The 72,089-nt window shown below is 43.7% G+C and overlaps 1 protein-coding gene across 3 annotated transcripts; it reads right to left on the bottom strand.

The window, feature by feature from the left end:
- Window positions 1-33,112: 33,112 nt before the first annotated feature.
- On the bottom strand, window positions 33,113-41,606 carry dnajc24 (DnaJ (Hsp40) homolog, subfamily C, member 24). Of its 3 annotated transcripts, none has more exons than XM_076076490.1 (5): window positions 41,502-41,606; window positions 40,074-40,180; window positions 39,639-39,774; window positions 38,174-38,242; window positions 33,113-34,290 (listed from the first exon to the last, which is right to left on the bottom strand). In XM_076076490.1, exons 2-5 carry the CDS (start codon window positions 40,173-40,175, stop codon window positions 34,070-34,072), a joined length of 528 nt encoding a protein of 175 aa, XP_075932605.1. In that variant the 5' UTR covers window positions 40,176-40,180; window positions 41,502-41,606; the 3' UTR covers window positions 33,113-34,069. The 3 variants fall into 3 exon arrangements, with proteins under 3 accessions (XP_075932605.1, XP_075932611.1, XP_075932618.1); XM_076076496.1 differs by having other exon boundaries at window positions 40,074-40,177; window positions 41,502-41,602; XM_076076503.1 differs by having other exon boundaries at window positions 40,074-40,177; window positions 41,522-41,596.
- Window positions 41,607-72,089: the final 30,483 nt, after the last annotated feature.

Below are 72,089 nucleotides of genomic sequence, written 5' to 3'. Positions count from 1 at the left end.
ACTAGAAAGCTACGGTTCTTGTAATTCGATTTATGCAAACCATTTCAAGATACAATAACAACAGCAGGTACAGTTAACGTCTCTGTCAAACAAGCACTCCAAAAATAGCTGATAAAATATCGCCGTGACTCACCGATTATGATTCATAACGTCCCCCTTGTGCTTGCTAGTCCAGCAAAAACGGTCTTGTTTGATCGCTAAGGGTCCACTTGGTCGAATCCAGTAAAAGATTTAGTCCAAAACACATTAGTACGTCCATAAAGACCCACGGGGGGCTGTTGCATCATTTCAAATTAGCCAGCAGACATGATAACTCGCGATCATATTTCGGGCATAATTTCACTTTTCATGTCAACAGAGCGGAGATTTTCATCGCAAAATGGAGGCTGCATTCCGCCGGTTAGATTGACACCTCATTTGACCCAATAGGAGCTTCTATAGCCCGGTCACATTCTGGAACAGCCAACGAGAGTCCGCTTTGAAAGACAATGCCCGCCTCTCTTCTTTGGGTAACGCTCGAGCCAATCGCAACAGATCCTGTTCAAACTCAGGCTCCATATAGCCAATGAAATTACAAAGACAAGGATATGCAGATTTATCAGATTGCCCTCTGGGAAAGTTTTCAAAACTGAAATTGTAAACCGTGAGTCAGGTACCTGAGACCGATTATCAAGAGCAAAGTCTGGTTCATGAGAATTTTCAAGAATCTGTGAAAGTTGACATTGGTTAAATATGATATAGTTAACCATACATGGACATAAATAAACTATAGTTTGAATTTTGGACTCATAATATATGCATTTTGACGTGGTGACGGCGAGCCTTCAAATGTGTTTTTACGCGGCTGCACTCTCAGTAAACCATGTGTAAAATATAAATTTTCTGTCGTATTGTTATCAAATTCTAACTTCTACCAGGTACTATGACACCATGCTACCGTACCAGTGTATTTTCCAGCTCATAAGTCCCAGCCATAGATAACTGCTGCCATCTGTTGGCCAAAACAAATCCAGGCGGAAATAAAAATCCTCTTTTTCAGTGTGTTGTAAACGCCATAGCTCAATGCTAGTAGCACTTACAGTGATTCTGACTGATTGTGAAGAAACTTCAGAGTGTTACCGTTCAATAGAGACTAAAACCATACATGTACTCCCAATGGTTCAATAAGAGCTGTCAGTTTACTTTGGGTACGCCTTGGATAGGCGTTTTAGGCAAATTTTACAGGAGTGATATGCTTGTTTATATATTATTATTTGTACAACTTGTTTTTATGAAGATGGATTTTTGTTTGGTTTAATATGTGATAGGAACTATTGTTATGTCCAGTGTTGCTCTGGGGACATATTTAGCCGGTGCCAGTGTTGCCAACTTGGCGACTTTCCAAACCCTCTTGGCGACTTTTTTAGTCAAAAGCTACTAGCGATAAATCTAGCGACTTTTTCTGGTGTTGTTGGAGACTTTTCTGGTGTTTTGACTCTGACGTTAAAGCACGTACGTTCTACAGTCACTGTGGTGAACGAGCAGCGGGTGCTGCCGTGAGCCGCCCCAAAGCACTCACAGGCGGTCAAGTCTCACAGCAGCCTCGCGCTGCAGTCAGAGAAGAGAGGAGACACACTCTCGGCGTATTCATGTATCTAGTGTAGTGTGTAGTGCAGGGGTCCCCAAACTTTTTCCTGTGAGGGCCACATAACTTTTCCCTTCTCTGATGGGGGCCGGGGTCAGTTTGTAACAGAAAAAGTGTGACGATCACAGGGGTGCCTAAATGTAAACATTTATTGTTTTCCAGAAAGCCACACATAACCAAATATTAATAACCCTTTCCGGGATCTTCACAGAAAAAAGTTCAGCTGAGCTTGGCGTACAAATGTATTCTGCTGAGCTAACAGTCCACTTTTTAGCTTTGAGAGTTTGTCTGCTCGCATTTGGCCTTGCAAGTTATCATACTTGTCTTTGTGACGGGATTCATAGTGTCGGCGCAGATTGTATTCTTTGAATACCGCCACCACCTCTTGACAGATGAGACAAACATTGCATTGAACAAAAAAATAATCGTTTGACCACTGCAGGTTAAATACCCTGCATTCTGAATCAATTTTTCTCTTACCTAACCTTTTCGCCATTATTCCGTTCTATTTGACAGGGGCTAGTCTAGGATTTGCGTGGCCAGACTGAAAAAAAAATCATAATGCGTCTCTGGTATTGTTCAGGGGGCCGGGCCAAATGTGGAGGCGGGCCTTAGTTTGGGGACCACTGGTGTAGTGTGTAGTTAGTGTATTTTTAGGTGTTGAGCTTCATTTTTACACGAAACAAATAATAACCGTAGCTGTGGCGTCATAATGAGGTGCTTCAGCTGCAGCACAGCAGTGAAGGCCCAGGTATAAAATGCACGGCCCGCCACTGCAAAGCACTGATAACTAATGGGGAGGACTAGCAAGTCCAGCTGCAGAAATCTTTTGCTCACCTATTAGAAAGCAAGAACACACACACACACACACACACACTGTCTCCCAGACAGAGTGTGTGTCATCATTTAGCTGGTGACTACAGTTGTTTTCCTGCGGGCCCCTGGGGACTAAATTGACACACAAAGAGAACCCAAGAGGCTCCGCCATGCAGCCTGCCAAATACAAACACACACATATACACACACAACTCTGTGTAGGGGTGTGTGTGTGTGTGTGCGTGCACGTGTGTGTGAGCATGTGTGTGTGTGTGTTTCCCTCAGAGAGAAGAAATGGTTCTTGTCAGACACCCCCACCCTGGGGTTTCTATAGCAACAGGCATGTCATAACAGTTCCCTTCAGTTCCCTTCACCAAGCTACACACACACACACACACACACACACACACGATCATCATCATTATCTTGTCAGTGGTAATGGTTTGACTTTATCTTATTGAAGAGGAGAACAAACCAAAGTGATGATTCACTCTTGAAATACTTGGTTCTCTTCAGCAGACGACTTTTGAAATGATGAGAATTTCACCTGCTTCTTGGATTCCACTTCATTGTACTTAAAATATGTATTAAAGCTTTATTAAAGAAATATAATGTGTGATTATAGATATTTAGACAAATATCATGCCATCCATTACACTGAGAATGAGCCTCACTGGTCAATGGTTCTTAGAAAAAGAGATGAAAGCATAAAGATGTGATTATTTAGCCTGTAGAATGAAGACAGATGCAGATTGCTTTATATGGTGTGAATCAAGATTTGATTCTGGAAAACAGGATTTAAAACTGTTTTCTGTTTCCTGGGATATGTAATAATGGGAAAATGGGAAAAACTATGGAAAGCAGTGCAGCTGAGCTCATTGGAATGCAGGTTGTGACGAACAAACATGGACTACAAAAATGAAACAAACTATAAGATGATTTGTATTTCATTTGACTTTACTGGCTGTGATGGTGCAACCCTGTCTCCTAATTCACCCTGGCGCCGTGCCAGCGGCAGCCTGTTGCAGCAGCTCCCTGTGTGTTTTAATTTTAGTCTTTTTTCACTCTTTCCTCTCTTCTTTTAGTTTTTTCTTTCTCCTTAACGTTTGGTTCTTACGGTCAGACAACGGACCGTAACCTTTTTTCTCAACTTTTCTCGTGGCTTTCTGTTGCTTTTCTGTATCTATGTAACGGAGAGCCACACACAATGAGCGGGGCCATTGTTTACTCCCGTGATCAGCTGTTCGCGCTGAGTGAGCCGCGGCTGCTGCCCGGCGCCAGGCCTGTAATCCCTGCGGAGCTACGGAGAAGATGCCGGGGCTGCAGATCTGGAGCCAAACGGAGGGCGAAGAGGAGGAGGTACAAACCTTCAGTACCGGCGATACTACTGGGGAACGTGAGGTCTTTGGCAAATAAGACAGACGAGCTCGGCGCGCTGGTAAAGACCGAGAGGGACTTCCGCGAGTGCAGCGTCATATGTTTCACTGAGACATGGCTGCACGAGGATTTCCCGGACCACAGTGCGTCGGTGCCCGGCTTCAGGACTGTTCGGGCGGACAGAGACGTTGTTCAGAGCGGCAAGAAGAGAGGTGGCGGGATTGCTGTGTATGTGAATGAGAGGTGGTGCAATCCCGACCATGTGGGTGTTAAGGAATGCTTCTGCAGCCCGGACATTGAACTGTTAGCCGTGGGGATGCGTCCTTATTATTTGCCGAGGGAGCTCTCGTCCACCATTGTTGTCGCTGTGTACATCCCCCCATCAGCTGACTCCGAGACAGCAGTGGACACCATCCACTCCACTGTGTCTGGACTGCAGATTCAACATCCTGGTGCATTTTTGGCAATCACTGGAGACTTTAATCACACCACCCTGGATAAAGCCCTGCCAACTTTTCACCAATATGTTGACTGCCCCACAAGAAATAATACAACCCTGGACCTTCTGTATGCTAATGCGATGGATGCATACAGTGCCACTGCCCTTCCCCCCCTTGGCAGGTCTGATCACAACTTGATCCTGTTAACACCCAGGTATGTTCCTCTGGTGCAGAGGCTGCCTGTGACCACCAGGACTGTGAGGAGGTGGTCTCAGGAGGCTAATGATGCCCTGCAGGACTGCTTTGAGTCAACGGATTGGGGTGTGCTGTGTGGACCACATGGGGAGGACCTCAACAGCATGATGGACTGTATCACAGAATACATCAAATTCTGTGAACAAACCGTCATACCATCCCGAACAGTACACTGCTTCCCCAACAACAAGCCATGGATCAACAGTGACCTGAAAGCTCTTCTTAACAAGAAGAAAGCAGCTTTCAGGTCGGGGGACAGGGACGAGCTCAGGAGAGTCCAGCGCGACCTGAAGATGAAGATCAGAGAGTGCAAGGACACCTACAGGAGGAAGCTGGAGGCCAAACTCCAGCAGAACAACGTGAAGGAGGTGTGGACTGGAATGAAGCAGATAACCGGCTTCAAGGTTGGAGGGAGACAACCAGGGGGCTCCCTGGAGAGGGCCAACGAGCTAAACTCTTTCTTCAATAGGTTTAGCTCAGAGCCCTCATCTGTCTCCTCCACACACCACACCTCCCCCTCTGTCCCCCCTGGTGTGCTGCATGGACTCAGAGCTCTCCACTTCAAAGGGCTCTGCCACCACCGACACTATGACCCCCCTCCCCCCCCTCTCTCTGTGACGACTGGCCAGGTGAGAAGACAGCTGGAGCGACTCCATCAAGGAAAGGCTGCTGGACCTGATGGCATCAGCCCCAGGGTCCTGAAGACCTGCGCCATCCAGCTGTCTAATGTCCTTCAACACCTCTTCAACCTGAGCCTGAAGCAGGAGGAAGTCCCGGTGCTGTGGAAGACATCGTGCCTGGTTCCCGTACCAAAGAAGACGACACCATCTGGCCTCAATGACTACCGACCAGTTGCCCTCACATCTCATGTGATGAAGGTGCTGGAGAGGCTGGTCTTGGCCCACCTTCGACTGCAGGTGAAATCCTCACTGGACCCTCTGCAATTTGCATATCAGCCTCATGTGGGGGTGGACGACGCCATCATCTACCTGCTGCAACGAGCTCAGTCGCACCTGGATGGAACCGGTGGCTCTGTGAGAATCACTTTCTTTGATTTCTCCAGTGCATTCAACACCATCCAACCAGTGTTGCTGAGTGAGAAGCTGCGGGTGGTGGGGGTTAACGCATCCACCATCTCCTGGATCACTGACTACCTCACAGGCAGACCACAGTTTGTCCGACTAGGCCGTGTGCTGTCTGATACGGTGGTCAGTGATACTGGAGCCCCACAGGGAACTGTCCTGTCTCCCTTCCTGTTCACCTTGTACACCACTGACTTCCAGTACAACTCAGGGTCATGCCATCTGCAGAAGTTCTCTGATGACTCTGCAGTGGTTGGGTGTATAAGGGACGGACGGGAGGAGGAGTACAGGACAGTAGTGGTTGACTTTGCAGAGTGGGCCGGTAGAAATCACCTGTGTCTGAACGTGGCCAAGACCAGAGAGATGGTGGTCGACTTCAGGAGGAAGACGACGGCTCCACAACCGGTGAAAGTTCTGGGAGAGGACGTGGACATGGTGGATGAGTACAAGTACCTGGGTGTCTCCATCGACAACAGACTGAACTGGAAGACCAACATCAACGCTGTGTACAAGAAGGGGATGAGTCGACTCTTTTTCTTGAGGAAACTTCGATCCTTCAACGTGTGCAGCAAGATGTTGAAGATGTTCTACCAGTCTGTTGTGGCCAGTGCACTGTACTTCGCCGTAGTCTGCTGGGGGAGCAGCATTGGAGCCGGAGACACCAACAGACTTAACAAACTAGTTAAGAAGGCCGGCTCCATCATTGGCTGCAAACAAGACTATCTGGAAGAGGTGGTGGAGAGGAGGACACTGAAGAAACTATTGTCCATATTGGATAACCCGGACCACCCTCTCCACCACCTACTGCAGGGACAGCGGAGCACTTTCTCCAACAGACTGATTCAGCTCCGCTGTCACAAGGACCGATACAGGAGAACATTCCTGCCCTCTGCTATTAGACTCTATAATAAATCACCTCTGGCCAAATCAAACACAAGACTATAACAATGCTACACTGCTGTTGCTGCTGCTGGTGATCTTGTGCACTACTGTTTTGTTTATTTGTTCCTATTTAGTTAATTTAATACAATTCTACTTAGTGTATACACTGTGCATTTTTATTACTTTATCTTCTTAAATCTAATAGGTCCTGCTCGGTTATTTTATTTTATTACATTGTATATATTGTGCATTTTACACACTTAATATTTTTATTCTATTGTGTAACCCTGTTTGCTGCTGCCACAGACAAATTTCCCCTTGGGGATGAATAAAGTTCTATTCTATTCTATTCTAACCCTGTCTCCTAAGAGAATATGCGTTCCCATACAACTCAATTAGGTTTCAAAGGAAATGTATTTTCTCTCAGATTAAAGTCACATATTTAAACACGTGGTGTACGTTGTAAATTTAAGTTTAGTAAAACTTCATGGTTTGGCCTTAAAATAATTACATTTGTTATGTTACAGACGTAAATTTAAATAAGTAAACGCTGACTTTTGGTTTTGCGGGTGTTTGACCCGCCCATCAAATGTGACCTCCTCCGTACCAGGCGGCAACCTCTGGTTCTGAAAAATGAAGCCACTGCTGAAGCACCGTAAACTGTCATTCTCTCTAGTGTCCACCAGGGGGCGACTCCTCTGGTTGTATAGAAGTCTATGAGAAAATGACTCTACTTCTCTCTTGATTTATTACCTCAGTAAACATTGTAAACATGAGTTTATGGTCTCAATCTCTAGTTTCAAGTCTTCTTCAATACAGCATGATGTTCATTTAGTACATTATGGTCCATTTAGAGTCAAACAGACCATAAAGCAGGGGATGCTTTAGGGCGGGGCTACTGTGATTGACAGGTTGCTGACGCTACCAGAGACGTATATGGCGTCTCTACCGCAGCGTCACTTCTTCGCAGTCCAAATATGGTCATTCCTGTTGCAAAAATCCAAGATGGTGATGGCCAAATTGACGAACCCAAGGCTTTAAAACATCAACATCAACCCCAAGCGTATTTCATAAGTGACGCTTTATGTTCAGCCAGGCAGAGGACTGAGGCTGCTGCTGCTCTGCTAACATGCTGCTTTCACTAGAGCGGACACGGAGCTAGAGCAGAGCTCTTCATAGATCTGGCCTCTTAATCGTGCTCTCAAAGTGCACCAGAGTCATGCATTTCATTTTGAAACCTACATTTTCTCTATGTGGTAATAAACCTTTATTTAAAAAAAGAATTAATCCGAAACATCTTAAATTGTAATGAACCCCAAGATGAGTAGTAATTGACTAAACAAATTCCTTTTCACTGTAGTGTTTTGTATTATATCGCGTATTTTGGGGTTCCAAACAGACAACACAACCAGGGATTTCAGATGTTTGTTTGGGGGCCCAGTGGATAAAGGGCCCTGAGGAGCCACGCATACCTCGGGCCTTCCCTGTTCGTTTCATCATGTGTAGAGTGGTTTACTCAGAAACAATGCGCACGTGAAAAGCACAGTTTGCAGTCAGTGAAGCAGCAGTTATCTCTGACTTCGGTTTACGTGTAGACACACACACACACACACACACACACACACACACACACACACTCTCTCTCTTCTCTCTCTCTCTCTCTCTCTCTCTCTCTCTCTCTCTCTCTCTCTCTCTATGGAAGGGAAGTGTTAAGTGATTTCCACAACAAGTGATTATGTTGAGCTCAGTGAGCAGAGTGATGAAATGAAGTGTAAACAGTGTCTTTGTGAGGACCACTCCTCTGATTCTGGTTCTGTTTGCAGAGCGTTTGATTCAAGAGACAGACGTGTGTCGGCACAGAGACAGGAGGAGCAGTGAGACACGTGTCTTCTGTTGAGGGAACATCAGGCTGACACCAGCTTGATGCAGAGCTCACAAGTGGTCACATTTCTATTCGTATGCTTGAGTTGGAAACAACAGCTTGCAGTGTGTGCATCATTTGGTGCCAGGAATCATATGCAAGAATTATGAATCTTAATCATTAAATATTTGTATTTGTTTGTTAATTTTTGCTTTCGATGTTTTTTAATAATTTTAACTATTAGCATCAAGAAAATACAAAGAAACCTTAACATTTCTTATTTAAGCATATTATTTGAGTATATAAAATGTATCTTATTACACATTTTACTTTTTACTGACAAAAAATTGTTAATGTAAAAAAAACGTTCATCAGTTTTTAAACTGTTCTAAAGAGACATTGTTGTGACCCAAACTCAAAACATTCTTTACAAAGAAATCTTAAACGATAAGACAAGAAATAACGAATGGAAGACTGTGTAGCATAAAGATAACAACAACAAAATGATTGAACATTATAGAAGACAGAGATAAAGACATCTTAGAGGTGGAGGTCCGTCCTCCTTGAGAGGTGGTGGAGGAGGTCCTGTCCTCCTGTAGAGGTGGAGGTCCTGTCCTCCTGTAGAGGTGGTGGTGGAGGTCCTGTCCTCCTGTAGAGGTGGAGGTCCTGTTCCCCTGTAGAGGTGGAGGTCCATCATCCTGTAGAGGTGGAGGTCCTGTCCTCCTGTAGAGATGGAGGTCCTGTCCTCCTGTAGAGGTGGTGGTGGAGGTCCTGTCCTCCTGTAGAGGTGGAGGTCCTGTTCCCCTGTAGAGGTGGAGGTCCATCATCCTGTAGAGGTGGTGGTGGAGGTCCTGTCCTCCTGTAGAGGTGGAGGTCCTGTCCTCCTTGAGAGGTGGTGGAGGTCCTGTCCTCCTGCAGAGGTGGAGGCCTTGTCCTGCGAAGGTGGAGGTCCTGTCCTGCAGAAAACCAAAATCTAAGGAACTTAGAAAGATTATCCTGGCAAAGCATTTTTTCCACCTGTTCTTAAGTCAGAGGCAGGAGAGCAAACTATTTAGATCTTAGATTTAGAATATGGACCATATTCCCTCACTTGCCTCTCAGGGCTTCCGTAGTTTTCAGATGTGCAATCTGTAACAGGGCTTCATCGTTTTTTAAACAAAGGGATTCTACTCAAATCTGACTGATCACTTGTGACCAAACCCAGCAGTGTGAACACACCTCAGAGACACTTCAGCATCACTGCTGCAAGACGACTGTTCAACATTTCTTTCAGGCATTTCTCTATATTTCTTTTGATCTGTCAACAAATCACATGAAAAGAATTGTGTTTGCCCATTTCTTAATATTCTCTGACTTCCTTCCTCTGTGGCTCTCAACTACAATACGGCAATTGTTTACTATATACAAATCTTTAAAAGCAGCTCACAAATATATTCTTTCATTTTAAAAACTGGAGGATGTTTTGCATTTGTCTATTTTCAGCTGTGGAATAATTAACATCTGGTGCTCCAGCTAGTGTTTGGCTGCAGGACGGTGTGTGAGCATTGAGTCAGAATAAACTACAGTGTGTGTGTTCATGGTGATGAAGGAGCAAGAGTGAGGCTCATTAATGTGTTTTTAATTCATCAGGTTTGATACACACAAAGTACTTGTAGTACTCAGCAATGTGTATCTTTTAAGTTGCTCTATCAGAATAGAGCTGCGATGCTTGCAGACCATTTAGCAACTGATGCACAGAGGGTATTTTCCTATCGAGACTTTAACCCTACACTGTAAAAAACGGCTGTGAAATCCACAGTAATTTACTGTGTATGTGAGCAGTAACTTACTGTATACTATTTCCCAGTAAAATACTGTGAATTCAACCAAATATTACTGTAGTCAAAGTTTTACTGTGAAAATCACAGTAATAACTCGTTTACTGTATAAAAACACAGTAACCAAAAAGGTACTGTAGAAAATCACAGTACCCGACAAAGTACTGTAAAAAATCACAGTAACGAACAATCTACTGTAAAAAATCACAGTAACGAACAATATACTGTAAAAAAACACAGTAACGAACAGAGTACTGTAGAACTCACAGTAACTAACAATCTACTGTAGAAAATCACAGTAATGAACATAGTACTGTAAAAAATCACAGTAATGAACAGAGTACTGTAGAACTCAGAGTAACTAACAATCGACTGTAGAAAATCACAGTAATGAACATAGTACTGTAAAAAATCACAGTAACGAACAATCTACTGTAAAAAAACACAGTAACGAACAGAGTACTGTACAACTCACAGTAACTAACAATCTACTGTAGAAAATCACAGTAATGAACATAGTACTGTAAAAAATCACAGTAATGAACAGAGTACTGTAGAACTCACAGTAACTAACAATCTACTGTAGAACTTCACAGTAACGAACAGAGTACTGTAAAAAATCACAGTAACAAACAGAGTACTGTAGAACTCACAGTAACTAACAATCTACTGTAGAAAATCACAGTAACGAACATAGTACTGTAAAAAACCACAGTAACGAACAGAGTACTGTAGAACTCACAGTAACTAACAATCTACTGTAAAAAAAACACAGTAACAAACATAGTAGTGTAAAAAATCACAATAACGAACATAGAACTGTAGAAAATCACAATAACAAACATAGTACTGTAGAAAATCACGGTAACGAACATAGTACTGTAGAAAATCACAATAACCAACAAGCTACTGTAGAAAATCACATTACCCATCATAGTACTGTAGAAAGTCACAGTAATCAACATGTTGTAGAAAATCCCAATAACTGAGAATATTCTGTAAAAAAATCACAGTAACTGATAGCTGCATTGCAATGGATTTAATTCAATATAAAAATTAAATTAAAAAAAATGCCTCTCAAATAAATAAATATGGCACTGAAAAAAATCTTGAAATAAATAATTGAGGCAATAAATATCTGTATATTTAAATAAATGGAATGATAAATATTTAAAATAGTCAGTATAGTTCAATAAATAAATACATGTTTTTCAAATTACTTATTTATTTCAGTGGAATTTTATTTCGTAATTCCACACTTATTTATTTCAGTTATTTCACAGCTGTTTCTCCGCTCCCCTTTTCCACAAATTGGCATTTTTGTCCAGTTTTGGCCACATTCTTGCGCTATACTTTTGAGATCCTGGCTGTTTTGATCCGTGTGTATTGAACTAGGAGCACGATGTCAGCCAACACGTACTATACCTCTTAGGTTTGGCATTCCCCAGACCGGATAGCCTGCTGGGCTACTACCGGCTTGTTTTTAGCTTTGGGCTTTGAAGCTAGCTAATGCTACAGGGACCACAGATACAGAGTGATCAGCAAACTGAAAACGGGGCCGTCTGTGAATCAGCTACGTTGCTAATACCTGGACAAGGCTGTGGGCTGCGGGTTGGAGCCCAATTGTCCACCACATCTACTATGGCTCCACTCACCTCTCCATCCAATTGTGTCAGCTGCGCGCGCCTGATCGATAAAATCACAGAGCTGGAAGGAAGAATTTCCACACTCTACAGGATCCAGGATGCTGAGAAGCTCATGGACACCATCATCTTCGGTCCAGCACAAACCGACACAGCCAGCGACCATGTGATTCCACCGCTTCCAGTCCTGCTGACGCGGCCCCTCCTCCGGTCAAAATCCCTGAGGCTTCCTGGCTACGGCTCGGAGCTAAGCCTAAAGCCCTGGTCAGCTCCACTCCATCCCATCACGAGCCCTGGTCCCTGGTCTGTGCTCGCAGCAGCCGGAAAGGGAGACATCCCTCTCCTACACCCCATTACTTCCTACACCCCATTAGCTGGACTTAATGTCCAGCTGGAGAATAAATATGACATTCTTGCCCTCCACGACTTCCCTCCTCTGACTACACCATCTGACCTGCCGCCTCGCGGGACCCACGGCCCCGGGTCCCCTGAGATCCCTATGCCAGTCATTCCTCAGCCCTCCTCTCGCACCAGGACTCGCCGCTCCATACCGCTCTTTACACCAGCACCGCGGCGAGCTTCTGTCTCCCATTTTCTCAGTCCTTCCCTGTCCACTCCGTCACCACTTGTTAAATCTTCGTCTCCTCCATATTACACGCGCTGTGTTGTCTCCTCGTCCCCTCTTCTCCCCGACAGCACTGATAGTCGTGGATTCCATAATCAGGAATATCCATTTCTTCAACGCAGCCACACACTGTTTCCCCGGAGCGACAGCTCCCGACATCCTGTTGAAATTGCCTCACCTGCTGCATGCACTCCCGTCTACCATTCGGCAAATGATCGTTCATGTGGGAATCACACAGTTGGTCAACTCAGACTCCACCAGTGTGAGTTGAATAAGATTGATTTTTTAAATCTTTTACACTTTTTAGACAGCCGTGGACGGTCTGCTTTCATCAGTGGTCCAACTCCGACACTCGGCCGTGGATCACAGCGGTTCAGCAGAGTCCTCAGCCTCCACACTTGACTCCAGTCAAGGACCCACAACGTAGGCTTCATTGACAATTTTAATCTGTTTTGGGACCGCTCTTCCTCTTTTAAGAACGATGGTATTCATCTTAACAAGCTGGGTAGCCTTCTAGCGGCCTGCTAGGATGCTTTCCCGCGGCTTTCAAGACTGCCAGAGTCACCCCTCTTCTGAAGAAACCATCACTTGACCCTTCTGATGTCAAGAACTTCAGACCGGTTTCTCTTTTACCCTTTGTATCCAAAACACTTGAATGTGCTGTCTTTAACCAACTATCTCCACCAGAACAGCCTCTTGGACCCCCACCAGTCCGGGTTCAAGGTGGGTCACTCGACAGAGACAGCCCTCCTTGCGGTGACAGTCGCTTCATGCCGCGAGGGTGAATTCTCTCTCCTCTGTCCTGATTCTCCTGGACCTGTCTGCGGCGTTTGACACGGTGAACCACCAGATCCTCCTCTCCAACCTCAGGCTCTGCACTCTCCCTGCTTGCATCCTACTTGACAGGTTGATCCTACCAGGTGACATGGAGGGGGGCCGTGTCGGAACCACGCATGCTGACTACGGGGGTTCCACAAGGTTCAGTTCTGGGCCCCCTTCTCTTGTCGCTCTACACAACATCTCTGGGTTCTGTTATTCGCTCTCATGACTTCTCTTAACATTGTTATGCCGATGAGACCCAGCTGGTCTTGTCATTTCCCCCCGGTGACACTCAAGTGGAGGCACGCATTGCTGCGTGCTTGGCTGATATCTCAAAGTGGATGGCGACACACCACCTGAAGCTCAACCTGGACAAAACCGAGCTACTGTTCCTCCCGGGGAGGGGTTGCCCTCACCGAGACCTGTCCATCACCATTGATGATACCGTGTTGACGCCAACTCGGACTGCGAGGAATCTGGGTGTGACCCTAGATTACCAACTGTCGTTCTCAGCAAACATTGCATCGGTTACACGCTCCTGAAGATTCCTGCTCTACAACATCAGGAGGATTCGATCCTTCCTCACTGATGAGACGGTGCAGGTGCTCATCCAAGCTCTTGTCATCTCCCACCTGGACTACTGCAACTCACTACTTGCCGGAGCCCCGGCGTCGGCCATCAGACCTCTGGAGCTTGTCCAGAAACCTGCAGCTCGTCTGGTGTTCAATCGCCCCAAGTTCTCCCACACAACTTCCCTTCTCCATTCTCTACACTGGCTCCCTGTAAGAGGTTGCATCCAGTTTAAGACTCTGGTGCTAGCCTACAGGGCAGTGAAAGGAACAGCTTCTTCCTATCTCCAGCCCATGGTCAAGCCCTACACCCCCGTCCGGCCACTTCGCTCTGCTGCCTCGCTCAGAAGTACCTGCGGCCAATCGACCCGGTCACGGCATTTTTCTGTCCTGGCCAAGGTGTCCCCCAAGGTTCGGTACTCGGTCCCCTACTCTTCATCCTCATACTCATTACCTGCTCCCCCTTGGCGACATCATACGCCACCATGGTCTCGACTTCCACTGCTATGCTGACACCCAGCTCTAAATCTCCACCAAATCCATCACCCCATCACCCACTCCACCATCACCAACTGCCTCACAGATATAAAAACCTGGATGCCAGCCAACTTTCTCAAATTCAACAGCAACAAATCTGAAATCCTCATCATCGGCCCCAAATCACTAAACAAATCCCACCACAACTTCTCTCTCTGCATCGATGTCCCTGCTTTTGATCAAACCCTCTCCTTCTAACGCCACGTCAATCACATCCCATAAAACGCCTTCTTTCATCTCAAAAACATCGCCCGTCTCTGCCCTCCCTCTCCTCAACAGCTGCTGAAACACTCATACACGCCTTCATCACCTCTCGATTGGACTACTGCAACAGCATCCTGTACGGCTCACCCAAATCATCAACAAACTACAATACATCCAGAACTCAGCTGAACGTCTGCTCTCCCACTCCCGCACCAGAGACCATATCACCCCAGTCCTTCAAAACCTCCACTGGCTCTCCATACAGAAAAGAATCCAGTTCAAGATTCTTCTCATCACATACAAAGCCCTTCATAACCCTGAACCCTTTCCTTTCAGACCTCCTGCATCGACACGCTCCCAACATGACGCCGCGCCAACCTCCTTACCCCCCCTAGTCTGTCCAAGCACCGGACCTCGGGGGAGAGGGCCTTCTACATTGCTGCCCTCTCCCTCTGGAACTCCCTCCCCCAGCACCTCAGACATTCTCCGTCAATCGCCACTTTCAAAACTGCACTTAAAACTCATCGATTTAAATCTGCTTTTAACCTGTGTAGTTAGTGATGTATGTTTTTGTGCTGTTCGATACGGTTATATTATCTATCTTGTTTATATTGTAATTGCTTCTATTGTTTCTGTTTTTAGCATGTAAAGTGTCTTTGAGTACCTTTTAAAGCACTATACAAATAAAAAGTATTATTATAATTGAAATGAGTAATAGTAACATGGGGGACTACATTTTATGAATTTACTGTTAATCAGACCACTAAATTAGCTAGCTAGCACACCCTTTTGTCCCTCAGCCTCACTCCCAACTGTTAGATGAAACTAGTATATCTGCTCTACAGGACTGTTTGGAATACAGACTGGAACATGTTCAGGGATGGTGCCATCCAGCAGAAAAACATGAATCTGAATTAATATACATCACACATCTGCTGTGTCAAGGGCACTTTAACACATTTTATGTCATTTCTGTATCCTTTTAACAGACACACGTGTAGTATGACAATGGATCAGCCCACACATGAGTGTGTTGTTGAGTGCAAAATGTGTTTTTTGACAATTCAGTTTCTACAATTTTAAATATTTAATGTATGAATAAGTCATCTGAAAATGGACTTGAAATCAAATTATTGCTTTCCAAATAAACGCAAATATAAAACGTGTATCCTCCTGAGACTCGGTAAAGCGGGAACAGTGGACTGCCTTGACCAATCATGGTTGAGCTATTTCAAATGTTTCAACTTGCAACCGTCAAGCTGCTCTTTTCACTGCTGGCTGCCAAAGAAGATGGACGTCTCATAGGAGGACATTCCAACACTAGCGGTGAGTTGTTGGCGTTGGTTATATTACCAAAACAGTGGCCCCATATTTTAATGTAAGTGTGTGTAACGTAGTGTGTGCAGTCCAGCGGCGCCCGGTGAAACTCTTCGCCCCGTGCTGCAGCACTCGGAGCTCCCCGCCCGCTTGCCGCCTGTGCGGCTGATGGGGGGAGAGAGCTCCGGGCGCTGCGGTACGGAGCGAACGTCTGCACACACTGTGATGACACAGAGCTGGTTGGATATCGGTAAAGATAAATTTAAGTGAGTAACGTTAACATTATATCTCTTAAAATAGTTTGTGTTGAGAATAATAACTGATAACTGATTAAGAAAACGACAACACATAGGCCCAAAACACTTACAAGCATTAAACGTTACACCTCACACTGTTAATGTGCTCATTGCTTAGAAATGTATGTGGAAAACACTGAAGAAGGTCAAATACTCCAGACAGAGCGTTCTAGCGTCTGTCTGTACAAAAGAAGAAGTACAGTGACACATTGAAGGTCAGCTTAAGGCCTATTCCGCAAACCACAGGATATTAGAGTAAAACAATGTCTGGTTAAGCCTCGAGATTAATATGAAAACGAACTAGGACGGTTGGGCAGGAACTAGGACGGTTGGGCGAGCGACCCAGTTGTGACCTCTTGATGGCCAACGACACTTAACTGAACCCGGCGTCCGTTGACACCATAACATACACACACACTGATTGAGTATACAGGAAGGGGATTCAGGAAGGAGATGGAATCCGTGAGCCTGGAGGGAGTGGACCTCCCTGTGCTCCAATGAGGCCCTCAGAAAGTCTAAACCAAGAGCCGCCTCCAACAAATAGACAACCAATCATGTTCTGATGCTTAATCAATAAATTCTGCTGCGCACTCTGTTTAAGCGCCTTTTAGTTGTTGATTTTACAGCGCTACTAGGCCCATGCATGTTTAATTGCTGGGTAAAATACTCCTGTTAGAAATCAAATAAATGTTATGATTGCTTAACTGAATTATAGAGTTTTGTCTCATTCTCGGTCCACCTCAACATTTGCCAACAGTATCTAGCCATCTGGCTAACATTAGCTATCAGCTAGTTAGCTGAATAACTGAGTTAAGCTAGTGGTTAACGTTGAATGAATGACTCTGCTAGCTGATATTGGATAGCTAACGTTAGCTAGCTTCTTTAACTGCCTGGGTAAATTATGTTCTGGCCATCATGATGAGCGTTATGTCATGTCAGTTCATGTTAGCATTTGTGAGCTAGCAAACACTCGGTTGGTCAAGCCTAGCTAGCTATCTTTGTTATATTTAATTCATTGTTCCGTCAGAAGTGGCGCGAAAGTGCGTAACTTTAACGTCAGTGTGTGGGTGTTGAGGTGTAGATAGAGTGACTTAGATGCGCTTAGAGCAGACAGGTGTTAGCGATGGGGCAGAGGAAAAGTAAGTATCGTTAAGTGGTTAAGCTGTAACGTTATTAAATGTAAAGTTTGGGTTAACTGTGTTTGATTTGTTAAAGAAACTAAGTGTGCCATTAACCTACATGGAACTAATATTAGCTAGCTGTTTACAATTGGCTTGAACAGGCCAATTGGCTTGAACAGCCATATAACGGCAGGGCTTTCCCTGCCGTTATATGGCTATAGGGCGAAGGACCTGTAGCACATGAATATAAAATCTATGTGGAGAGCTTCAGGGCCCATGTCTCCCTCTCCTCTTGCATGTGCTGGCAGGCAGGAGTAGATGCTCTTATTCTGAAACTGTATTATGTTGAAATGGTGCACTGTAGTATAAGCACAATAGCTCTCATGCCATTTGAATTTTCTTTGAATTTTTATATTTAATATAATTCAGCAACGGTGTGTTTTTTTCCAAATAAAAAAAGGTCCCTGTAGTGAGTTTTGATTATTTGACTAAAGATTAGGTGACCTCCCTTTCTGTGAATGTGTGATGCAGCATCTTTACCCTCTAAAAGTGGAAAACACTGGATAAATGAATATATTTAGTCAATACCACAATACATTTGATTGGTACTTAACGTGTGTTTTGTTTGTTGTTTACAGGAAGGGAGACAAGAGCAGCATGAATCTGTGAAAGTCCTCGCAACCACATTACAGAATGGTAAAGAATTGAAAATAAAAATTGTGTCCAAAGCGCAAACCAACTTCTGGAAAAGACGAGCGAATTGGGATTTGTCCTTGAAAGGATTTAAAAATTTAACTCAGATTTCCAAGAGTTTACTGATGTTGATAGTAGTGTACAGATAAGTTACCTTGACATATTCCAAGTGCCCATTTTCTACCTGTTGCAAGAGAAGTCTGTCTTACTCGGTACATTTTCATATATATTATTTGGGGTTATGTGTACATCTTGTCAAATTTAGTTTCGAAGAATCTCATGGAAATTAGTCTAAATTTCTGCTTTGTTCGGCTTTGCTCTTAGTTCTCTTTTCAGCCTACAAAGGAACCGTTTGTATAGGATGGATTGAGACCGCTCCTCGATAAGAAAGTTCCTGAAATATTTGAGGAACTCCAAACTCAGGCCATTGTTACAGAAAAAAACAGGCTGAAACTTGTCAAAGTTTGTGTCTCTGACTTGGTGGAGAGGAACGGATTGTAAGTTTTACAGTTTATAATAAGAGTGATTAAACAAATATGCTCACTTTCCACGATTGGACTTTTTAAATCATGTACAGCACATGTTTATTGTATGTATGTCTGCGAACAGGTGGATGCTGTCCATAGAAGGCCGTGTGGTAATCACATATTTACCTCCCATGCCAGATTTCACAACTGCCCTGGCCCTTGAGTATCAGGTGGAAGCAGCCACAACGTATACAAAGGTATTGTTATAAATTCTTATGTACATCACGTTTCTTTGCATTTGCATTACCTGCATTTCTCCATTAAAGTCTGCTTGTAGCATTGACCAGGTAAAAATCACCGTACTTGCATTTAGGTGGCATTTGCGGACAATACAAGAATAGGACTTCTTACAATCAGCATCTATTTGATTTTGCTGTAAAAACCGTTTGCCCAATTATTATCTAAAAAGAGTTTGATCGTTGTATGACCTTGTTGATATGCCCTGAAAAGACTGATGAGCTTGGTGGTTCTAAATATTAACTTTCATTTGTATTGGGTTCCTTGTCAGGGTAAATCCAGACTCCAGCAAATGCAGTGCCAAGGTCAAGAAAAGAATGGAAAGTGGAAGACCAGTAAAGCGCAAGACATCAGATATGAACCAACGCGTCAAATCCTTCATGAGGGACTTCACTGCATTTGACTGGCAGAATAACCAGATGGAGGTGAGGCTCTTATAATAACATGGCCTTTAAAGAGTTCCCTCTTGTGGTATTTATCCATGAAGGTTTGGTTTTTATTTGTCAAAGTTTTGAAATATTAGTCTCTTAGATAATGTTAAAGTTAAATCTGCTTTCAATGTGTCCTTGATACTTTAAATAATATATCCAGAACACACATTGGACAGTTTTCAATGGAACTAATTTCCACTGAAGAAATAGTCATTGTCATGCAATGTCAATTTCAAATGGGATATTTTGAACCGTGTGCAGGCATAGATGTCTGTTTTCTGCCCTTCTAGTCACAAAAAAGACCAATATGTGGCTATTAATGGTATAAACGCAATCTGGCATTCAACAAAAATAATATACAATGGACGTAAAACTTTTACTGCTAATATATCACTTCAGATAAAAAAGGAGACGACAGGAATTTCCATCAACTAAACAGACATGACATTCCACGGGATGCTGCAAATTGCTTTCACAATAAATCCCTCTTGTTTTTCACATGCAGTCTAGTGCACATGCAGTCTAGAATTTAACAACAATATGATTTAGTAGAACAAATTACATTTAACAGATCTATTCAGGTCTGATGTTGACCAGCTGGGGTAGGATTGAAATTGCCAGTTGGTTTTCTTCCGAGTGTGGTTCTGAAAATACACAAGTTTATTCCCAAATCAAAAGATTTCAAAATTATGGCCATTCATACAGTTTTTTTTTTACCATGTATATTGTATGTAGAGACATTATACCTAGCCCAAACAAAAACAAACTATAACAACTAAATGCAAAAACTAAAACTATTCATTTCTGACAAACTGAAACTAAGCTAAAACCAGCAAATACTCTGAATGCTAACTAAAACTATGAAATTGAAAAGTCAAAACTAATATAAAATATACTTAATTTAAAACCTATTACAACCTTGCTCCACACAGAACAGAAATAATTTGTGAATAAAAGATTAGACTTTTTGTTGCATATGAGCGTGGAAAAAGGAACTGTATCTGATCATTTAGACCGATTTTATAAAGTAATTTGAATAGATATTTAAAAATATATATATACATGTATATTGTCTAATGGCATAGAATTGAATGGAGTATTGTGTAAGATTAAAAGTTTTATATTGTATCTGCTAGATTTCCCAGCATGCAACAGCAAAAACAAACAATTGAATGTAAGTAAGTAATTGTAAACATTACCACCACTAAGTGCCCATTACATATGTTAAACTCTGTCCAACAACAGTAAAATTTAAGAAATCTGTAAAATAACACTCATAAACTCTGAATTGAGTTTTATTACTATTGCACGCTGGAAGTTAATCTGTCAGAATGTGGCTTTTTCTGATGCCATATACTATTGAACTCATCTGCGCTAACTGTCAACAGGTTTATATGCACTGTAAATCTGCATATATACATGTAGCATATCAGTAACCAGAGCAAGCGTGGCTTACTGATTTTAGCTCTACAGATAAAAGATGATGTGGCCTCGTTTTTTTCTTCCGTGTTATTTTATCCGTGTGTGTCTGTTTGAGCGAACTTCAACTTAAAATATTTAGATAACTTAGAACTGATGAACTGGTGGCAGTGAGAGAACAGGCACGCACACAGACAAAGCAGAGTTCCTCCTCACAACAGTATGTGAGTTTTACTAAACCTCCAATTTTCACACTGACTACACCAAGACGCGTCGCTAAAACGCGTCACCTGCAAAATCATTGCATTCCTTTCATACACCGTGCGCACCTTAGATAAAAATATTCTCAACTTTTCAGCACCAGGTGCGGAGTCGCACTGCTTGTCAATGTCACAATTGACAGAGGCAGCCAATCAAGTCAAGCAAGATGCAGGCTTTACTACTTTACCACTGACTTCCTGTTTTTATGCCAGTAGATGTGGTTGGAATGGACATTGCTCGCCTGGTAGCAAAACCTTGTTTATAATACAGTTCAGGCATCAGTTTGCTGGAAAGGGCCGACTGTATGTAACCCCCCCCCCACGCCACAACAAAAAAATATATACACCTGTCCCCACACTGGTGACTCCACCCCATGAATGCCAGATTGCCTTCACACCACTAAAGATATATGTGGGACATTGATCTCCCACAGGTCAAATAATATTCCTTAATCCCTGCTTCATCCACTCAAATGAAGTTAATTTCTTATTTGCTATTGTTTTTGTTGTTTTTTCAGGGATCTGCTATTCATTTTGCACTGTGGAGCTGATGGACTGAATAGTGATGGACTCACTAAGAGGCAAGGAGCCACAGACTACTTTGCTCAGTGAAGTCACCTCAGTTTGTCCGTGGAACAGGGTGAGCTCTCTTTGTATGTAAAGGGAAACAGTATTATTAAGATGTTACTATCATTGTTTTAAATGGAACTGTCACTGATGCATATGATTGGTTCAATTTCTATAAAATATACCAATTGTTAAGTATGAACTGCACTGTATACTAATGTGTATAGTACACTGTTTTTGCAGTTAGCATTAAGGTTTTCATGGAGATGTAATACTTTTTTGTGTGATATTTGTGTATTATATCTACCCAGAAGTAAATGCACAAAAGCTCTCAAAAAGAGATTTAATACTTAAAAGTTGAGAGACAGCTAGAGTTACTTTTTAAGCTGTCTACCTCAAATTCCTCCTGTAGAGTACATGTTAACTGTCACAGCACTTGGTTTATTGGCCCCTTCTTACTGTGGCAATTCCTCTACACTCTTAATGTTTAGTAAGATCGGTGGATTTCAGGGGAATGAATTAGTTTGGCACCATTTTTGCATTTGGTTTTGTGTATTCAAAGTTTTTTTTAATGTGTTTTATGCAAGAATAATGTGTGTAATATATTTACCAAATAGTGCCTTTTCAATAACAGAACATATCTAAAATTGGCAGAAGAAAAGGCCTCATATTTTTGTGTTTTTGTTATCGCCACGGTTTCAAATGTTGCAATATTCATGTTTTTGGATATTAATATCCATCGTTTTGTGATTGTAAATGTTTAGAGATTACAGCTCTTGTCAGTTATGCACATTTCAGAAGAAGATAATTGTCATTGGGTTATCAAAAGAAAACAAAATTCCTAGTGCATTGTTTGTTGAAGCCATGGTATACTCGCAAGCACAGGAATAATGTTATCCTTGCTACTGTTCAACAATTAAGAATAAATTGTTAAAAATGTATTGTTTGCTGTCTCCCCACAGTTATTGTTGAAGCTTAAAAATGGGTGTATTTTAAGATAGTGATATTTTATTTTAACAGCAGAATACTGGTAATATGTAAATTACGCCATTAAGATACTGTAACTTACAAATACAACATTCTATTTTATATTTTACAGCTTAAACAGTATTACCGTAAAAAAAACGGTACTTTGATATTACTGTGTTTTATTTTACAGTTTAAACACTATAACCGTCAAAACAATTACAATACTTGGAGATTACTGTTCTTTATATTACGGTTATAACACTACTACTGTAATTAAAAATACAGTAAATACTTTAGTTACTTTGTTTGATTTCACAATATAAAACTGCTACTGTATTAAAAAATACAATACATGGTAACAATTACTGTGATTATTTTCACAGTAAGTTATTGGTCAATTACTGCCAGTTAGTTACTGTGATTATTTTTTACAGTAAGTAACTTGTCAATTGCTGCCAGTTAATAACTGTGAATTTCACAGTACGTTTCTTACAGTGTAAGATACCCATATCTTACCCTGAGACCCAGTTTTGGTGTTCTAGGGGGGGGGGGGGGGGGGGCAGGGATTCTTTAGGGAGAGATAGCAGGCCAACAGTATATACCACATAGAAGTGGTGTACATCATCTGAAAGCTGGGAATCTGAAGATCAATGTGAGATGCCCAGCAGTGTGTCGTCAGAAATGAAATGAAAATGATTTATTGAGATAAAACAAATTGTGAAGGTATTAGAGGATTATCATGGAATTCAAGAATGTGATGGCCTTTACAATGTTCTGTCTCATAAGTTGTTGCAGTCATTTTATCATGAGGTGAGAGGTTAAGGGACCCATACAGAGAATCGCCATGCCAGTTTTCCGTTTGGAGTGCTATTCAGCTCCTTCCTCTAAGTTAGCATGACATGGTTGGTACTAATGGATAAATCAGTTTCACATAAAGTATCTTCGCTGTAGCTCTAACACTGAGGCAGTGTGTGTCTCAGAGGAGTGACCATTGTAAGCAGCAGGGTCATTCGCCCCTAATCCTCACTAGTGGATCCCTGATCTGGTTCTTTTATTGATAGAAGGGAGAATTCTGCTGCCTTTTTCATACAGCACCAAAGCAAAGAGACAATCAACAATCCATCTCATTCCATCTCCATCTTCAGAGATGTATCTGACAAAAAGAGAGTGAACTATTATTTCTTCTTAAATGAGAGTGAAAGTGTCCTCTGAGCCTGCTGGCCTTGTTTGTGCAGCTCTGTGGCTCTCGCTCATAATACAGAGACAATGGGGCAGGGAGAGCCAGCCAGGGCAGGGGGGCAGGTAGCGAAGCGCAGATTAAGCATAGAGGACAGGGCAGGGAGTGGGGGCCCCGGGGCCTATTGGGGGCCTGTGAGCCAACACAGATTACTCACGCTTAACCTGGACTGAAGCAGCTTAGCTCCGGCTAGGACACACTGCTCTCTATTCTATTCTGCTCTATTCAGTGGGCAGCCCTCCCTCTGGACACCCCCAATGTGGTGGTGGGGGGGGGGTTCTCTCTTTTTTTTCCTAAGACCCTAAAGATGTCAATTTTATACTTGCTCAGTCTTTCTATTTAATACTTTGGTCCATGGTGCTGTGTTCTATAACTTAAATATCCTGTTGTAGTTTAATCCTACCAACAGGATAAAAATACAACTTTAACTAAAGGACTTCGTCTTCTTGTGGAGAGATTTCTATGAAATGTACTGAGTGCATTAATGATCATTTTAATGATCCCATGACTTCTCCTCTAGTGCCCCAGTCAGGACAAACTTGAATCTAGACAGGCAGTATAGAAAGGCACCGTGTGTGGGGAAGCAGCACAACGGCATGCTGCTTCCATTCTCTGGCTTCAAACATCAGTTACATGATCGTTTGAAACTAAGGCAGGGATGGATAAAGCCATGAGGTACAAGTACAATACTGATGACACAGCAATATCATCAGGTATTGGATGAATACTTTATATCAAAGTGACATAACTGACATTTGAGGAGGGGTCGGCAAGATCTGCTTTCTTACACAACCGGCTGATAACTGTCCAGCGGCTTTGGAGGGAGGCCTGAAGGGAAGGGCTGTCGGAGCTAATGCTGCCTTCATGGGAAAAGAGTTAACAACACTGGGCTGAGTTTGAACCACAGTTTGTAAGACTGAGGGACTGTTTGTCGAGAACTGTAATGAGCAACATGGGGACCGTCCTCTCCCCTTCCTGTCTCCTCCATACACCTCTGACTTCAGCTACAGCTGTATGACGAGCCTCATTTCTTAAATATTACAGATTAGTTTCTGTCTGGCAAAACAGCTCAGTTCATTACAATCATTTCATTTAAAAACAATGGAACCGTTGGCTATAGTCCCTCAAGAAGGCACACGCATCTCCATCATGTTTTTCTTTTTCTTTTGGTAAAATAATAGAAAAATGATGCTCAGATAAGACACGCATCCTTTCTTGTGTTTTTCTCATATGTATGGCCTTCGTTAGTAGCTGCAGCAATATTAATGAAACCCACTAAAACTAATCATTGTACCCGTTCAAGTGTACCGCAACATTCAATCCAGTAAGCTACTTGTGTAAATGTGCTAAGTCAATTCATACCACTGTGAGAATCCACCTGCAAAATGAAGTTTCACTGAAAACATAAAACAACAGAATGATAAAACTTCTTGTACATGTGATCCTAAACTAATAAATCAAATGAATAAATAAAGAATCATGAGCAACTTCTCCTCCAAGGTTATTATTTATAAGAACTGCTTATTCCTTTTGACCTGTGGTGATCGCAGACATCTTTCTTAACTCTACTTGCAGCACTCAAGATCTCAAAAGCACAAGGCAACAGAGATGTTACGCATCAGCAGCAGAAGAGACTTATAGTGAAAGGGCCCATGGTGTCACTACACTCACTAGACTGAGCCTTAACTATGTGGTTTCACAGAGAGAGGATGAGAACACAACACAGCCTGAGGTAATGGACTGCTTCCTCAAAGACACTCAAATCCCTCTAGTGGCTGATCAATGTCAACACCACTACTCACCTGAAACATTGCTTATTTAAACCCTAATTTGATTTCATTATCCTTGCGACTACAGTGTAAAATTCCTCTTCATTCCCCTCTCACGTTATATCTGCATTGAATGCACTGAAGCTCACACTCCAACAGGAAAAAAGGACGCTTCATCCATAGTTTAGATGAGAAGAGAGGGGGGGGGGGGGGGGGGGGGAACCTGCGCTGTGAATCACTGACAGAGAAGTGATAACAAGGACAAAGAGCTCTGAAGAGAAAAAGATGGTCTTGGGAAAGTCTGACACATCTCTCTTTTGATTCTACTTTGTCCTGCTGAGACAGTCAGACATGTCATGTGATTAAACAGACAGCATCTGGCTGTTGGGGGGGGGGGGGGGGCTTTATGGGCTTTATGTCCCTTACATGCTGACACTTGATAAACCCTTCTGTACAGTTATTCAGAGTGATATTGTCATATTGAAACATAGATGCATCTTCCTACAGTGTTTCTTTCTTTTTCATTGCTTCATTGCCTGGTTGACATTCAGTGTCAACCAGGCGGCAACCTCTGGTTCTGCCGAGTAAAGCCAATGCAGAAGTATCTTGAAACTTGCATTATCTTTACTGATCAGCAGGGGGCGACTCCTCTGGTTGTATAGAAGTCTATGAGAAAATGACTCTACTTCTCTCTTGATTTATTACCTCAGTAAACATTGTAAACATGAGTTTATGGTCTCAATCTCTAGTTTCAAGTCTTCTTCAATACAGTAGTGTCATAATTTTGCAACGCTGCTATGCATAATCGCTTTGCATCGCCACCACTATGCATGGTTGTTTATCAATTCACTCTACTGTACATGACTAAAACAAAGCACAACAGAAACTACAACATAATTCATGTAGCCTACTGGCATCACAGTGCCCGTCTGTGGGCAACACCAAAATTCTCAACGATCAGTTTTATTAGGCTAAAGAAGCGTTTAGTCTTATTTTTGGGACATATGGGAAAGGATTCAGGATTTAGGACAACTGCTTGTACTTCGGGATGTCTGGTCACCCCATCAGACAAACACACCGCAGGACTCCCCACCAGCTGCTAACAGCTAACTAGCTCTCCTCCTGCAGACATGAGAAGACACGCTCCGTTGTAGTCAGCGCTTGCTTCAGTTTGTCATTTGCTAAACTATAGTTATACATACATACATATATAAAAACATACAATTGTCTTACCTTGGCGAGCAAACCAAGAGAGGAACATCTTGTAATCCGTAGCGGAAACAAGAGACCAAACTGAAGCAGTTGTTGATCACTTGCGACCCCTAATGGCTGGTTTAGAGTGCAGAGTCAGCAGTCAATGACAATATGAACAGTCAATAAAATATGTTTTTCAAAGAGTGTGAATCACTGCAACCATGAAAGGTCCTCTGGAGCACAGAGTTATAAATGAGCACAGACAGACAGATGTACACACACACACACACACACACACACACACAGAACACATCATCTCCACAGAATACGCCTGGTGGAGATAACATTAATAATACAAAAGAGGGCTATGGATGAGAATAAGAATGTAAGTATATAAACACAACAGATGACATATGACATTATTTGCCAAGTATCTCTCTCTCTCTCTCTCACACACACACACACACACACTAGCGTACACAGAATGCAGCGGGTTGAGTGGTCCACTGATCACTTTCTTGGTCATTCATCAAGCTGAGGAGCTAAACTATCTTTACGCTAATAACAAGCTAACAACATGCTAATGACTTGACTCGGTCTCTGTGTCTCTGAGGCCCTGTCTGCTACAGCCAATTAGTTAGCCCCCAATGGGACATCACTTATTATTAACAAGGTGGCTGCTGGAGGCCACATGCTGTCCACTCATTTGGTGCAATCAAATATGTAACAAAACAAGGATTCAAGGATTTGGACTTTACAGTCATACTTAAGTTGTGCTGGAAATATTTGTCTTTGATTGGTTTGCAATGCCTTGTTGTAGTGTTCATTCATTTGTCACGTTCCTATTTCTCTATGCTCTGATTTATAGAAACCCACAAAGAACAAATCAAAGGATGAGTGGTACCTGGTGCTCCTCCATCACGCTTAGAATTGAGGCAAAACAGTTCGATCTTGTTTTCATCAGAGATCACAGCTATAATTCCCTGAATGCACCACAGTTCAATCATACAAGTCTTATACATGATCATCATCAGAGGACATGTGGAACACATACAGCACGAACATCAGCAGCACGGCATAGCCTGGCACGGAGGCCACACACACACACACACACACACACACACACACACACACACAGCAGACAGACAAAGCATGATCAGCATTAAATCCAGTTCTACATCCAACAAAAACACTAAATCATGAATACCATTGAAATAGGCATACACATTCATAAAATTTGAATAGTGCAAAGTCTTTGTCGATTGGACTCCATCCTGAAGTAGGACAGTAGAGGGGTAGTGATGCTGAGGTCAGATAAGGCCTGATCCCCATAGAGTCCAGACACTGGTGGTGGTGGTGATGATGAAGATGAAGATGAGGAGCATGACTGGTGATGCTGACTGGAGATGACTGAAGTGGAGGAGGGTCGCATCTGATTTGAGCTGAAATGACAACTGACAGCAGCAGAGAGGAGAACATTTTAAAAGTTTGACAGCAACGATGTGATTGGCTTAAGGAAACGGTGCAGAACCTGGTTGGTTGATTTCAAGTGAACGCCCACAATCAGCTGATAGAGTAATCCTAGTTGATCCAAACTTCTTCCATTTAAGAACTATGGAGGACACTTTGCTTTTAGGAACCTTTAATGCAGCTTCCTCAGATCTGTGCCTCCACACAATCCTGTCTCTGAGCTCTGCAGACTGGTCCTTCACCTCATGGGCTGCTAGCTGCCAGACCACAGGTGTGCCTTTCCAAATCAATTGATTTTCACCACGGGTGGACTCCAATGAAGGTGAGAAGCATCAAGATGATCAAGAGAAATGGGAGGCATCCAAGCTAAATTTCAAGTGTCATAGCAAAGGGTCTAAACACTTATGTCAAGGAGGTATTCAGTTTTCTTTTCTTTTTATTAAATTGTAAAATGTGATATCCTGTTTTTCTTTGTCATTATGGGTATTTGGTGTGTATTGATTTAAGCATAAGGCTGCAACATAACACAATGAGAAAAAAGGAAGGGTTCTGAATGCACTGTATAATCCACATTCACTAGAGCCTTCCAGGGGCTCCAGTTATTAAAGGGCAACGCCACAGTTTCACAGTTATTATCCTGACAGTTATTCAGCACATCTATCAACACCTCCACCCCCTCTATCAACCTTACACCACTGTCAGCCACCGAAACAGAAACACAGACAGAGACAGAGAGACATAGACTGAGGTGGGCATTAGCAGACAGAGGGCATGGACTAAATAGGTCTATCTGCAGGCGGTCAAAGACCGAGAAAGGATAAAAGGAAGAGAAAAGGAGAGGCGAGGTGGTTAGAGACAGAAAGTGATCTAAGGGCTTTAATTGCAGGATAGAAACAGGGGTGGGGCTTTGATAGAGAGGGACAGGATACACTGTAAAAAACATTACAGTGTTGCGACCAGCAACCATGTTCAAGCAAATACAAGAAAAATGCCCTATCGCATGCACCTATGGTAGATAAAACATAATGAGGTCCCCTCCAGAATGACCATCCAGTGGAGAAAGTGTGTTGAAATGCCCTCTAGGTGACCCTTCCAGTGGAGGAAATGTGATGAAGTCCCCTCTAGGATGCCCTTAACAGGGATCAAGTTTCTGAAGAATTTGTATTTTTATCACTATTGTTTGTAGTCCAATTACATAATTTTCTGTTTTTCAGGTCAGTGCAAGAAATCTTTTGTGTGTTGAGCTTGACCGAGTGCACTGAAGTCAGGTTGAATGCCTGAGGTGAGATGTGAAGGACAGCTGACAACTTTTGTTCACATACAGTATGTTTAAAGCAAAGCCTCAGAGGTCCGTGCCGCTCTGCATCAGTCAAGTGTTTCGTCTCGTACTGGAGATTCAAATTGTAATCCTTAAACACTGCGATCTGTTCTCCACCAACTCAGCACAGCTTTACCTTTCACTTCAGTAAAGAAATACTTAGAAGTCAATTTTTTAAGTGGTTAACAGCTAACTCACATCTCCTGTAAGCTCCGCCCACCAACACATTGCAGTGACGCTGCTACTCGCACACATTCAAGAACATACGTAAATTGAGAAAAAAAAACAGCAACAGTCACCTTCAAAATAAAAGCAATGCAAATATATTCCGTGCATGATGTACACTTATTTATGTTTTATTCCTAATTTCCTATTGACGTCCTGCGGGCCGGTCGGCGACAGCCAAAGGGCCGGGAAAGGCCCGGAGGCGTACAATGTCCAGGTCTGCTCTAGAATAACCTTCCCTGCCCTCTAAGTTACAAACTGCAGTTATCCTTTGACTCATTACAATGAGTATGGAATGAGAAGAGGAGCTGATTTATTTAAATTGATTCTACAGTGTATGGAAAGGGTAGGGGTGGGATTCTGGGGGGTGGTTAGAAAGTGATCTAAAGCACTCTAATTGTAGGTGGTGTGTTGGTGAAAGTGATTTTGTGTCCCTGCACATCTCTGTGTCTGTCACATCAATATTCGACCAACCTCTCATTTAAAGCTGTCTACCCTCAACTCCAGACAGCCTCCACCCCTCCCCTCTCTGTGTGCCAGTAGAAACTCTCCTTCACTGTTGGCCACTTCGGCTGATTCTGACGAAGCTGTCGGGAGAAAATAATTAGTGGACAATTCAGACTATACACCCCCTCTTTCTTCTGTCAGGCCCTAACTTTCTCTGTTTTCTCTCTCCTCTCTGTGAGGAGGGCAGATATGGATGGATGGATGGATGGATGGATGGATTAGAGGGGATAATAGATGAGAGATGATCATCACTTGGTGCTTCTGTCAGCTGTGACCTTTGCAGGCTGAGTGACCAGAGAGAGAGCAGAGTCATTACCAGCCTTCATCCCTTTGTGTGTCTGTCGCAGCCCCGTTGAGAGGAGAACAGCTCTGTCATTTAGGGCACCAGTTCCCAACCTGGGGATCAGGACCCCTAGGTGATCACAGGATCATTTTTCAGGGTCATAGGATATATAGTTTTACCTTACTAATTATTTGCTCCCCTCGATTCTCCTCTATTTTAGCTTTTTTGTTCGTTGTTGCTTTTGTCACTCACACTATAAACAGCAGCATTACCTCCGGCTCCAGGCCGTCGCGTCCGACTCGATTTGGATGAAAGGAAAACAATGTTGATGCTTTTAAGAAGCCCCAGGTGATAGTCTTAACTTCGCTGGGTCTGTTTTTGGATCACAAAGGAGAAAACAGTTAACATCTATGCCCCGCTTGCTTCCCATTCAAGTCGACATTTATATATATACATATAGGCTGTGCTGTTGTGCTCATCTCAGACACACGTGGCGTGTAAACGCGGCCTCTATTGTGTACCTCTTTACTCCATTAAATACTCGTGGCCTCGCTGCCATTTTGTAAACTCGGGTGGCGTGATCACCCGAGTGCTTTACTATCACTATTGATCACGGCCGCCATTTTTCTTTTGCTCTCGCTTCTTCCCCCTCACACACACCCTCACACACATGATTGTTGGTTGATGTTAGATAGTAGGCTTGTAATTGTACAGTAGTTGTTGTTATTTTTAGATATTATTGGACTTGATCATTACTATTAGAATTTAATAAACTCTGTTATTCTTTAAAAGAGCAGCTTTCTGTGATAACAGCTGAATATCGTGGCCTGTGCTCGAATTCAAAACCTTCACTGTTCACTCTGAATGTAGAATAGTACTTTGACTGTGAGACTTCATTTATGTTTGGTTATTGGTCCCTGATCTCAGGTTGGGGCCCCCTTGTTATTAATCTTATTGATATTAATACTTTTACTATTATCAATCATTTAGTTTTTATACTTGCTGATAATCAAACACACTGCTGCCAGATCCCAACACATTCTTAAGTCCTTTGATTGAAGGACGACCCTGCTCTCCACTCAGCCAGTCGCCCGCTAAAGGCGGAGTGAGAGGACATAATCCTACACACTGTCCCTTTAACCACAACCAGAGTCTTTTGCTAAACCCAACCAAGTAGTGTTGTTGCCTAAGTAAACCTAAAAACTAAGTCAACTTAAGTTGGAAGTTTATTTTGAAAAGAGACTGTATGCATGTAACGAGCGGAAAGCGACACGTTGTCCCTGCCACGTCCGTACCTGATGCTGGAGGGTTCCTACAGTCCAGCGCTTGAAGCGAGTGTTTGGAGTGAGAACAGTTTGCACGATGTTGTGTCTGCTGTTTGGAGCGATGCTTTAATGATACAAACTGAAACAAATGGTGTGCATGTTCGGTGATACGAGGTGATGTTAGAGAAACACTGACATAATTCTTCATGTTATTAATGGTTCATTTTTAGGCAGCCGGAGAGGACTATTAACATATCAATCTTTTTTAATCATTATTTTCTGAAGGGGATGTATCACAGTTAAGAACAGCAAACAGTTACTTAAATGTGAGACATTAACGCAGGTTTGCTGAGTGGTCTATGTCATTCTGGATCGTGTTTAGGGGGCTGGTGTGTTATTAATCTAGCGTGGTTTCCTCCCACAATCACAACAGTCTGTAGGTAAAGGGGGAGTTGAGGAAAAATAAGTGGAAGATGTCTTGTAATTTGAAAAAAAAATCCAATATGCTTTCAAAAGGCCAGAATGTACATGATTCACCTGAATAATTCACCTCATGCTGCCTCAGCACAATGCATGATACCATGTTAAGATCTTTCACAATAAAAGATTTCATCTCATTTTCAGAGTGATTTGTAATCAAGACAAGTGCAGTGAAAGAGAAGCAGAGTAGATATGTATCCATATGTGCTCTGCCTGTTCTTTGGTGTCGGTAGCTGCTGGTTATCCGTGTGATGCGGTTGATGAGCATCAGGTATGCCGAGCGGCATGATGCCTATCAGGCAGGTCCAGACATGTAGCGAGGACCCCAGAGTGTACAGACGCCCCTCATCCTCACAGGTACGCCCTCCAGGGAACGGTCCATCACTCTGCTTCGGCATCACATTACCTCAGAACAAACCCCCACGCTGGTCCCCACTGGTCCTCCTGACAACCTCCATCCACACCGCTGGAAGTACTGCTGAGAGCCTGAGGACTGATGCTGACGGGTACAGGAGAAGTCTGTTGCACGAAACAAATTATATTTGGGCCGTACAGCTAAGCAGTTACATTTAACTTTAGTTTAACTTTAAGCAGACAACATGTCCCACGTGTACATGTCGCTGTGTTCATGTGACAATATGAGGGCTTCCCTTAGCTATTGATTGGCAGACCCTCAAACAAAACCTAAACCTGTTACAACAGCAATGACTGCAATGTAGTGAATGTGCCTGGACAGACACACATACAGATGGTGACACTCTTTACTTCATGTTATAGGTATGTGGAGAAAATGCACAGACTGCTTGAGCCCCGTTCTGAATGACTGAGTCAGCTGGATTGGATTGAGCATAATGTGGAGTCTGAAAGTCCTTGAGCCCAAACCTGCAGAAGCATATCTTACTCCCAGTAAGCTGGACCGTGACCAACACTGTTCAAAGGTTAACTCTACATACACAGTTTATGTCAGAGGCACCAATAGAAAAAATATATATTTTATTGATTTTGTATTTATCACAACCTAATTTTATGCTTTTAAATGCCTAAACATTACAAACTATACAATCAAATCATTTGATAAGATAAAACAATACACTTCAAAGAAAGAGCATTTCAAATTCACTTTGGTAAACTGAGAGCAAAAGAGGAAATCTAAATTGAACTGAAAGTATGGAATGAGCACTTAGCCAATGATTTGTAATGTTTTATATTGCAGTGAAAACATCTCCTATAAAATGGATTTATTCAAGTTTTTCTACAGAAGAGAACTGTTTACAAGATTACATCATGATAATGTTATGTTATAAACTTTCACATATACAACTTTTTACTGAACAGAGCTTGAACGCATCTTAATGCAACTCAATGCAACCTCCTCACGTTAGCTGTTAGCTCCGTTATTTAGCCCACTGGCTGCTAACAGCTAACAGCTAGCTCTCCTACTGCTGATTTGTTGATCACTATGTGGCATTATTAGGAACAGGATGCACTAGAGTGTTTAAGCACAGGTGTGTAATAATAGTTTGCACATGTGCAGTAGCGACCGGGCAGGATGTACAGATTGGTTAGCAAGTGATGCATGTTGTTTTTGTTCCTGTGTAGCAGAAATAAGCAGAAAATGACACGATACCGTGACATAAGATCGTGCACAGACTTATCAGACATATCCACGATACCCGACCCATCATGATAGGCTGTTTCTATTTCTTTTAGACTATAAGATATTTCTGATTCTGTATCAGTATCGGAACATCTCCTGCTCAAAGAATCACATGAGATGGATGACTGTTCTCAGTGAGTCAGCCAGTGAGCTGTTTGATTGCTGCCTTGCTTCAGAACTGATGGAGATGATGAGAGAAGCTAACAGTATGCTTTGAAGGCTCATGTTAGTATTTGGTATTCAGGCTCGGCAGTGTCATAGGTGATAAAGGTATTATCATTGGCATTCAAACCTTTGAGTGTTTCCATGTAATGACCATGTGACGCACACACTGAGGGAACATGTGTCGCAGCGGACAACCACTCCGCTGTGCTCTTCCTCCTCTGTTTCCTCCTCTTCATCGTCCTGCCGCCTCCTCTGTGTCTCCTCCCCCACCTCCTCCTCCGAGACGTTGAATCCTCCCCCACAGCGACAGCTGTACGTGTACACACGCTCATCTGAAACAACACACACTCCCATGTTAAAGACCTACCTGCCTCGGTCAGAGAGTGAGCGTCCCCGACTACGGATACTTTGACCATGACATTTAACGCTGGTTGAAAAGTGAAATACACAAATATATATGAGAAACTGTCTCAGTAAATAAAACAACTATGGAACACTTGGAACCAGCTTGGAAGGACGACCTAGGTAAGGAGATTGCAGAGGAGCAGTGGGAGACAGCCTCAGAGCAGATTCATAGCACTTCAGTGTGTGCAGGACATGGCCTTCTGCACTTTAAGATAATATGTCGTTTACAGAGGTCGGAACAGAAAAGCTCAGCAGGATATCTCAAGAAATAGATGCGTGCTTGTGCCGGCATCACTCTGTCATACTTTCTGGAGTTGCCCGTGGATATCAAACTATTGGAGCAACATTTTCAGACCCTATCAAGAATGTTGCATATACCTATTATATATATATATATATACAGGTGCTGGTCATATAATTAGAATATCATCAAAAAGTTGATTTATTTCACTAATTCCATTCAAAAAGTGAAACAATTTTGATGATTATAACTGACAACTAAGGAAAATCCCAAATTCAGTATCTCAGAAAATTAGAATATTGTGAAAAGGTTCAATATTGAAGAAACCTGTTCTCTGATGAAAGTACATTTTGCATTTCCTTTGGAAATCAGGGTCCCAGAGTCTGGAGGAAGAGAGGAGAGACACACAATCCACGTTGCTTGAGGTCCAGTGTAAAGTTTCCACAGTCAGTGATGGTTTGGGGTGCCATGTCATCTGCTGGTGTTGGTCCACTGTGTTTTCTGAGGTCCAAGGTCAACGCAGCCGTATACCAGGACGTTTTAGAGCACTTCATGCTTCCTGCTGCTGACCAACTTTATGGAGATGCAGATTTCATTTTCCAACAGGACTTGGCACCTGCACACAGTGCCAAAGCAACCAGTACCTGGTTTAAGGACCATGGTATCCCTGTTCTTAATTGGCCAGCAAACTCGCCTGACCTTAACGTATCACGTATCACCATCACGTATTGTGAAGAGGATGATGCGAAATGCCAGACCCAACAATGCAGAAGAGCTGAAGGCCACTATCAGAGCAACCTGGGCTCTCATAACACCTGAGCAGTGCCACAGACTGATCGACTCCATGCCACGCCGCATTGCTGCAGTAATTCAGGCAAAAGGAGCCCCAACTAAGTATTGAGTGCTGTACATGCTCATACTTTTCATGTTCATACTTTTCAGTTGGCCAAGATTTCTAAAAATCCTTTCTTTGTATTGGTCTTAGTAATATTCTAATTTTCTGAGATACTGAATTTGGGATTTTCCTTAGTTGTCAGTTATAATCATCAAAATTAAAAGAAATAAACATTTGAAATATATCAGTCTGTGTGTAATGAATGAATATAATAGACAAGTTTCACTTTTTGAATGGAATTAGTGAAATAAATCAACTTTTTGATGATATTCTAATTATATGACCAGCACCTGTATATACCTATTGACTTGATGGTGGCTCTAAAGAGTATAGACTCCAGCATAGTAAGAAACGGCGTGGAACATAATATGAGTTTAACTGTTAGCCTGCTGGCATGAAGATTGATATTACTCAATTGGAAACAGAGAACTGCACCAACAGATTCAAATCTATTGAGAGACGATGTGAGATGCTTGAATCTAGAGACAACTTTGAAAAAACAACAAGAGAAATTTAACAACATTTTTAAAGACCATTTTAATAGTATGAAATGTTGTGACCAGAGTTGAGAGGATTGCTTAGATCTAACAAGTACATAAAGAAATATGTATAAAAGTATGTATAGTAAGGAACATAGTTCTGAGGCATCCATTTCTCTTATTGATTTTATTTTTCCCCCTACGTTTCCTTCCTCCACTTCTATGGAGGGATATATACATATATATATACGTATATATACGTATATATACGTATATATACGTATGTCATAACCTGTATTGACTGATCTAAGACATTGAAGGTGAAATGGGACAGAATGGTGGCATTTTGAAATTAATGGACAGTTACAAGCAACTTAATTGAGGTCACGAAAAGTCACTGAAACTTGAAAATGGTGTCAAATTTGATTTTGATCAAGTTTATATCGCATGTATTTTGGACATGTACTTGTTAAAAATGAATCCCCCTTGATTTTCCTTATTAATGTATTTTTATGAATGTATCTTGTTGTTGATGTTTTACATTAGTATTGTTGTTATTCCTTCTTTTAGTACATAGGTGTGCTTTGTATGTTCTGTATGGTGGAACTAAAATGAGAATAAACACAAAAAGAAAAGTGAAACAGTAACTATAATGACGAGAATCATGTTCTATGTATACCATTAGAATAAAAACATTTGTATACATGAAAACAATAATATAAAAAAAGCTGTTTGAGCGAGATGAAATGATTCATCCTCTGAGGACCATGAATACATACAAACAGATAAACCATCATTGGGATCCAGCGTGGGTCTCCCATCACACAGTTTCTACCATCTACATCTATTCTTGGTTGTATTAGACCAGAGGTAGCCAACACGGTCCCCGCGGGCACCTGGTCGCCCGCGGGGACCGTGCGAGTCGCCGGCAAGGCATGTTCTAAAAATAGCACTAGTCCCCATGGAGCTCCGTCTAAAAATTGTAGTTTCTGTTCTTTTTAATTAAAAACGCTTGCAGTCATGTAGATTTTAAAAGGAAGAGGCCGCCGCACCGCACTAGGTTTTCAGGTTCCGAATGGCGGGCGCTTCCCGTTGGCAACGGCCGCGCCGCCCCCGCCGCGATCGCACACCGTCGTCAGGTCTGTCAGTCCTCGGAACAGGCCGCGGGGCAACAACTCGTAGGTGGCGGGGGTAGAGGCGAGGCAACGCAGTACGACCGAAAAGGCCCAGACTAGAGGTTTGAACGCAGGCGCTCAAAGACGCTCCCGTGCCTCGGAGGGTTGGACCCCCCCTCGGCTATAGACGAGACTTTTTACTAGTTTCTTCGTGGAGAAAAAGGTACCCAAAAAAAAGCTGGTGACTACAGACTACAGGCCGGCATGCAGGCTTCATTGCGCAATGCAAAGTTGACCCAGATTTCCCAAAATGTGGTGATTGGTACTAATGTAATAGGATTCATTTAAACATGTGAAAGAGTTGATTTTTTTTATCTTACATAACTGATAATTTGTATAAACATGGGACAGAGTTCATGATTTGTTCAAAAATGTTACAAAGGTAGTGGTTAGTACAAACGAGTCATGATGTGAAGATATGACAGTTAATTTCCTAATTTCTTTTAGAAATGATCATTTTTACAAAAATATAATAGGTGCGATTTTGAACAAAATACACAATCATTGTTAATAATTATTGTGAGGAATAATTAACATTGACATGTGATCAGTCTCTTCACATATATTATTATTTTTATTAAAAGGTGATCTGTGCAACTTTGTTATTCATAAAGTTTGTATCAAACAAGTAGCCCTTCATACTGCTCGGTACCCTTGAAGTAGCTCTCCGTGTCAAAAAGGTTGGTGACCCCTGTATTAGAACATTGCTGCAATGTTGCAATTCAATGTGCAGGATTACCCATTTTTGGATTTTCACGTGATCCTTTTGCATCAATGTCATGAAGTACCTTTTCTTGTCTGGTATTTCACTAATTGGATGATCCAAAAACACACGTTCATTTCTGATTATATTAACCATAAACAGTTTCTTCAATTATGAACCACTTTGTTGCTTATAACAAGCACTGTACATGTTTGGGTGTCAACTTCGCCAGAATCTTTAACACTGTGATGGTTTTCCAGAGAGCTTTGTCGAGGTGTGTGTGTGTGTGTGTGTGTGTGTACATGGTGGGTAGTTACCCTGTTCCCAAGTCATGTCCTCCAGATAGACAGTAGAATCCACTGGCCAATCCTGCTTCAGTTCCCGTGCTGGAGAAGCATTAATGCATCATTATTATAGTAGTTGTAGAAGGAAGACAAACACCATAATGTTACATTTGCTGTGAACAGTGTTGATATTGAAAGTCCGAAGGAGGCGGAACTGGAACAGAGAGTTGCATTACAGTGTTTATCCCAAAATATTATTATTTGATCCATTAAGGTAATTATTATTATTGTATTGTCGTTACTAACCCTTCTTGTGACCAACTTAGAAGTTGAAGCATTTCTAAGAGTATTTCTAAGAGTAATTCTAAGAGCGCTTCCGTGAGCTCTTCCGTGAGCTTCAGAAGGTTCTTTAGAAATGGATTTTACAATCATCTTAGCCTTGAGATGCATTTAGGGAACAAGGCTACAAAGCCCATTCTACTAAAAGAAAAGACCATCAATGTATGGATGGATGAACAGTGATGGAAGGACGGATAAATGGATGGATTGACTGAAATGAAAAAAGGATAGGCAGGCGTACAGATGGATTTCACACACTCTTATTTTTACAGTTCACTCTTGAGGAAACAGTCATTATCAAGTTGTACAGTTTGACAGTGATAATGACTTAATGAACCCTGAATAATTAGTGCTAAACTTTGCTGGGTTTTAATTAGTGTTACACGGTGTGAGGAATAACTCAAAGAAGCGTATTGTTAGCCGAGGTAAATTTGCAGTCCTTGTCCCTGGTTAGGCCTGGAACGTTTCTGTATCACTTTTAATGCAGCACAAGCATGACCTGAATGTGTAATTCAATCTTCATCCTCATCACACTGTGAAAGAGCTTGTTTCAATTTATCTATAAAAGCTAGTTTTCCCCTTACATTACGACCAGGGCACAAGAGATCAAACCCTGGTACGTACAACCACAGCAATAAACCAACCAGCACTCGTCCCCTGTATGTCTGTATTCATGCCAACTGCATGGATGAATAAATTAACAGGGATTTATTGGGGCTTTCCCAAAATATTCACCCATTGAGATTTCTGATAAATAATGATCAGTGATGTGGATATAATGACTCGTGGGTGAAGGCACATAATAGGACAGTGTGGGAAGTGATGCAGCCTTAAAAAACAAGAAGAAGATGAATCTTATAACACATTACAAAATCACAATATATATTTTCATATCACTATATCGATAAAATACCGATACATCGTCCAGCACTAGCATGGATCATAAAGGGGCGGCTGTGGCTCAGGGGGTGGAGTGTCGTTGGGCAGAATGTGAACACACGGCTCTGGAGGCTGTGAGTGGGTGTGAATGAGCACTTACATGAGCAGCTTGAATGCCCAGTAACCCATTAACCTATGACATCATCACAAACAATAATAACAACTAAAGTTTGTCTTGGAAACTAAACAATGAGCATGTCAGTGACATGTGAGGTCCTACCTCTCCTCTGCAGGTCATACTGTCGTCTGGTGCTCTGGTCACTGAGGATCCTCCAGGCTGCATCAGCTTCTAGAAACTTCTTCACTCCAGACTCTGCTTCTGAAGAACTCCCCCCTCCGAGGCGGTCTGGGTGGTACTGTGAGGCACACAGGCACCGAATATGAAGACACATTATCTTCAGCTATACTCCACCATCTATTTCAAAACCAATGTCCTCCCCCATCTTCTACCATGTAGCTGGTCGAGAGGATCACTTGTGTGTCTTTAACATATTAGGGTTCAGCTAAATATTTAGTACTAAGAATCAACAGAGAAATCCTGTGTTTCTGTTTGGACTTGGTTCAGACTTTGACCATTGTGTAATGACTGTAGCAACAGACAGACACACAGTATGTGTTGCTTCAGCCCGACTCAGACACAGAGCAGTGTGTTTACCTGTAAGGCCAGCTGCTGGTACCTGTGTCTGAGCTGCTGGACTGAGTCTGAGGGGCTGGCTCCCAGGACAGCGTACAGGTCCTCCTCCACTGCTTCACACATCCCTGCTGGGACACAACGCTGACATTAGACTGACGCATCATTAACACTAACTTCTACTGGCAGAGCCAATGCTTTTTCCACTGGCCTTCATATAGAAGCACCAGAGGATTCATTGTTGCCTCCAATGCATATCTGTAACTTTCAAAATGTATTTTGAACCAGCTGGATCAGTATGAGGACAGGTACGCAGCTGCAAGGCCGCTAAACACAACCAAGCACTCCTTAAAGCCCCAACACGGTGTTTGTGATGGTCAGAGCTGCAGATGGATGAACAGTGGGCAGTCTGTTTGTCTGTAGGTGTGTATATGACTGTCCTTTGCAACTTTTGGGAACAAATCATCCAATCAACTTCACAATTGGCAGGTGCAAGCAGTCAAACAGTTCTCTACAATACTGCAAGCAGCACTTCTGGAGGCCAACAACCTGCCCGTCAGTGCTACAAATGGCACCAGTCCTCTGACAAACACATCGTTGAAATGTCTGTTAATTGGCTTAAGTTAGTGTACACTGTGTAGTTGGGTTATGTGAGATCATAACTATTGAATCAGAATCTGTCTTGAAACTCAACATTGATTAGTCAATGGAAACAAAAATGACCAGCAAGCACTTTGATCAGCGTTAATATGCTTCGTCATTGTGGAAGAAAAACATGTAAAAGTGATATAGTTATAGCTTCTCACATGTGAATATTAATAAGTTAAATTCTTTGTGTTTCGGATTGTTGATCAGACAAAACAAGGCATTTGAAGACACCACCTCTTGCTCTGGGGTACTGTGAGGGGCACTCTTCACCATGCTCCGACTATGATATGATGATTTAGTTATTAGCTGCCCTGTTATATATATATATATAGGTTATGTATACAGCACATAAACGGTTTAACTAAGAAGTGGAAACACGTTCTCAAGCTAAAGTCTTTATTGTGGGCTCTTAGCAACACTGATTATGATTAAAGTCACTCTTGAAGTTTCTTTCAGCAGCTCAGTAATGTGCTAATGTCAAGAGCTAGAGGCAATGCAGTGTTATTACCGTGTTATTACCGTACACGCGCATACACGTTACAGACTGTAGAGTGTGACGTTACACTAACTAACGGTACTAAACTACGACTATGTCTGTGTCTTCCCACGTACTGTCTCACTATCCACCGAGTGTTATGGAGCGTGACAGTGTTTGGTAGATCTTCACAGCATGTAGCTACATGAACCAGTGTTCTCCGAGATAAACAGGTGTTTAAAGAAGCCGGAAGTCTGGTTGTTTTTCTCATTAAACACGCATTTAATCTTCTATCTACTTGTGTTCTGTGTGTAAAGCACTGCGCATACCTTAAAAACAAGGCTGTCACCTGAGAGACGACATGTTAGTGTCCCACGATGTTATGTGTCCCCCTGAAATAAAGGCTGGTTGTGTTTTGGTCCGCTGGCTGCCTGACTTCCGCTGGAGAGGACGACGACTTCCGGTCTTTTTTCCTTTTCCTTTTTTCTAGAATAAAAGCGTTACAACTCAGCGCGAGACGGGAGAAAGCGACACAATACGAATATACATTCAGTTCAATGTATATCCTTAACATCTTATTGTGGACACATAAACCATCGGATCATTACTGTAACCTTTTAAATAGTTACTATTGCATATAACAATCTACAATTCTAAATGTGCACTAAGAGGTATTGTGTATCGATGTAAAAGATGAAAAGAAGTGTAATGGACATAAGGATATCAATATGTGGACGTATGGATCATTTTTGTATATAAATATGCCCTATACGTGTTTTTTAGATCTATTACTGCTACTGATTGCATATAAACTCAACTGTTACGGGACTGTCTATCAAGCTCCTTGTTCTTCCTCCTCTGGTAAACTGTTTAAATAAACAATATTCCCAAGTTTACACATCCCCTGAAGTCGTGAATTGTCAGGAGGACAACATAACTCTCCGCCTGCTGTTTGAGCCACAGTAGGATGATGATGTGACAGAAACATTGCAACAATGAACTCATCGTGATGGGTATCCTGGTTTCAGATATCAAAACCAACTTTGATAGTTCCTAACATTGATGTACTGACCTAGTGGTCCAGGCAGTGACCACCACTGGAAATGGTAAATGGACTTGTACTTGTATAGCGCCACTCAAAATGCTTTAACACTACATGTAATTTCACATTCATACACTGATGGCAGGAGCTACTATGCAAGGACTAACTAACATTCACGCAACCTTCGCACAGCTTACGGGGGCAAGTGGGGTTAAGTGTCTTGCCAAAGGACACATCGGCATGGACTGGAGGAGCTGTGGGTCAAACCTCCGATATTCTGATTAAAGGACAGATCGCTCTACCTCTGGGCCACAGCCGCCCCTATGTAGTCCAGAACATAGAACAAAAGATGGTAATGTAATTTGAATATATATTTAAAAATGATCGTTATGAAAGCCAAGATCATAGTGTTGAATTCCACTGGCAGACCTGGGAAACAGCAGCCAGGAAAGAGCAGCACGAGACCACATGCTGGGAGATATGTCCCGAAAATACAGACCAGAAGCGATCTGTTAATTGAAATGGGAACAGAGGAGATGAGGTGACACAATGACACCTTTACGATCTCACTTCCTGTCTGTCACTCATTTATGGCTCTTTAACGAGACCACAGAGGGAGGGGGGGAAGCAGAGACGCTCAGTGACTGACATTGTTGTGCAGTTAATTATTTCTTCATTTTGGGCAAATTAAGGGTCAATTAGTCAAGTGAAAAAATATTCACCATCAAAATGGGGGTCTGTAGTTACCACTTTATTAAATGTACAGGACTGTCCAGCCTCATGCAGTCCAATACAACTGTCCTGCACTAAACCCGCTCTGGGCGGTTTGGTATCACAGTGAGAATGACAGATGTTTTTTAATGCTTTGTCCTCCCCATACACGGTTTATGAGCCATTATAATAATAATAATAATAACTTTATTTATATAGCATAGTGCTTTGACAGACAAAGCAGCAAAAGCAAGGCAATAATAACAATAGCAGAAGGCTCAGTGAGATAGTCAACGATAAAAATAAACTGAGAAATACATTTAAAAAAATAAAATAATTTAGTAAAATAATTTAGTAAAAACAACAAATAATAATAAAACAGAAAAGCGACGACATCACATAAAAGCCAGTCTGTAAAAAGGTGTTTTAAGAAGTGATTCAAAAGAGATCACTGATCCTGCGAGCCTCATCTCCTGTGGCAGCTCGTTCCAAAGCCGAGGGGCCCTGATGGATTGTGGAACAGCCAGAAGGCCGGCCCCCCCCCCCCCCCCCCCCCCCACACCTGAGGATCTAAGGCTGCGAGCTGCTCATAAGGTGTCAACATTTCCTCTATACTGTATATGTTGGGGCCAGAGCCATACATGCTTTAAAAGTGATCAGTAACATCTTAAAATCAATATCAAAATGAACAGGGAGTCAGTGAAGAAAAGCCAGGATTGTGGTGATGTGTTGTTAAAACCAGAGAGAAGCTGAGCTGCTGCGCTCTGAACTAGTTGGAGGAGAGAGAGAGACATTTGGTTCATGCCAGAGAGAATTGGCCCCTGGCACAGACATACAAAAGGCCCCACCACTGCTCCTACATAGAAGCGAGACCCACAGACTTTATAGTTGTATAGCCTCTTTTTTGTGTATTTTTATGTGTCTTTGTAGTAGTTACACACCTCTGTGTGATTTTGTGTCACTTTGTAGTTTTTTCTTTTATCGATTTGTAATTGTTCTTTTGTTTTTGTAGTTATGTTTTGTCTGTGGATGTTTTGCCCCATTTTGTAGTCATTTTGAGTCTCTTTGTAGTTCCTTTGTGTCTCTTTGTCGTCATTTCGGGTCTCGTAGTAATTTTGTGTATCTTTGTAGAAACGTTGAGTAGTTGCTCTTTGTAGTTGTTTTATGTCTCTGTTGTCATTTTTTGTCTCTTTTTATTCATTTTGAGTCTATTTGTAGTTGTTTTGTTTCTCTCTGTAGTCATTTTCAGTCCCTTTGTAGTATCTTTATTTTTGTTTTGTATCCCTTTGTAGTGTTTTATGTTTATTTGTGATCATTTTGAGTCTTTTCCTGTTTAATACGTGTCTCTTTGAGTGACATGTTGTAGTTGAAGGCCAGGGGGACCCCTGGGCCTGTGCCAGGTAGGCCCATTCAGGAATCCATCCATGGTTCTCCCACATATGGAAGGACATATTATTATTGTGGTAAAACAGTCCAGACTTAACCTTAAAACAGAATTTAAGTTGGTGACCAGAAGTATGGGTACTATTCCTTTTCTCATAGATAGTGTTAGGTCACTGACGGATGGAGCAATTCAAAGCTTGGATGAACATAAAAATCATCTACGTTTGATTCATTAGTACATGAGATGACTAACTGTATAAAATACAGTAATAGAAAGTCAAAAGCTTTACTCTTTCTAAAAGCATTGTGGATGCGATAACATGGCCGGATGCAGGTAAGAGTTAAATTCCTCAGTGCATCTATACCAGTAGGGCTCAGAAAAACTGTGATTTACAGTCATATTTAACCGCTGGTGTTCCACTAAGTTGATTCTTTTAAAACCCTGTTTGTGTTAATAAAGTTGGAGCAATCAAAAATTGTATTCTGCAATGCTTTGCAACTTATGTAAGTGAACAGAAGGTAACCACTGTAAGTAACATTGGCTGATGATTTTGTTATAAAGCATACTGTAAAGTATTAACCATTGTAATAGTGCCAAGTTGTCAATGACTGGTTCCTCGCATGTATTCAAAACCTTACATGCTAGAGCTGATGGTAGAAGAGTGTCTAAGTATGGTCCCATCGTACCTGCTCCTGTCCATTCCTGTTCCAGGGTGCTGATCTGGGTTAGGGTTAATGATTTCTTGCTGATGACTGTCAGTAGTGAAGAGCATGTGGTAATATAGTTTTGGTATGATTCAGACACCATTCATTTATTTATTGTAGAGTTTGTGTTATCTGTTTTATCCTGATGCAGGGGATGGAGACGGGGCTGATGTGCCCTGCGCTGCCAAATGATGATGTGGTCATGGTTTTGGGAAACAGTCATGCCAGGGATGCTACGTGGGCCGATTGTGCCGCCTCTTTCCTTGGTCATTTCCAAGCCCAGTGGCGTAAATATAGACATTGCAGGCAGAGCAGTTGCACTTAGCCCATAGGGTGGGGGGCCCCTCAGAGAGAGTAGGCCCTCCAACAATATGTAAGGTCCTTGTGAATGATTCAGATAGCAACCTTGTAACTATGCCTGTGTTCGAAGATTTGAATTGAACTCTCATTCAACTAAAGGCAGAGGTGGTAAACTTCAAAATGTATCCAACCGAAAAACCCAGTTGCCAACTTTTCCCAATGAAAGTAGCTAGCAGCTCCAAAAGTCGCCAAGTCTGCAACACTGACCATGTGTCCCTTCAGGCCTCCCTCCAAAGCTTCTGGAGAGTTATCAGTCGGGGAGATCGTGCAAGAAAGCAGTTCTTGTTATCGCTCAGACTGTGTGTGGCCCATCAGCGGTTCTCCAGGATTATTTGGCAGAGGTTGATCCATCTGAGAATCGTATCACCTATGTGAGTGGATTTCGGGAACCGCTGTACACAGCTGTTGAGATGCATTTGAATCATTGCTCAACATTCAAAAGTCAATCCTCTATTCATTGTTAATTATTTGTCTTCATGTCTCATAAATGAACTTGTTGATTGAGTCTGTGTGAGAATGGATTTATTACAGAAAGCACAAAAATGAAAAATGTAAAACAACAAGTTAAGTACGGTTTGAAAATGAGTTAAAACCTTACCAATTATGTGTTTTGTAGTAAATAACACACAAAAAACTGGAAGGGTCCTTTAAGTCCAAAAAGGCCCCCACCACTGCCCCAGGGCACACAGAGCCTAGTCAAACTTGTAGGGTGTGCATGTGAGTGTGTGTGTGTGTGTGTGTGTGTGTGTGTGTGTGTGTGTGTGTGTGTTGGCTAGCACTCTCAGACATAGAGCAGCTGTTCATTAGAAATGTGTGAGCTGAAGAAACAACACAGAAGATAAAAACAGAAATCTCTGGCTCATTAACGATAGAAAAGAACAACCAGCCAGAGACGATGCACACACACACACACACACACACACACACACACACACACAGGCCCGTCTACCTGCTTGTTAATTACAAAAGACAATAAAAAACATGATAAATGAGCAGAATTTCAAAGAGCTTCAACATGTCAGTGAGACAGAATCAGTGACATTCCTCCTCTGCAGCCCATCTGACTCCAAACACACACTGAAGAATGCACACACACACACACACACACACACAAATGGAGAACAGCTGTTCATTAGAAAGGTGTTAACTAAAATAATAATCATCAACAATGAAAAAACAACAACCACGGAAAGAACTCTCTCATTATCCACTGTTGCTGTTATTGTCTCTGATAGACAAACAACACACTTAACGCCCACATCCCAAAAAAACCTTCTCTGCCCTTCATTTGAATTTAGTGTTGGAGGAAGAGGCTCAGATGCAGCGAGTCTGAAAAAAGAATCTTGTTATTTAAGACCAGTGACAACGTTGAATAGTTCATTTTAGACAGAATGTTGTGGCAGCATCTGTATGGACTAGATCCAGTCCGTTGAGCTCGCTTTGTCCAATTCACAGCATGCGCACAGTCAGTATACATTCAGTAGCTAGCGTAGCATAGAAGCGCTAACGCCAGTTAATGATGTCCTAACATACTCTGCTAATGTTAGCTCCACAGGTTTTAGAAATGAATATCTCCATTGTGCAAAACACGGGGGGGCTCGGGGGTCCGAGATCCCTTGGTTGACACTTCAGACCCCCTGAAAGCCTGAAGAGCAATATTTCTGTGAATTTCTAAAATCATTATTATTTAATTATTTGTCTCTTGCAGTTGTTCCTAGAATGTGTTTTAAAAGCTTACTGATGCCCAGCCGTTTGCAGAACACATATTAACAAATATGAACCATAAATGAGACAGCCAGTCAGAGCCGCGACAGGTTGACTAAAGCGAGCCTGGCCTCACGTCTGTCGGTGGACATAAATAGACCCCCTTTGGGAACATTTGATCTCGTGCCTTTCGTGAAAACCTGGAACATCTCTTCTCTTCTTGGATACCAGGACGACAGGGAGAAGAAGTCTGTGTGTCGGGTTAGTGAGAGAGAGGCGAGTGTGCTGTGAGTATTCTGTTGAGTGTAGTTGGTGCATTGTGAAGTTGTGTGAGTGACCTTATTGTTAACAATATAATATACAGCCTAGTTACCTTGGCTTGTATCCATGAAATATTGTATATTGCGTATTAAGTCTTTGTAGGACTTCAGCATAATACTGGAGCGTCATTTCCCACACTGTATACCTCCTTCCAACCTCTTCGAGTGACGAGTTTACCTTTAACCCTGACTAGCTTTCAAATCCACTGAACCAGTCTGAACATGAAGAACATCTGACACCATTACATGATAGAGTGGGAGCGTTGTCAGACCCTGGTTGGAGCTGGCCGATGCTACGCTATGATTGGCCAGTCTGCGTTTGAGGGGTGGGACAATCAACTTAGGGTCAATTGTAACCTAAACTAAAGGATCCTCTCTGAGGACGCCCCCCCCCCCCCCCCCCCCCCGAAACCCGCTTCTAAACAGGAACCAGTTGTAAATGATTAAAACCCGGATTATTAACGGTTCTGCTATCGGTACTTTTTTAGTTGTGAACTGAGACGTCCTCTCTCCGTCTCTTTGTCTTTGTCTCCGGCTCAGTACAGCGTGAGACTCACATGATCAGAGAGAAGAAAACATTTTAGAACTCTGGTTGTCTCAAGCACAATAAACAGTAAGGGAGGAAACAGCAGCAGCTTATCACAGCATGTGACCAACAAGCAGAACATCAATGTGTTTGTGGAGCAGTTTAATCAGAAGAACAGGATCATCAGTGAAAGGTCATCACAGGGAGATCATTGATTAGCTGAGAATGTATTTTAAAGATTTCAAAACGTCTTGTGTTTCTGCTCAAGAAAGACTATTTTTTACAAACAAAAATAATAAATCAATGTTGAAGTTGAAGTTCTTTTCTTAATAATTGTCTTTTTTCTCACAATATAATCAAAAAGAACCAATAAGAGTATCGATAAGAGTTAGTATGGATAAAATCCTAATCCTCCCTTCCTTCTTAGTGAGGCTTTAGATTTACACTGTAATATTTTCTCATCCACAAGCTCACAGAGGCTGCTAACCATGCTTTTCATCATCAGCCGCACCATGCCTCCCACAACCCGCCTCACACACACACACACACACACACACACACACACACACACACATACTGTAAATACAGGCGACTGCAAACTACTAGTGCATGTAAACACACTGGGGTGTAAAAAGACCCCACCTCATCCTAACCACAGCTCTGTTACACACACACACACACACACACTGTCTGCCCACCACCTGCTTCCCTCTCTTGGCCTAGTGACACACTCAGTTGTCAAGGAGTGTGTGTGTGTGTGTGTGTGTGTGTGTGTGTGTGTGTGTGTGTGTGTGTGTGTGTGATTGATGACGGGTCGCATCTCGCTGTGCTCTGAAACACTTCACTGATTTAAACTGCTGAACCAGCAAGAGGCTGTCTGTGCATGTGTGTGTGTCGCAGCAGGTCTGAGGCAGAGAAACACAGCTGGTCAACACGAGTTCCCCGGCAGCTGCCCGGCAGCAGCCTCAAGAAAGCCTCGTACACTTCAAAAGCCGGCAAGCCCCCCCAACTGTTTATACTTATTCTTGTTGTTGAACACACTCCAACTGAAGCTGGTGATAATTACACCTAGAATCTATTTGTACGACATTTACAATGAATAGAGTTTTAAGGATTTAGTTTGATCCACCAAGTCCTGAGAAAACCGCCCAACTGTCTTTGGCTGCTCCATTCCTTCACTTCGGCTCGTTGCCATTTCATGCTGTGCTGGTGGATTCAATCAGCTTGTTTGAGTCTGAACTGTATGTGAGGGGTCAGCGAAAGCTGGAAGGAGTCAACCTTATTAACTAGCAACCAACCAATGATATGAAAGTAGCAGAAACAATTCATTATTTGAAACTAGACTACGTTTAAACTTTGATCTTTTTCCACCAGGACCTTATTTCACCATGTTTTTGAGTCAAAGTTGTAATGATCACAAAAGTCTGCCTGTGTGTACAGCAAATGTGAATGGGGAACCTGTGGGTTATGTTCCTTCACCTATATAAAGTACTGTACTGTTATTAGTTGCCTGTAAATTATAAACACAGGATATTACTAGGATCTATTATTGTTATTGTTATTGTTTTGGTCGACCTGTTTTGCATAAATTGTGTCGGGGGGGGAAGTAACGCGAGAGAAGTTTGTGCGCACAGACCGGAGGAAGCAAGCTGCGTTCAGTGGACTCAGGAGAGCACGGTTTGCCGGGGATTGCTCAGCCAAGGATCCGAAGCAAGCGTTTCGTGGATTATTGGGCTGAAGTCTTCACTGGGAACGGCACAGAGGGCCACCATCAGGACGAGCTGTGGTGAGGTAGCGCGGGTTGAGTGGACAAAGTGACCGCGGCGTCTCGCCATGCTTCCGCCGGTTATTGACTTTGCCTCGGGGATTGTTTTTTCATGTGCAGTTTCTTAAACTGCACATGGCTCTCCAGCGGGCCTCGGGCCTCTGTTCTTACCTAGAGACACAGAGGTGAGATCTGATTGGATAAAAGCTCTACTTAAAACAAGCTGCACTGGAAGCAGAGCAACTGAGGAAGACAGTAGCTGTGCAATGAGAACATAAGATGATGGGGAAATAAATTATAATACATGTAGTGTATTTGTGAAAAATGATTAAATGATATAACTTTGTGATTGTGTTTAGGCCAGCAGAGAAGGCCTTGAAGGCCCTGACGGCCCACCACTGCGATACAGCCTGTTTAGTCTGCAGCGTCCTCCCTCAATACTGGAGCACTTTCCCAATTTGTTGTCCTCATTAGTCAGTTACACAGAAAAACACGGTAAAAATACAGGTTGAAAAATACCAAAGTTACCCTTAAGGCACATATCATACCATTTAACAAAAACAGTGTGGCCCAGACAGACAGGCATAAATAATCATAATTAAATGAAAATATATCATAGTCTGTTTCCTATGTTTTTTCTCAGCATGTGCTTTTAGAGCCTTGTTCATTGTTACATGTGCATCTGGTTCATAATGATAACTTCTATTAATAGATGACATTAGTTGATGAATTGCTGAAGGGGTCAGGAGAGGGTCACTCAACCACCTCGTTGGCTCGCTGCTTCCAGGTCTGCTAAGTGACCAGCTGGCCTGGTCATTGGTTGACTGGTTGTTGACTTTGCAGACTAACAGACTGCTCAATAAACCATCTGACTAACTGGCTGATTGGCTGGTGGACTGACAGGCAGGCTGATGCTCTTGTGATTTTGTAGACTTTCTAGTCTGTTATGAAGACTTCACTTTCGGGGTTATGGCACGAATTTGTCATCGTGACTTTGACTTGGTTGATACCTCTTACCACTAGAAATGTACTCAATTCTTTCCACCTGTAAATCTGACATACCCTACCTGTCACAATAGCCACAATTGTATTCCAACGAAAGGAATAGAGTAATATATTTGGCAAATGCTAATATAATACTAATGGGGTTCATAAGTTTGAGTTTTTTATTGTGGAAAAGTCTCTGAAGCAGTCCCTAATAATAGTGCAAATGAGCAGTGTATGCCATATGCAATACGTCTAAATACTGTCCACAACATCCATTTGTCACTAGACAAACCTAAGCAAAGACAGTTGAGGGCCAAAAAGAGTAAACATCTAACTAAAACTACAAGGTGAATACGAGGTGATGTGCAAGTCAAAATCAACTGTGGACAAAGGGAAGCTTCTGGGCATTCTCACTCACAAAGTCAAGGATGAGGTTATAATCCCCGGACCTCACTTTGACAATCACTGCTGTAAACTGTAGTGCTTCACTTACAGTAAGATCAAGTATGTCTTGGATGTGTCATATGGAGCCTAATTGTATGCAAAAATGGATTTATGAGAAAACAACCCCAATCATCATGACTTGAACTCTGCCGGTATTTATTTTTCTCTGCAAATGAGGCCCTGCAGTATTTCGTATGTCGTCGAGTATATTTCTGTCACTGTGTACTTAAGAGTGTGCGTACTGTCTGTGTGTGCGCTTGCCCTTTTTGTGTGTTCTTTCACAGTGGACTGGGTGTTATGGATGTGTCAGTGTGTGTGCTGAAGCATAAGTGTGGGGCATGTGTATGTGTTCATGCATGCAGGGAATTAATTCCGAGTGTGTGTGTGTTGAAGCGTACTCCCTGTATTAATCGTATGTGTGTGTGAATTCAAATGGAGTGGAAGTTCATACAAACTCAAACAAGTAGGAACAACTTTGAGACTGAACTCTTCATGTCCAACTACTGGATGAAATCTCAGCTCAATATCTACATTTAACATGGAAAATGAAAAGGTGTGCATGGATGTAGTTTTCCAAAGCACTATGATAAAGTAAAATCCAATATTTGATGAAACTCTCCTATAAATACACTGCATGGTGATGTCAGATCATCTGTCTAACACTTTGGTCCAGAGCAAGACACTACTGGACATACTGTGGACGTCCATGATCCTCAGAGGATGATTCCTGATGACAACCTCCTGGTGGAGGGTGCTCCATCTTTGCAAAAAACAAATTCACATTGTTCCGAAGGTCCATTACTCAGAAAATACAAACTCTCCACAACCGGAAGCACATGGCTAATTATTATGCAGAAAGACATCATCGGACCTTCCCAGTCACAATATCTTTTGGGCCTGGCCCGCACTACTCTGCCTCTGGTTTGTTTTCCCTGATATTCTAACTCTGAACTACTCTCCCCCCTCATGCAAACCTAAGCAAACTAACCAACAAAGGCATCATGTAAAAAGAGGCAAAATGGTGGGTCAAGAAATCGGGAAGTTCTAATGACGTCATTCTGCATAAAAAATTGCTGTGTGTTTGTTAAATGGGGAGTTTGTGTTTTCCAACATTGGCCGTTTGTTTTCAAGATAAAGGGGTGACGAACAAATGGGCCTTCGGTTCAATAGGATATTTTTCAAACTATTAGATTTGGAATAATATGCTGTCGGAAAAGTGGGCAACTGGCTGCAGTATGCCTGCTTGGATGGGTTCAGCGTATCGAAGCACTGCTGAACCCAAAGAAACTAGTGGCACAAGTTAATGCTACCTGGGACAAACTTTGTCCGAATGATTTTGACTCTGATTTGGTTGGGAAGGGACCCATTGGAAATACTGGGTTTCAGAGCTCAGTGGCGCCATTGCAGAGGTCTTGGTGAAAGGCCCATTAGAAGCCATTATTGTTGTTTAAAGCAAACAGTCGCCTCTCAAACGCATCGAAACCACACTGGTAACTGCCAGTAGCTCCTCAAAGGATGGTGATTGGTCCGGTAACAGGCTGGCCAGACACAAACGCATGACTTGAAGCCTGACAAAATGGATTTTCATGTGATATGCCATCCATTCTCATGTGGTCTTGTGATGGTAAGTATTATCCATCACTAACAAGTGAAGTGTGGCAGAAATCCACTTGTGTTTTTGTAAGCGATAAAGAAACAGAGACACACAGAAAAATATATCAGACGTATACAGAGAAAAGTCCTATTTGAAATTTTTAAATGCAATCAGTTGTACATTCATATGTCATAGTAATAGAAGGAAACAACGACTACATGCAATCAGGATGAACATGTCAAAAACATTTTCAACTAGACTAACTCCAAATGAGCTGTGATAAATGTGAACATTAGTGAACACACACTCACAATGCTGAGATGTTCACCTTTGTATTAAGGATCATTTGACGAAACACAAATACTGACCTGAGCTAATCAATTCATCATTGCTTGACAGGACACTCATTAAACATATAGCATATAACATGAACTACTCATAATCCAATATGATGAACAATATGATGGAGCATGTGATCATTTATATTATTTTAACGCATGAAAAACCAAAAAAGTTTGGTTTCCTTTGTAACTAAATGTATATACAATATAGTTGATCCCTTTTGATATTAAACTTTGGTTCCTTTCCTTTGATTGATTATAGAAATACTGCTATTTGCAGCTTTAAATAAATTAAGTAGTGCCATTTATATTTCCCCCAAACCAAACTATAAATGATCACACTTGTACACTGATTATGGTTATGAGGCCCAGTCCTGGAAGCATTGAAATCCAGCAGCCCCTCAAAATGTCTGTTGGACTACAAACCGACAAATGAAGCACTTGTCAACCAGCAGATTATTGCATCTTGCTCCTGCGACCGGCAATTTTCTGCTTGGTTGTCTCATCACTGTGTTCACTGAGGTGGCTTCGCAGTGTCTCTCTCTAATTACGAATCTGTTTCTGATAGAAGCTGCAGTAAAGCAAAGTTTGTGTCCAACTTTCTAATTATTTATCTGACTTCAATATTGTTACTGCTAGTGAATGACCTGCCTTCACATCATAATAACACAGAGTGCAGAGCCGTGGAAAATGTAGATTTGACGTTTAATCAATTTGTGCTGTGAAGCGGATCAGAAATCCTGCACTGTCTATTTCATTACTTCTATTTTAAGTTGCCTTAACATTAAAAAACACACTTATTGACTGCTTACGTTAGTTGTTTTTTTATGAAGAACATTAAGAAAGATTACAGAGCAAATGGAAAATCTGAGAACAACTCAACTCAATACCTTCATTTTAGCTTACCTATTGAACTTAATGTCCTACTTAACTGAAAGCTATCAAGCAAAAAAGCCTTCCATTCTATAACTAACCCATCAATCTCAAATTGTGATATTTTTTTGGTTAGTATTCTAACTAAAATCCTGAGTAAAATGTTTTTTTGACAGGACTCATAATGGAGCAAAAGTGCCGTATTGGATGCCCCAAAGATAAAAGACGATAAAGTGTTGATGAAATGCCCACTTGGACCCCTTCCAGTGGAGAAAACATGATAAAGTGGCATATGTAAAATGTCCCAAACCCACATTTGCATTTATGTGGAATCATCACACATTCACAAAAAAGTTTTTTTCAAACCCAAATTATCTTTTCTTGATATTTTAATCTTTTTGTTTAATAATACTCATAAGAATGATTACTTTGGCCAACAATGTTGTCATTTCCAATCCTTTTTTTGCTGTCTTTGTACCGTAAGGCCTAACGAATGTGTCAAGTACATTTACTTCCTTATAAAACATCAGCAAAGCAGTATTTTTAAATATAGCATAATTTACATCCATGTTTACTGACTTGCAGTCTTTTTTTTCCCTGCCTTTGTTTGTGCACTGCATCGCAGAGGGACAGTATAGTATTACAACTTGTAGATCAGAGATGTCTCATAGAAAAACAGCTCCATAGCGCTACTAGAGGTCTAAATTCCTACAGGGAACCTTCACCTGGAGGGTCGAAACTATTGCATTTACCATTTCTATTTGGGAATAAAATTGATTCATAAAACATGCTGTTTGTACAGTAGCATTTATTCTATAATATGTGAATAAAGTACTGAGCAATGTCTATACTAGGCTCCAGATATTCACATTTTGGATTTATAGAACTGGGAATTTGTAAATGCAGTAATGGCCTGTGTAATAGCCCAGAACTGACATGTAGCTACTTCAACAATATATTAGCTCTGTGACTGATACAGTAGGTTTGCCATGAGGGAAAATCCAGCACCTAATATGATAAAACTGTGTAAATTAAGAGATTTATAAAGAAAACTTGGTTTCAGCACCAGGAGCTGTCCACAGTTTAAAGACATATCCATTTTGACCTCTTTCTCTTCAGCATCAGTGGGTGAATTGTCCTCTCCAGAAGACGGCTCCTCTTTATCCTCCACAACATCTGAAGATACAGATGAGGAAGGGGAACAGAGTCTAGCTGGACACAGAGGCCTTGGAGGGCTGGTCAGGATGGCGGTGGTGAAACTCCTTGATGAGAAGGGCATCCAGAATGTGTCGAGCTGGGACCCAGGATCTTTCCTCTGGACCATAGTGTGGTGAATTTCAGTATTAAACGCATTATTAGTAGGATTAAATAACACCCCTAGTGGTGAGTAGAAGTGTCACAATAATAAATATGTTAGTCACAATATGTTTCCATATGGAATGTATTATAGGTTTACAATATTCTTACTTATAGAGGATATTATATGTTACAGTATATTAACTCATTGAATGTATTAAACCATAGAAGTATAGTCACTAAAGGTATTAAAACACTGTATGAATAGTTTTGAGGGTCAGTAAGGGATCATTTTGAGTGAGCCTTTTCAGAGGTGCAGCAGGGGGACGGACAACTGACCAGCAGGTCAGAGAGGAGGAGTTCAGGATGTTTGCCAGAAAGGATCGATACAGGGAGGGGACAGGATTCAAATGGAGCCAATCACTGATCAACGGAGGATCATTCACATGTTTTAGGACAGTTCGGACACTTTCCGACTGTCAGGGGATATAAAAGACAACGTTCGAGAGAGCATTCCTCAGACCACTTCCGCTCTCGTTTTTCAGAACCTGGACTGGCCAGACCTGTGAGTGAGGTGCGTGCATGTGGTCTCTGTTCTCAAGAACATTACTATTGATAGTTAATTCAGTTTGTAAGTGAACTTTGTGTAGTACATAAAAAAAAATAAAAAAATGGCGCCATGCCAGCGGCAGCCTGTTGCAGCAGCTCCCTGTGTGTTTTAATTTTAGTCTTTTTTCACTCTTTCCTCTCTTCTTTTAGTTTTTTCTTTCTCCTTAACGTTTGGTTCTTACGGTCAGACAACGGACCGTAACCTTTTTTCTCAACTTTTCTCATGGCTTTCTGTTGCTTTTCTGTATCTATGTAACGGAGAGCCACACACAATGAGCGGGGTCATTGTTTACTCCCGTGATCAGCTGTTCGCGCTGAGTGAGCCGCGGCTGCTGCCCGGCGCCAGGCCTGTAATCCCTGCGGAGCTACGGAGAAGATGCCGGGGCTGCAGATCTGGAGCCAAACGGAGGGCGAAGAGGAGGAGGTACAAACCTTCAGTACCGGCGATACTACTGGGGAACGTGAGGTCTTTGGCAAATAAGACAGACGAGCTCGGCGCGCTGGTAAAGACCGAGAGGGACTTCCGCGAGTGCAGCGTCATATGTTTCACTGAGACATGGCTGCACGAGGATTTCCCGGACCACAGTGCGTCGGTGCCCGGCTTCAGGACTGTTCGGGCGGACAGAGACGTTGTTCAGAGAGGCAAGAAGAGAGGTGGCGGGATTGCTGTGTATGTGAACGAGAGGTGGTGCAATCCCGACCATGTGTGTGTTAAGGAACGCTTCTGCAGCCCGGACATTGAACTGTTAGCCATGGGGATGCGTCCTTATTATTTGCCGAGGGAGTTCTCGTCCGCCATTGTTGTCGCTGTGTACATCCCCCCATCAGCTGACTCCGAGACAGCAGTGGACACCATCCACTCCACTGTGTCTGGACTGCAGATTCAACATCCTGGTGCATTTTTGGCAATCACTGGAGACTTTAATCATACCACCCTGGATAAAGCCCTGCCAACTTTTCACCAATATGTTGACTGCCCCACAAGAAATAATACAACCCTGGACCTTCTGTATGCTAATGCAATGGATGCATACAGTGCCACTGCCCTTCCCCCCCCCTTGGCAGGTCTGATCACAACTTGATCCTGTTAACACCCAGGTATGTTCCTCTGGTGCAGAGACTGCCTGTGACCACCAGGACTGTGAGGAGGTGGTCTCAGGAGGCTAATGATGCCCTGCAGGACTGCTTTGAGTCAACGGATTGGGGTGTGCTGTGTGGACCACATGGGGAGGACCTTAACAGCATGATGGACTGTATCACAGAATACATCAAATTCTGTGAACAAACCGTCATACCATCCCGGACAGTACACTGCTTCCCCAACAACAAGCCATGGATCACCAGTGACCTGAAAGCTCTTCTTAACAAGAAGAAAGCAGCTTTCAGGTCGGGGGACAGGGACGAGCTCAGGAGAGTCCAGCGCGACCTGAAGATGAAGATCAGAGAGTGCAAGGACACCTACAGGAGGAAGCTGGAGGCCAAACTGCAGCAGAACAACGTGAAGGAGGTGTGGACTGGAATGAAGCAGATAACCGGCTTCAAGGTTGGAGGGAGACAACCAGGGGGCTCCCTGGAGAGGGCCAACGAGCTAAACTCTTTCTTCAATAGGTTTAGCTCAGAGCCCTCATCTGTCTCCTCCACACACCACATCTCCCAGACACCTCCCCCTCTGTCCCCCCTGGTGTGCTGCATGGACTCAGAGCTCTCCACTTCAAAGGGCTCTGCCACCACCGACACTATGACCGCCGCCCCCCCCCCCCCCCCTCTGTGACGACTGGCCAGGTGAGAAGACAGCTGGAGCGACTCCATCAAGGAAAGGATGCGGGACCTGATGGCATCAGCCCCAGGGTCCTGAAGACCTGCGCCATCCAGCTGTCTAATGTCCTTCAACACCTCTTCAACCTGAGCCTGAAGCAGGAGGAAGTCCCGGTGCTGTGGAAGACGTCGTGCCTGGTTCCCATACCAAAGAAGACGACACCATCTGGCCTCAATGACTACCGACCAGTTGCCCTCACATCCCATGTGATGAAGGTGCTGGAGAGGCTGGTCTTGGCCCACCTTCGACCGCAGGTGAAATCCTCACTGGACCCTCTGCAATTTGCATATCAGCCTCATGTGGGGGTGGACGACGCCATCATCTACCTGCTGCAACGAGCTCAGTCGCACCTGGATGGAACCGGTGGCTCTGTGAGAATCACTTTCTTTGATTTCTCCAGTGCATTCATCCATCCATCCATTTTCCTCCGCTTATCCGGGGTCGGGTCGCGGTGGCAACAGGCCAAGCAGGCTGACCCAGACTTCCCTCTCACCGGAAACATGTTCCAGCTCATTCTGGGGGATCCCGAGGCGTTCCCAGGCCAGCTGGGAACGCCAGTGCATTCAACACCATCCAACCAGTGTTGCTGAGTGAGAAGCTGCGGGTGGTGGGGGTTAACGCATCCACCGTCTCCTGGATCACTGACTACCTCACAGGCAGACCACAGTTTGTCCAACTAGGCCGTGTGCTGTCTGATACGGTGGTCAGTGATACTGGAGCCCCACAGGGAACTGTCCTGTCTCCCTTCCTGTTCACCTTGTACACCACTGACTTCCAGTACAACTCAGGGTCATGCCATCTGCAGAAGTTCTCTGATGACTCTGCAGTGATCGGGTGTATAAGGGACGGACGGGAGGAGGAGTACAGGACAGTAGTGGTTGACTTTGTAGAGTGGGCCGGTAGAAATCACCTGCGTCTGAACTTGGCCAAGACCAGAGAGATGGTGGTCGACTTCAGGAGGAAGACGACGGCTCCACAACCGGTGAAAGTTCTGGGAGAGGACGTGGACATAGTGGAGGAGTACAAGTACCTGGGTGTCTCCATCGACAACAGGCTGAACTGGAAGACCAACATCAACGCTGTGTACAAGAAGGGGATGAGTCGACTCTTTTTCTTGAGGAAACTTCGATCCTTCAACGTGTGCAGCAAGATGCTGGAGATGTTCTACCAGTCTGTTGTGGCCAGTGCACTGTACTTCGCCGTAGTCTGCTGGGGGAGCAGCATTGGAGCCGGAGACACCAACAGACTTAATAAACTGATTAAGAAGGCCGGCTCCATCATTGGCTGCAAACAAGACTATCTGGAAGAGGTGGTGGAGAGGAGGACACTGAAGAAACTATTGTCCATATTGGATAACCCGGACCACCCTCTCCACCACCTACTGCAGGGACAGCGGAGCACTTTCTCCAACAGACTGTCAGGATCCCTGTCAGACCCTACACCTCCCATGGCCACACAGCTGCAGCCACTCCAGCTGATCAACTCCTGCAGCCTGACACACCAGACTCAGGTCCCAATAACGATACCCCTGGCAATATATAAACTCTGGTCCTGCAGTCTGGGGTTGTCAGGTCGTACCGTCTTTCACCCGATTCAACCCCGTTGCATCTTCTCCCTCGAGCGCTTGCCTCCGGTGTCCGTCGGTCCGGGAATCCCCCGTGCCCTCTGTGTTTACGGACTACTCACCGCCGCTCTGCCCTCCGTTGTGTTAGCGGACTACACACGCCGTCAAGCTGCCAGCTCTCCAGTGTCGAGCCACGGGACATCACACCGTCGAGCTACCAGCCCTCCGGTGTCGAGCCACGGGACTCACACCGTCGATCTGCTCTCTGGTGTCGGACCACAGGCTCCACACCTTCACACACCTTTCTGTCCTCTCTACTCTGGCTAAATAAAGTCTGTTTCACCATACTCTGTCTCCTGTGGTCTTGCGTTTGGGTCCTATCCGTGAAATCCCGTGACAGAACGACCTGACCATAATGGACCCAGCAACCACAGGAGCAGCTCCGCCGTACAGGCCTAACAGTCTGCTGGAGGAGATGAGAACTTTCGCTGCTGAAGTTTCTCGGATTAGCTGTTTCATGCAGGAACTAGCCCGGACAGTCAAGTCTCCACCAGTTCCAGCACCCGCACTATTCCCTCCTGTCCTCGCACCGCCGGTCTGGGAATCCCCCGTGCCGGCTCCGGATCCCTACGACGGAACACTGGGGAAGTGCCAGGGCTTCCTGTTGCGATGCCAACGGGTATTTGACCGTCAGCCTCAGACTTTTGTCTCGGACGGGTCCAAGGTCTCCTACGTGGTTGGATTACTGCGGGGAAGGGCTTTGGACTGGGCCGTGAGAACATTGGGTTTTGATCGGCCAAATGCTGTGCTTTTTGTGGACTTTGTGGAGGATCTGAGGAGGGTTTTTGACCCTCCGGTGGACTCGGATTATATGGCTGAGCACCCTCTCAGCCGGAGACGGGGCCAAGCAAGTGTAGGGGAACACTCGGTGGTCCGGCCAAGTCCGGCTCCCCGTATTCGGACGGCATTCCGGCCGTCACCGTATCCAGCTGCTGCTTCGGAGCCGCAGCGAACTCTAGCTCCTGTTCCTGCCGCCTCTGTGCCGCAGCCAGCTCCAGTCCCGGCCGCCTCAGCCCCGCAGCCAGCTCCAGTCCCGGCCGCCTCAGCCCCGCAGCGACCTCCAGTCCCGGTCGCCGCCGTCTCCGAACCGCAGCGACCTCCAGTCCCGGTCGCCGCCGTCTCCGAACCGCAGCGACCTCCAGTCCCGGTCGCCGCCGTCTCCGAACCGCAGGGACCTCCAGTCCCGGTCGCCGCTGTCTCCGAACCGCAGCGACCTCCAGTCCCGGTCGCCGCCGTCTCCGAACCGCAGCGACCTCCAGTCCCGGTCGCCGTACCGCAGCGACCTCCAGTCCCGGCCGCCGCCGTCTCCGAACCGCAGCGACCTCCAGTCCCGGCCGCCGCCGTCTCCGAACCGCAGCGACCTCCAGTCCCGGCCGCCGCCGTCTCCGAACCGCAGCGACCTCCAGTCCCGGTCGCCGCCGTCTCCGAACCGCAGCGACCTCCAGTCCCGGTCGCCGTACCGCAGCGACCTCCAGTCCCGGCCGCCGCCGTCTCCGAACCGCAGCGACCTCCAGTCCCGGCCGCCGCCGTCTCCGAACCGCAGCGACCTCCAGTCCCGGTCGCCGCCGTCTCCGAACCGCAGCGACCTCCAGTCCCGGTCGCCGCCGTCTCTGTACCGCAGCGACCTCCAGTCCCGACCGCCGCCGCCTCGGAGCAGCAGCGACCTCCAGTTCCGGCCGCCGCCGCCGCGGAGCAGCAGCATCCTCCAGTTGCCGCCTCGGAGCAGCAGCGTCCTCCAGTTGCCGCCTTGGAGCAGCAGCGTCCTCCAGTTGCCGCCTCGGAGCAGCAGCGTCCTCCAGTTGCCGCCTCGGAACAGCAGCGACCTCCAGGGCCTGCCGCCGTTGGACCAGCATCCTATTCCCCGGAGCCCCGACTCAGAGAGTCTGAGTCCAGGCCGCCTGAGCACCCGTGTCCGGAGCCCTTCTGCCCGCCCGGCCGTCCGCCGGAGCACCCGTGTCCGGAGCCCTTCTGCCCGCCCGGCCGTCCGCCGGAGCACCCGTGTCCGGAGCCCTTCTGCCCGCCCGGCCGTCCGCCGGAGCACCCGTGTCCGGAGCCCTTCTGCAGCCCCGTGGCCAGTCAGATCCAGTCACCCACCCTCCGGACCCCCTCCACCCACCCTGGTTGGCTTGGTATCTGCTGGGACGTCCCTCCTGCAGCCTGACACACCAGACTCAGGTCCCAATAACGATACCCCTGGCAATATATAAACTCTGGTCCTGCAGTCTGGGGTTGTCAGGTCGTACCGTCTTTCACCCGCTTCTACCCCGTTGCATCTACTCCCTCGAGCGCCTGCCTCCGGTGTCCGTCGGTCCGGGAATCCCCCGTGCCCTCTGTGTTAACGGACTACTCACCGCCGCTCTGCCCTCCGTTGTGTTAGCGGACTACACACGCCGTCAAGCTGCCAGCTCTCCAGTGTCGAGCCACGGGACTCACACCGTCGATCTGCCTACTCTCTGGTATCGAGCCACGGAACATCACGCCGTCAAGCTGCCAGCCCTCCGGTGTCGAGCCACGGGACTCACGCCGTCGATCTGCCTACTCTCTGGTGTCGGACCACGGGCTCCACACCTTCACAATAAAACCTGTTTATATCAACTCCTGTCTCCTGTGGTCTTGCTATTGGGTCCTATCCGTGAAATCCCGTGACACAGACTGATTCAGCCTGGTCGATACCCAGCTGAAGGGCTAGTCCTCATCAATGATACTGACATCAGCACCAGAGTCAATGAAAGTAGCTAGGGTGTGGGATCCATTCGCGAGCAGAAGCTGAACATGGCACAGGGGTCTTTGGTTGGAGGAGAGTCTTGTGGTTTGGTTCAACAGTACCTCCCCTACTACTGATGAGCTGTGCCTTTTACTGGGCACCGGGATATAAAGTGACCAGCCTGGCCACAGTACAGGCAGAGATTCTCCCGGTGGCGGCGCTTACGCTCCTCTGGAGTGAGGCTGGTGCGCCCCACCTGCATGGGTTCAGCACCCCCAGGTTGAGGCCCTGGGGTGATGCTGGAGGACCTCGAGACCGGGTGGAAGAGCGGCGATCTGTCTCCCCCTTGCGTTTCTCCTGTCGCCTTGCCTGGATGAGTCTATCCACTCGGGAAATCAGTTCAACTAAGCCATCAAGGTCGGAAGGCAAATCAAAAGAGACCAGTTCATCTATAATATACAGGTGCTGGTCATATAATTAGAATATCATCAAAAAGTTGATTTATTTCACTAATTCCATTCAAAAAGTGAAACTTGTCTATTATATTCATTCATTACACACAGACTGATATATTTCAAATGTTTATTTCTTTTAATTTTGATGATTATAACTGACAACTAAGGAAAATCCCAAATTCAGTATCTCAGAAAATTAGAATATTACTTAAGACCAATACAAAGAAAGGATTTTTAGAAATCTTGGCCAACTGAAAAGTATGAACATGAAAAGTATGAGCATGTACAGCACTCAATACTTAGTTGGGGCTCCTTTTGCCTGAATTACTGCAGCAATGCGGCGTGGCATGGAGTCGATCAGTCTGTGGCACTGCTCAGGTGTTATGAGAGCCCAGGTTGCTCTGATAGTGGCCTTCAGCTCTTCTGCATTGTTGGGTCTGGCATTTCGCATCATCCTCTTCACAATACCCCATAGATTTTCTATGGGGTTAAGGTCAGGCGAGTTTGCTGGCCAATTAAGAACAGGGATACCATGGTCCTTAAACCAGGTACTGGTTGCTTTGGCACTGTGTGCAGGTGCCAAGTCCTGTTGGAAAATGAAATCTGCATCTCCATAAAGTTGGTCAGCAGCAGGAAGCATGAAGTGCTCTAAAACGTCCTGGTATACGGCTGCGTTGACCTTGGACCTCAGAAAACACAGTGGACCAACACCAGCAGATGACATGGCACCCCAAACCATCACTGACTGTGGAAACTTTACACTGGACCTCAAGGACTGTGGATTGTGTGTCTCTCCTCTCTTCCTCCAGACTCTGGGACCCTGATTTCCAAAGGAAATGCAAAATTTACTTTCATCAGAGAACATAACTTTGGACCACTCAGCAGCAGTCCAGTTCTTTTTGTCTTTAGCCCAGGCGAGACGCTTCTGACGCTGTCTGTTGTTCAAGAGTGGCTTGACACAAGGAATGCGACAGCTGAAACCCATGTCTTGCATACGTCTGTGCGTAGTGGTTCTTGAAGCACTGACTCCAGCTGCAGTCCACTCTTTCTGAATCGGTTTTGTTTCACAATCCTCTCCAGGGTGCGGTTATCCCTATTGCTTGTACACTTTTTTCTACCACATCTTTTCCTTCCCCTCTCTATTAATGTGCTTGGACACAGAGCTCTGTGAACAGCCAGCCTCTTTTGCAATGACCTTTTGTGTCTTGCTCTCCTTGTGCAAGGTGTCAATGGTCGTCTTTTGGACAACTGTCAAGTCAGCAGTCTTCCCCATGATTGTGTAGCCTACAGAACTAGACTGAGAGACCATTTAAAGGCCTTTGCAGGTGTTTTGAGTTAATTAGCTGATTAGAGTATGGCACCAGGTGTCTTCAATATTGAACCTTTTCACAATATTCTAATTTTCTGAGATACTGAATTTGGGATTTTCCTTAGTTGTCAGTTATAATCATCAAAATTAAAAGAAATAAACATTTGAAATATATCAGTCTGTGTGTAATGAATGAATATAATAGACAAGTTTCACTTTTTGAATGGAATTAGTTAAATAAATCAACTTTTTGATGATATTCTAATTATATGACCAGCACATGTACTCTGCTAGTCCAGCCTGAAAAGCATCACACTGAGCTGCAGAGTTCCAGTCACTAAGGCCTGCTCTTGTGCGAAACTCAATGGCATACTCAGCTATTGTCTGGTCTCCCTGACGCAGATCCATAAGTCCCCCGGTAGAATCAGGGCCCTTGGAGGCCGCCCCGAACACCTTGCGTAGCTCAGCAGAAAAAGCCAGGAAGGAAGAGCAGGCTGGCATGTGCCTCTCCCATTCAGCGGTGCCCCACAGTCGTGCCCTGCCTGTCAGGTGGTTGATGGTAAAGGCTACCTTAGCCTCCCCCGAGGCTAACGTGTAGGGCTGCAGAGAAAACAGGATGGAGCAGTTTGTGACAAATGGGTTGCAGCCCTCAGGTTCTCCAGTGTAGTAGAGCTCCGGGGTTTCCACACGGGGCTCATGTGCTGGAGCAGGCATCAGAGGGGCAGGAGGAGGAGCCGAGTCTGCCTGCTGGGTCAGGGCTGCTGTTAGCTGTTGGTCCTGAGCGGCTAACGCAGCCAATGCCTGCTCGTGGACTGCTGCTGACTGACGTGTCTCAGCGGCGGTGTTGGTCATCAGCGCCTCATGCTGCTGGAGGATCCCCTCGATCCTCTCGAAACGGGACTGTGGTGAAGAGGTGTGAGCTGAGTCTATGACTGGCCAGATTGTACTGTAACAGATTATATATGGACCCAATTGCAGCACACAAGATTCCAGGAACTGTTGGCTTTTATTATAAACTTAGCAGGTACAGAATGATACACAAAGTCTTTGGCAGAGCAGCAGAAACAGCGGGAGAATTAATCCAAGTATGGATCAGAAGGCTGGTGAGTTTACCGGGAGTCAGGCGAGACAGGTAGATCAGGGGCAGGCAGGGTCGACAACAGGAAATCAGTCCGTAATAAAGTGTTGGAAAGTCTGGCATTGAAAAGCAAAGAACAATCTGGCAATGAGTGTTTGAGAGGCAGGAGTCTATATAGTGGCTTGATTAGTGATCAGAGGCAGGTGAGTGAACAGGTGAAGGGAGTTAGACTGATGACGAGGGAGTGGCTGACAAGTAGAGTGAGGAGGGTGTGGAGCTGAACTGTGACACACACAACAGTTTTATTCCAACCAAGATGTTAGCCAAAACAGAATACAGATTAATGAGTGCAGCTCTGTAATCCACAATACTTCATCCTGACAGCTTTTCCTTTGTTGACTCTTTACAGCCATCTGAAGGTTTCTGTTCCATCTGCAGTCTCAAACTGGAGGGATGGTGCACACACAAGTCTGGCCATGGTACTATATGGAGCTCCATTTTTAATGACAATACTGGCAGGTGTGAGGCGCTAGCGTGACTAAACTATGTATGTAGCATAATTTGCTCTAATACTGATGTGGATGGGTTTACATTGAAGTAAAGTGAAAGGCCAGTGCGTCTCTTAAAGTTGCTAAAAGGGAGCACATGCCCAGTGTCCGACTTGGTTTGTTGTTTAGCAAAATTACATTTTTTATTTTTTAAGTGAACACGGAATATAACCCTCAGTGGAGAATGTACATTAATCCAGGACTGGGCTGGATTATGAAAGATTCCCTTCAGGATTTTGTCATCCACACATGAAAAAGTAGATCTCCACAACTGCCTGTTTGTTTAATAATAATGTGTTTTAGGTATTAAATATGTTTTAGTCCAGGTTAACAACTATGCCCTCTATAAATGTAGGAAACACAGCTTTTAAACTATAATTATAATGTTACCTTAGCCCAGTGGCGGGCCGTGCATTTCATACCTGGGCCTTCACTGCTGTCCGGCAGCTGAAACACAGCTACGGTTATTATTTGTTTTGTGTAAAAATTAAGCCGACACCTATAGATAGAGTGCGTCTCCTCTGCTCTGACTGCAGCTGGGACTGCTGCGCGAGTTACCGCCTGTGAGTGCTTTGGGGCGAAGGAGGGGCAGCACCTGATGCTCCTTCACGACAGTGCAGAACGTACGTGCTTTAACGTCAGAAAAGTCTCCAACAACACCAGAACAAGTCGCTAGATTTGTCACTAGTAGCTTTTGACAAAAAAAGTATCCAAGAGGGTTTGGAAAGTCGCCAGATTTAGCGAGAAAGTCGCCAAATTGGCAACACTGGCACCGGCTAAATATGTCCCCAGCGCAACATTGGACGTAACAATAGTTCCTATCACATATTAAAGCAAACAAATATCCATCTTCATAAAAACAAGTTGTAAAAATAATAATATATAAACAAGCATATTAAAGCTACTGCAGATGTAAAAACAAACACATTTAACTTACCAGAGCTGCTGTTCCTCCTTTCTTTGATAATAAAGAGTTTAATCTCACGGTTGTTCAGTACATCCGTGTGTTTTAGTTCCAGTAAGAAGTCCTTCTCGATTCATGGATGCCAGTGAAGACAGTCGAGCCTCCCCAGTTGTATTTCTTGAACACGTTTTAATGCGTTTGAGGCTGAAAATGTCCGCTCAACAGAGGCAGCAGATATTGGGATTGTCACCGCCCAACATGTCACGCTAGCCCACTGACCAATCACGTACTTGTAGGCCAGCTAGCAGGCTCTGACACGTTAAGAATATGCCCAACATGTCAAACTAAAGATCTGATTGGTTGAACACTATGACAATCAACAATATCGTCCCCATTCACTTAAACTGCACATGGATGCACTTGTGAGTCTGCAGGCCTCTGCCTCTCTTCTTACCTAGAGACACTGTGGTATATTTTCAGGTCTGGCACTATACAGCGAAGACCCCAAGTGTATTTGTCTTAGATGAAAACCAGATGTGCAGGAGACCAGGGGCAGAAGGGTGGATGTGTAGAATGAGGAGGCCACATACATTCTCTTACGTTCCGCCCAGATGTTACATAACATGTACCCTATATAAAGATGAAGCGAGAGCCCTAAAGGCAGGACTTTCAGATTCGACTTGAGACCTCCGGACGATCTAGACGTCCGTAATGGCATGTGTTGCTTGTTTGTATTAAACTTTATTATACCAGCAAGAACAGTGTCCACGGAGCATCCTTCCTCATCACTTCAACAGAACTGTCGCATGAAAGAGACTACAAAGATGGCGGCACGAACAGTATCGGAGGTGGCCTTGCAGTTTCCTACTACTACTTCACATACGGTGAGATCTCTCGATTGAATGCTGGTCATAAATTGGGGCTGTTATGTGGAGTTGTTATGTGGAGTTGCTTGGACACACCGTAAATTAAGAACCTTCTTGTTATGGACATGTCCTGTTGATTTGATGTTTAAAGTGAGGCTCCGTGCTAAATAAAAAAAATAAAAAAAGGGGGAAGATAAAAAGTGAAGGAAAATAAATAGTTTAGAATAGCTTCATGGTAACGATAAGGTGTGCTAAACAGTATCATGCAAGATTAATGAAGAGGGGCCCTCAACTTCTTAACGGTAAGACACATGCATATTAGTCACTGCGTAACGATGGCTCTGACATAGTCCGGAATTAAGTTAGAAAAACAAAATTGGGGGAAACCTGGATCCAGGTAATTTGAATAAATAAATGTAAAAAGGTAAAGGAAAGAGTGATAAGGAAATAAAGGAAATGATCATATGATTGAGCCGCAAAATCAGATAGGTAGAGCCCTCAAGTGTAGGAGCATGTAGTACGGGCCGCGTAACACCTGAAACAACATCTTATGGTCAGTTTAAGAACTGGAGAGTGTAAATTCACAATTCGATTGACTGTTACCACTCTGACATTTATTGACGAACGGTGTCTGATGCAGCCTCTCATCGAATATTTACACCTCAGAGGTAGCATAAATTCTATGAGAAAAAAAAAGGAAATAGCGGCAAAAAGCATGCTGTGTGAATGAAGGCTAAGAGAATGAGTGTGTGTGTTTACTTTGGGATGAGAAGAGAGGGAGAATGGGTGTGCGTAGAAGTGCTGAAGTATGTGTGTGAAACTTAGCTGCTGATGTGTTCCAGATGTGTACTGTAAAAATGCATAGGATGAGAATAGACGTGTTAAAAGAAAGAAAAAACATATTATGAGTGAATAAACGTACATAGGTGGTGATTTGAGAACGGGACATTTAATAATTTGAAAGGACAGATATGTGGCCCAATGTATTTTATAAAACAATGAGCTTCGTTTGAGAAGACGTAATGAATTGAACAATGTATTTTATAAAACAATGAGCTTCGTTTGAGAAGACGTAATGAATTGAACGATGTATTTTATAAAACAATGAGCTTCGTTTGAGAAGACGTAATGAATTGAACGATGTATTGTATAAAACAATGAGCTTCGTTTGAGAAGACGTAATGAATTGAACGAGTCAGTAAATAAATAAAACATGAGCTCTTCTTAAAAGGGACGTAAAATAAAAAAATGAGCTGTTAAATGCACAATGAACTTCGTTTAAGAAGGGTAGAGTTTGACACCCCCCCCCCCCCCCCCCCCCCTCACTCGTCTCAAAATTCGGAATGTGGGAGTGGAAAGGCGTTCGGTGATGATAAAACTCTCTTGGGAGATACAGAGAATTTCTTTGCCATTTGAACTGTTGGGTTCAGTTGGAGTTCACTAAATGCTACAATGTTTAGGGAAGGGGTTCAAGTTAGGAATAATATTCATGTATGCTGTTGAAGGGACCTAAAGGGTTCATAAATCATTGCCTGTTTCTTGTCTGTTATGTCATTTACGGTGAATGAGAATTGAGAAGGGGAGGCAAGGCAGTGGACCGGCACATCACGGAGTGTGGCTGGCTGATGTCCAAGGGGAGGCTTCCGTTTCAATCTACTAAAGGCCGGTACAAATTTATCTACAGACTCTTTCCATATTTGTATATGTTCTCAGTCGTAGGTAACATCGATGGTACACATATAAACCTGCTTTCATTTATAAGCCTAAGAGGATACTGACCTGCTCCTATACACATGAAAGAATACATGCTCTAGGCAGATAGGAGAAATAAATAAATAAATAAATAGAAAACTTGGCAACTGATTGACCAGTTAATGCATTTAATTAATTAATGGCATATGATTGTTTGGGCTAACCTCTGCTGACAATTGCAGATGTCCATTTTTGTTATTGGGCGTGGTTTGTTCTGATCTGTGCTGTGGTGTACATCAATATGGTGACTGTCTGATGATTTGAGCTGAATATTGGTTAATTGATTGATTTGTTAATTGGTTAGTTTGTTGATTGATTAATTGGATAATTGGTGAATTGGTTAATTTGTTAATTGGTTAATTTGATAATTGGTTAATTTGATAATTGGTTAATTTGATAATTGGTTAATTGGTTAATTGGATACTTGGATAATTGGATAATTGGATAATTGGATAGTTGGATAATTTGATAATTGGTTAATTGCTAATTGGTTAATTGAAGGGGGGAAGTAATCTAAATAGCCTTGAGTAGTTTTAATTGTAGCAATTAATTCTTAAAGTACAATAACGGAAAATAAGAGGAAGTCATTATAATGGGGAAAAAGAACACTAAAAATCCAAAAGTAATCACTCCTGTTGAAGTAGTACAGAAGAATAATCCTCTAATTAGAGGCATCGCAAACATTGCAAAAATATCGGAAAAATGGCATAAACGCTGGCCTGAAATTGACCAACCATGGCCAGTGGAGGGGACTCTTAACCCAGATGTAATTAAAATAATGATGGTACTATCCACATACAAGGCAGAGCAAAAGAAGGGAAAAAAGGGGAGAAAACGCAAGGAGAAGAGGCAAGTGGAGCTTGGCATTCTCCAGTTGTTTGAAAATGAGGGACAGAAACTGATCAAAGCTGCAAACGATAAGAGGGATAAAGATGCAGAAGAAATAAAACAAAATACAGAACAAACAGAAAAACTGATGAAAGCCACCAATTCATTGTTCTCACATATGAACCCAGTGAAGGGACCGCCACCTTATGAGGTAGGGACGAAGTCCAAGAAAATCTATCCTCAGATCCCAGTGATCAGTCAGGAGGGGGACTACCGTATCAGAAACGAGGAGGACATAATAATAGAAACAGGACGAGCGGAGACAACTATAACGATGCATCCAAGATCCAAAAGTAAGAAGAAAACAAAGTTTGAAGAAGGGAAGCAAGGGCGGAGCCATGGATACGAGAGTGACCAAAGCGACCAGGACAGGAGCAGGGGAGGATATGACCCTGAAGTCAGGCGGATGCTGGCCAGAGCGGAAAAGAAAGGAAATGTTAGCTCTGATGACAGTGAGGATGAAGAGAGCCCGGAAGACTTTAAGAAAGGTCGAAATAAGCATAGACCGATGCAGCCGTGAACGACAAAAAAATGATAGGCCAGAAGAACGAAGAGAACTAGAGTACCAGCTGGAGGAATTGCGGCTTCGGAAGGAAGAGGTAGAGAATGCAAACTTCAACCAATCTGCCACGAAAGATAGAGTGCGCTCTAGAAAACAGTCGAATCCCAGCAGGATGACTCCCGTGGTCATCCGAGGACAGAATTTGGAGTATAAGCCTTGGCAGAGTACAGATATGTCAAACATACTGGAAAAATTACCTACTCTTCAAGATGGAGCACATCCTTGGATTTCGAAGTTGGAAGAGATCCTGGTGGGAGAGCAACCAGCCATGGGAGATATCAAGAGACTCTTGGCCAACCTCGTTGGAATTCATGCTATGGGAGAGATTCTACAGAAAGCTGGACTTAATCGATATGTGGGAACTGCTGTGAATGATTCAGAGCTGTTTGCTGCAAATAGAGGTCAAGTGTGCAGGGCGCTGAAAGACACATTTCCGACAAATGTACATCCTGACAATATTTTTATTGAACCACTGGGACAAGAAGAAAACCCGAGGGCCTATGTGTCGAGAGTTCATCAAGTGTGGAGAAATGTCACAGGAAATGACCCGGATTTGAATCAAATGGAGCGGTCAATTTTGCGAGCCAGAATACAGAAGGGGTTGCCCCTGCCAGTGAGAAGCAAGTTGGCAGAGGTGGTTGGTCTTGGAAGCATGACAAAGGGTGTCTATGCGGATCATATAGCCCACCAAGTGGAGCTGTATAGGAAAAAGGAACATGATCAGAAAGACCAGGACCAAGAGACCCTCAGGAAACTTAATCAAATACAACTGACGGATAACAGGAAGATGGAGAAGAAGCAGGCTCTGGTTATGCAGAATCAGGCTCCACTAGATCAACTAGTACTACAGCCTCAGCCGAACCAGGTTCAGCTCCAATCGTTCCAGCCACCGCCGGTGAGTCCATTTGTCTCTTACCCACAGCCAGCTTTTGATCAAGCGCAACCCTGGAGAGGAAGAGATCAAAGAAACTTCGGAAGAGGAGGAAGGGTTAATCCAAGCTTTCAACAGCAATCAAACGAATGTTATACTTGTGGACAACACGGCCATTTTGCTCGCGAGTGCAACAGGTCAAGAGGAAATTTCAGAGGAAACTCCAGAGGAGGATTCAGAGGAGGATTCAGGGGCCAAGTAGGGACACCCAGAGGACCGGTGAACCCTTACAGAGGCCCGGAACCTGGTTACTAGGGGTGCCCTGAAGACTCGAGAGGGGGATGTCAGCTGGTAGTATCAGGGCCGGAGAGAGATCCAACAATAGAGGTAAAAGTAAATAATCGTCCAGTGGAAGTGATGGCAGACAGCGGAGCTGCTTTTACCTGTATTCGGCCTGAAGATGCTATACATCTCCCCATGTCTGATCAATTGATTCGGACAATCGGGTTCGAGGGAGTGAAACAGCTAGTTCCTCTCACTAAACCAATCGAGCTCAGCTATAAAAAGAAGAAGATTACGTTACCCATATTGGTATCAGAACATACACCTATTGCACTTTTGGGAAGAGATGCTATGTGTAAATTGGGGTGTACAATAAAGTGTAAACCAGACGGCTGTCAGGTTGAAATGCCAAACGAGAGTGTTCACCAATTATTGATGACAACAGAGACTGAAGCTTCTACAGTATGCTGGATCGGAAATCTTAATGAAGATTTTCTTGAGCCAGTTAAGTTGTGGGAAAAGTTTATCATCGTAAATATGCCCGACGCGAAGCTTCCAGAGTATCCATTTCACTGCACGCTCAAGTATTTCAAAAAAG

This window comes from Anarhichas minor, unplaced genomic scaffold (assembly GCF_050575085.1).
Source record: "Anarhichas minor isolate MPS153535 unplaced genomic scaffold, ASM5057508v1 ptg000005l, whole genome shotgun sequence".
In the NCBI taxonomy this organism is placed as follows: domain Eukaryota; kingdom Metazoa; phylum Chordata; class Actinopteri; order Perciformes; family Anarhichadidae; genus Anarhichas; species Anarhichas minor.
Note: the sequence above shows the minus strand (reverse complement) of the source record. Positions and strands in the feature narration are given on the sequence as shown.

Excerpts from the sequence above, each read along its gene's own strand:
- dnajc24 (XM_076076490.1), bottom strand. The coding sequence starts at position 40,175 with ATGTGTGAAGCAGTGGAGGAGGACCTGTACGCTGTCCTGGGAGCCAGC. Across the intron at positions 38,243-39,638 it reads GTATGACCTGCAGAGGAGAG|CACGGGAACTGAAGCAGGAT; the intron begins GTAGGACCTCAC and ends ATGCTTCTCCAG. Across the intron at positions 34,291-38,173 it reads GGACATGACTTGGGAACAGG|ATGAGCGTGTGTACACGTAC; the intron begins GTAACTACCCAC and ends GTGTTGTTTCAG.